A 72,089-nucleotide genomic window follows, 5' to 3' on the forward strand; every position below is an offset into this window, starting at 1 on the left:
ATTAGTGGGCTAGGGAGTACGGGTAGATGAGTGGGCTAAGGTATGGGTAGATCAGTGGGCTAAGGTACGGGTAGATCAGTGGGCTAGGGTGTGCGTGTAGACCAGTGGGCTAGGGTGTGCAGGTAGATCAGTTGGCTAAGGTATGGGTAGATCAGTGGGCTAAGGTACGGGTAGATCAGTGGGCTAGGGTGTACGGGTAGATCAGTTGGCTAAGGTACGGGTAGATGAGTAGGCTAAGGTACGGGTAGATGAGTGGGCTAAGGTACGGGTAGATGAGTGGGCTAAGGTACGGGTAGATCAGTGGGCTATGATAGGGGTAGATCAGTTGGCTAAGGTACGGGTAGATCAGTGGGCTAGGGTGTACGGGTAGATCAGTTGGCTAAGGTACGGGTAGATCAGTTGGCTAAGGTACGGGTAGATGAGTAGGCTAAGGTACGGGTAGATGAGTGGGCTAAGGTACGGGTAGATGAGTGGGCTAAGGTACGGGTAGATCAGTGGGCTATGATAGGGGTAGATCAGTGGGCTAAGGTACGGGTAGATCAGTGGTCTAAGGTAGACGCTGCTCATTGTTGCTCGTAAAGTGTGTGTACAACAATAGAAATTTACATCCTTAGGCTGTTTATCAAAGCCAAGTTGTCACTCTGCTATAAGTGATTGAGCAAAAAATTGAGATTAGATCAAATAATTTCCTCGACGACATCGCAGATTGAACATTTAGATAGCAAATAGCGAAAACATGTCAAATATTCACATCTACGTCAACACATACATCAAACCAGGACAAGGAATTGGTTATTTCTTACCAAGGTATTTTCCAAAGAAGAGCAGATTTACTTCTGTGAGTTCTGGACACTGTCACGTATCTTCTTATTGACATGACAAATACACCACACGACACACAGTTCTATACATATTGAATGCATTTCTCCGGAAGCTGTTGATCTACTGATATTGCTACACTTAACAAAAATAACCTTAACTGTCAAATTTCAAAAGAAGCAAATGTAAAACATGACTACAGGTTGAACGAGAGAAAAGTATATTGCCGGGCAAAAGAGTGAGTGAAAAGTTAAAGTTTAACGTCACATCGTCAATATTTCAGCTTTATCGTGCATAGACACAACTTGACATTAATAAAATATATTTAAACAATATAAAATTCAGTCGTTGAAGGACAGTATGATAACTAATATATCTCAGATTTACGCAAAACTAGCTTGAGAGCATTTAAAAATAAATCAACACAACATACAAACGGGCATAGATCGCCAACAAATTGAATGTAGATCACCACACTTGGGACCGTGGAAACTTACACTACTTTTGCTACTTGCATGGCCCCCAGCAGGATTTAGACCACCCCTTCAGTTTTTAGCGATGATTGACAAATTTAGCCAAACATTAAAACAAACACATATTCTACGATTAAAAATGTAAAAATGTGGCAGAAATAAATATACTTTGAAAGACGTAGTCTTACATACCCTCTCATGGGGACAATAATTTTACACTACTTCAACCCCCAACAAGGACACAACCACTAATAATCTTAGTTATTCAATATAATCTACCAATTATTAAAAAAAGTTCCTGATTATAAACAAAACAATATCAATCAAAATTTATCGATCAATTCAATTTCCTTTGAAAACCCAAGAATTAAATGAGAATTTATGTTAACAAGATCCTTGGTGGATGAAACATTGATTGATTTTCTACAGAAACATTTTTCCTTGTGAAAGTAAACTTGAATAAGAAATGAATAATCTTAATTTGCACCAGGTTTGAGGTACGGTAAGCTCAGTGATTTTAGATATGGGTGGCTTCGACCCTTGCGCATAAGATCAGTAAGGTGTGGGCAGTTCAGTGATCTAAGATTCGTATATCTCCGTGGTCTTAGATGAGGGTATTTTATATATTTTGTTTTGTATATTTAAAGCAGTAATTGTTTATTGTTAACCTAGCTATATAGTTTATCTCTGCAGCCGTTGAAATATATAGCTACTCGCCGACTCGTCTCGCATCAAAACACGGGGCTGTGTACTCGCGGGCAGATGACCAAGGAGTACGCTGATCACTGTGTCGGATTAATGAGACTGATTAATGGGTGATTTCAGCAATTCGTTGCAAATTAGGCGTGTCGGAGTCGGAGAGTGCGAGACTGTCTGATTAACGGGTCTAAATAACACTGATTAAATCGGTTCCCAGCATTTGTGTCGGATAAAGCCGATTGTCGGATTAACTTGACTGTAACTCAGTGGCCTACGCTGTAGGTAGCTCAATAGTCTAAGGTGTGGTATCCATGACAATCCAGATTAAATTTGATCTTCTGCAACCAATGCTTGTCGTAAGAGGCTACAAACGACATCGGGTGGCCAGGCTCGGTGACGTTGTGGATACATTTCATCGTGTCCAAATTGCCTACGCAGAGTGATGCTGATGAAGTCAGTCACTTACCATCTATATAGCTGGAGTATTGCTTAGTGCGACGTTACACTACAAACAAACAAATGTAAGTTACAATCGGTCCTGTAGCACTTTGACATTAGAATCAAAAGAGCCAAGACCTTAAAGAATGAGACAAATGGTCTGTGTCAGAAACAGTTGAATGATTTATGCCCTTGTTTCCATCTCTTGTGATTGGGCAAACCAGTCACGTTTAATTTCACGTGATGTTTCGTGAGTGTTAAAAGTCAGAAGCAAAAACATCGACTCTACTGACCGGTTACTGATGAACGCAGATAGTCGGCGTGTTCGCTGTGCACTAAAAGACATCGTCGCTTTTGGTATTTGGGGTCTTGTATTCACCGTCCACCTTGTTATAACATTGTTGACTATAGTCTTGTATTCACCGTCCACTTTGTTATAACATTGTTGACTATAGTCTTGTATTCACCGTCGACCTTGTTATAACATTGTTGACTATAGTCTTGTGTTTACAGTCTACCTGAACGTGACCCTTCAACCTCGTGGTAGTTGTTCCATGACGTTCTCACCACAGCAGGTGATCCTTTGTTATCTTTGAAAGATGATACCAAGATATTTAAGGGACTGTGTGGAACTACACCTGGAAGTAACAGTTATTCTGATGTTTGTATTTTCAACATCAAGCCTGAAGCAGTGTGGACCTAAGACGATTGTCACTATCAGGAATGTTGGCATCAAGCTGTGTCAGTTAAAATGTATTGAACATGGCCTATGTGGGAGTTTTGAATATGATATTGAAACTTTAACTTGTCGTTTATCAAAAGATGAATCAAAGAAGACCGCGAAGGGAGGAGATGCGAGTTTTTCAAAGTTTTATTCCGATGTGAGTAAAAACCATTTCCATTACCATGAGAAATCTCTACTAAAAAGTACATTGAGTGCATTGTTCGATTCCGACTATGTCATAAGCGTACTATAGGCCTTGATGCCTAAATTACTAAATAAACCGTCTGTCTGTCTGTTTATGAATCACAATCAAATAGTTATGACACCAGGTGTTAGCGATTAGGTGCAAAGGCAAGTTAATTGTTCACCTGAAAACTATCGGGGAACATAAACTCAAAATAGGGACGTCAGTTTGATCAGTGACATGTCGATTTTGGAAATATCCTTCACAGGTCTACCACAAAACCATTTAAACAACTTGTGAGAAAACGTTGTATGACACGCTTTACAATTGATAGTACCTCAAAGTGAGTGAGTTTAACGCCTCTTTTAACAGTATTACAGTTATATCGCGGCGTGTCAGCTTAATGTGGGAGGAAAGCCCGAGGTGGTGCAGGTCTCAGACGTTTGCCACTTCGGTGAAACCCACGAGCACGGGTATGTTGCTGACAAACCTAGAAACATGATCGGGACGAACCGGTATTCAAACCCACAATCATAGGTTTCTGGCATGCCCAAGAGACGCAACTCTGCACAGCGAATCGCGGCGCCTTAGACGACTGGGCCACCCGTGCTCCCCTTAGTACCTCAAAGGCAAACACTGAAGGGCTAAAGGGGGGAGCTGCTAAAATATTGCTCGACTCAAAGGGACAGTTGACTTTGGGGAAGTTCATGTAGCAAATCAGAGCAGAAGATCCGACTTGTATCCATGACGAAATAGATCAGCAATGAGGGGAGGCCAATTTGTGGCTAGTCATCTCATCTCCAAATAAATTATGTGTATTATGGAAAAGATATTTGTACTTACGCCAGAGGGTTTGACAAATAATGGTCATTGAACAAGAACATAAATATATATGAAATGTAATGATATAAGAGGTGAACATAAGAATAAATGTATTTATGTGGGTTTTCCTACAGTATTTCTTCCTCGTGTTTGAAGGTCCCAACTGGTTCTTGTGCATCCAAGACATGCAGTCTCGGGCAACGATGTTTAACGACTCGATCTGGAAACACTGTCTGTGTGCAAGGTAACGGCTGGTCGTTTGTCTCTTATGTACTCCCTGGACTCGATCTGTAAACACTGTCTGTATACAAGGTAACGGCTGGTCGTCTGTCACTTATGTGCTCCCTGGACTCGATCTGGAAACACTGTCTGTGTACAAGGTAACGGCTGGTCGTTTGTCTCTTCTGTGCTCCCTGGACTCGATCTGGAAACACTGTCTGTGTACAAGGTAACGGCTTGTCTTTTTTACATTGTCTTTTATGTGCTCCCTGGACTCGATCTGGAAACACTGTCAGTGTACAAGGTAACGGCTGGTCGTTTGTCTCTTCTGTGCTCCCTGGACTCGATCTGGAAACACTGTCTGTGTACAAGGTAACGGCTTGTCTTTTTTACATTGTCTCTTATGTGCTCCCTGGACTCGATCTGGAAACACTGTCTGTGTACAAGGTAACGGCTGGTCGTCTGTCTCTTATGTGCTCACTGGACTCGATCTGGAAACACTGTCTGTGTGTGTACAAGGTAACGACTGGTCGTTTGTCTCTTATGTGCTCCCTGGACTCGATCTGGAAACACTGTCTGTGTGTGTACAAGGTAACGACTGGTCGTTTGTCTCTTATGTGCTCCCTGGACTCGATCTGGAAACACTGTCTGTGTGTGTACAAGGTAACGGCTGGTCGTTTGTCTCTTATGTGCTCCCTGGACTCGATCTGGAAACACTGTCTGTGTGTGTACAAGGTAACGACTGGTCGTTTGTCTCTTATGTACTCCCTGGACTCGATCTGTAAACACTGTCTGTATACAAGGTAACGGCTGGTCGTCTGTCTCTTATGTGCTCCCTGGACTCGATCTGGAAACACTGTCTGTGTACAAGGTAACGGCTGGTCGTTTGTCTCTTCTGTGCTCCCTGGACTCGATCTGGAAACACTGTCTGTGTACAAGGTAACGGCTTGTCTTTTTTACATTGTCTCTTATGTGCTCCCTGGACTCGATCTGGAAACACTGTCTGTATACAAGGTAACGGCTGGTCGTCTGTCTCTTATGTACTCACTGGACTCGATCTGGAAAAACTGTCTGTGTACAAGGTAACGACTGGTCGTTTGTCTCTTCTGTGCTCCCTGGACTCGATCTGGAAACACTGTCTGTGTGTGTACAAGGTAACGGCTGGTCGTTTGTCTCTTATGTACTCCCTGGACTCGATCTGGAAACACTGTCTGTGTACAAGGTAACGGCTGGTCGTTTGTCTCTTCTGTGCTCCCTGGACTCGATCTGGAAACACTGTCTGTGTACAAGGTAACGGCTGGTCGTTTGTCTCTTCTGTGCTCCCTGGACTCGATCTGGAAACACTGTCTGTGTACAAGGTAACGACTGGTCGTTTGTCTCTTCTGTGCTCCCTGGACTCGATCTGGAAACACTGTCTGTGTGTGTACAAGGTAACGGCTGGTCGTTTGTCTCTTATGTGCTCCCTGGACTCGATCGGGAAACATTGTCTGTGTACAAGGTAACGGCTGGTCGTCTGTCTCTTATGTACTCCCTGGACTCGATCGGGAAACACTGTCTGTGTACAAGGTAACGGCTGGTCGCTTGTCTCTTATGTGCTCCCTGGACTCGATCTGGAAACACTGTCAGTGTACAAGGTAAGACTTGTCTTTTTTTACATTGTCTCTTATGTACTCCCTGGACTCGATCTGGAAACACTGTCAGTGTACAAGGTAAGACTTGTCTTTTTTTACATTGTCTCTTATGTACTCCCTGGACTCGATCGGGAAACACTGTCTGTGTGTGTACAAGGTAACGGCTGGTCGTTTGTCTCTTATGTACTCACTGGACTCGATCTGGAAAAACTGTCAGTGTACAAGGTAACGGTGTGTTTGTATTCTAGCTAGATATTTATTTACTGCAACGAATGGTCATTACAAATTGCTGACATACACATCTTCAGATGAGAAGCAGAACTACCCTGATAGATCTCTTAAACATAAAATTGACGGGCAGGAGAACAACCCACTTCACGAAGCCTGTAGGAAGGGGGACCTGGGTCGAATAAGATACATCCTGTCCCGGGGTTTGGTCGACGTCGACGGTGGAGACGAGAAGCACGGGAGGACACCACTCATGGTGGCGGCAGAGAAGGGACATAGAAGAGTATTTGACTTTCTTATTAGAAAAGGAGCTAATGTTTCACAAGTAGATGATGATGGTAACAACATCCTGCACTGGGCCTGCAGGGGCGGACATATGGACATGATGAAGTATCTACTCTCACAACACAGTGTTGATATTCACAGCAGGGGAAAGTTCGGATCAACTCCCCTGATGAAGGCTGTATATTATGGGAACAGAGACATGTTTAAGTTTCTGGTGAGTCAGGGAGCTAATGTGTCACAAGTGGATGATGATGGCGACAACATCCTGCACTGGGCCTGTATTGGCGGACATGTGGGTATGGTGAAATATCTACTCTCACAACACATTATTGATATCAACAGTAGATCAAAGAAGGGAAAAACACCCCTGATGAAGGCTGCATATTATGGACAAAGAGACGTGCTTGAGTTTCTGGTGAGTAAGGGAGCTAATGTGTCAATGGTGGATGATGATGGCGACAACATAATTCATTATGCCTCAATTAGAGGACAAGTGGAAGTGTTAAAGCATATCATAACACGGGGCATTGTGAACATTCGTAGTAGAGGAAAGTACGGAAGGACACCATTGATGAGATCCGCGTATTATGGAAATAGAAAAGTGTTTGATCTACTTGTGAGTGAAGGTGGTCGAATTTCCTCAGTGGATGATAAGGGTTACAACATCCTTCATCTGGCCTCTACTGGTGGACGTGTAGAGATGGTGAAACATATCTTATCTCAGAACATGACAGACATTAACTCCAGGAACAAGGATGGTGAAACTGCAGCCATAATAGCAATGCGTAAAGGACATTCTGTTGTGTATGACTTTCTTGTTTCTCGGGGCTGTTCACTGCAATAAGTGTAACCATAAACAGTGACTCATTTGGTTTCACAAACTATTTGTTGTTGTATGTATATTGCACATCTTTGTCCGGATTCAAAATAAAAGAATATTTTAAACAGGTGTTGTGGGTTTTTGTCAGGCAAGACACAATTTCATCCCCGACCTTGATGGTTTGATGCTATTAGAGTGCAATGAGGCAGCGTGAAAGACCATTTCATCGCCGACCTCGATGGTTTGACGCCAATGGAATGCAATGAGGCAGCGTGAAAGACCATTCCATCCCCGATCTCGATGGTTTGACGCCAATAGAGTGCAATGAGGCAGTGTGAAAGACCATTCCATCCCCGATCTCGATGGTTTGACGCTATTAGAGTGCAATGAGGCAGCATGAAAGACCATTTCATCCCCGACCTCGATGGTTTGACGCCAATAGAGTGCAATGAGGCAGCGTGAAAGACCATTCCATCCCCGATCTCGATGGTTTGACGCTATTAGAGTGCAATGAGGCAGCATGAAAGACCATTTCATCCCCGACCTCGATGGTTTGATGCCATTAGAGTGCAATGAGGCAGCATGAAAGACCATTTCATCCCCGATCTCGATGGTTTGACGCCAATAGAGTGCAATGAGGCAGCGTGAAAGACCATTTCATCCCCGACCTCGATGGTTTGACGCCAATAGAGCGCAATGAGGCAGCGTGAAAAAAACATTTCACCCCGACCTCGATGGTTTGACGCCAATAGAGCGCAATGAGGCAGCGTGAAAAAAACATTTCACCCCGACCTCGATGGTTTGACGTTTAAGAATGCACGAATATTGTATGCGACGTGAAACACCATTTCACCAACCACGTAAATGGTCTGACGCAATAATATTGAACGCAAGGGGAAACACCTTTTCATTTGTTTACCGCTATTGCGTTTGTGGCATGACATTCTCGTCTGTTTATCAAACCATCGAAAATACATATCATACACACATTCAACTCCGAAGTCGATGTGGTTACTTCAAAACCTTATAAAGTACCGGAGGGCATGGGTGACCCAGTCGTCTAAGGCGCCGCGATCGCTGGGCAGAGTTGCGTCCCTTGGGCACGCCAGAAACCTATGATTGTGGGTCTGAATCCCGGTTCGCCCCGATTACGTTTCTAGGTTTGTCAGCACCATAACAGTGCTCCTGGGTTCCACCGAAGTGGTAAACGTCTGAGACCTGCATCACTTCGGGCTTTCCTCCCACATTAAGCTAACACGCCGTGATATGACTGGAATACTGTTAAAAGAGGCGTTAAACCCAACTCACTCACTCACTCACTCACTCCAGGTGTTCGCGAAAAAGATGAGCGTGTCCTGCCCCACCGGTGCTTTTTTTAATATATAAATTATTCATTTTGCAAATGTGTAGTTAATCATCACCATGGAAACGACATATATATAATCAAACTGGTGTAAAATGAAATAAATTAAATAATATGACTATCATCAGGATCGTTTTCAATGGGACAAATGAAGATTGGTGATAATGGCTGCATGTTGTTGATCACTTGTTTGATAAGGGTACAGGCATCGATACCACGTGTCTGTTTCCCGTATTTTGAGAGGTATGTAGTTTCAAACAAATTAATAAGAACAGAAATGTGCGGCGTGCCACATGAGAATAATTGGTAACAGATGGTGTTTATGACATATATATCCTTCACAATATTACCTTTCAATAACACAATGATTCCTCTACAGTGTGTTTGTCATCTGTCTCCATCACTGTATCGATAACTGTGATACAGGACCATACAGAGACTCATCTCAGTGAATGAGTGAGTATGTCTTATTTGCTGCCACAGTCAGCGTAACTCCCACTTCATTGTGGTAGATTGCAGATATTCATGTCTGGATCAGGTTAACATGTACAAGTGAAATAAAGAATGTGCAAGTATTGGAAGGATGATACGCAGAGTCACACCTAAGTCTTCTTTTGGACACAAAAAGAAGAAAAACGTTTTTCATCAAACTAGACATTATACTCCTTCTTTAGTATGAGAGTCCAGATTTTGGTGAAAATAAGTCAAAGGTAATTTCAACATTCATAATTTTGTTCAACATGGCTTTATTATTGTCAGTTTCTATAGCATATTTACCACTATTGAAACAAAACTTAATACTTGCAGGTATCGTTACAATTCCTACCACATCAAGATAATTCTGAGGTTATTGTGAAACATGGTTGTATCATTGCCAGTTACAGTTTATCATCTCTCTTACAGACCTCAGAGAATATACGTTGTTTGATCAAGGTAACAACACTCAAGGCCACAGTATTGATGGTAAACAGGCGGCGGACGGTTCCACATTATTTCAATAACTATATTGACGTTAGAATGGATTCGGTTTTGGCAGATAATATGAAATGATTTTGAGTGTGTGTGTGAGTGTGTGATTGTTGGTTCGTATCCAGGTTTGCCCGGAATATGTTTCTAGGCTTTTCTGTACAATACGTGTGGCTAAACGGCTAAAACCTGCATCACTTCGAGATTTCCTCACTCATCCTATGATCGCCATGTGAACGGTGATATCTTATCTAAAATAAAAATCATTGTTCGTTTGCACAACAACATCGTCATCGTCAGCGATTGGTTGACTATCAGTGAATAATTTCATACTTTGAAGTTTACACTGTTTCTTTCATGCTGATTGGCTGAAGGAGTAGTCACGTGATCTGATATTTGGAGTTCACACACATGTGAACGGACAGAAAAAGTTCACACGATGTGAACATTTTTTGTGTTAAATTGATCGTGTGAAGTTTTGCCGGAACTACTTTCCGGGGTTTCCCCGAATTCTCGATCGGTGTTTACGATCAACTCGTTTTTCTATTTTCTTTTCAATACCTGCATTTATCAGCAATATAATTAATTTAGTATTTTTGCCTGGTCTTGTAACATTTCAGCGGACTTATAAATAAATGCTGGTTCTGGTGATTGATGTCGTCTAGCTGCTACATGAAACAAATTGGATTATCCTTGCGGTGATTTGGATATGGAATGGCTATCTTTCAATACAAATAACGCAAGTGCAGAAAATTATTTCTGTGAAATTACTGATGTGAACGAAATTGATTTATTGAGCGATTTTGACTTTGATGCTTTGTTTTCGGAAATGACAGGAATCTCGCACCAATGAAAACCATGTCGTACCCGGCTCAGATGTGTCCGCTGACACAGAGCAAACGCGACAGCTCCTGACCAATCCCAAACTAAAACCCGATTTAAAATCGTATCGGGAAAAAAATCTAAGATTTTGAGAAACCATAACACATAAAAAGGTAAGGAATGAAACTTACATTAAAAGAAAACACACACCAAAACTTGCCTTCATATTTTATCGATTGGTCTTCGGAGACTAGAAATCTACTGTTCCGGTTTCTGAGTTGGCCGACCTTCTCCGTGCATTCTAGGCCGAGAAGCGGCGGAACATGAGGAGTGACGGGGCACAGAAATGAAGCTTGTATCAGGTCATACAGTAGGTCCATCTCAGGTGACAAGAAACACCAGCTAAGCAAGGTATTACAGCACACGCGACAAATCCAAAACTCCAAATATAACACACCCTGACGTTAGAAAATTAACACAAAACACACACTTTTCAGAGCACTCGGTTTAATACCAACCAGTCCATTCCACATCGTCCGAATTGGTTTGCAATTATCCAATCACAAGCAACACGTTCATAAATCGGTGATATTCCCAATTTGCTAGTGCCATGAGAGGGTTCACGCGTCGGGGTGTTTTCCATAACTGCTCCATAAACGTTATTTTCAACAGCAGTATAAATTTCCTCCTTATGCCCCCGTTCGACTCGAAATGCACCACTTTACAAGCTTATGTGACGTCTTATATCAATCCGCGCTTGAAGGTTGACCTCGCCTCGGTGCATCGAGGTCATGTTTATAGTTTTGTTCACCTTCCTGTAACCTATTTTCAAGATTTGATTTATCCCAAATATTGTTTGTAAATTTGTTGAGAGTAGGAAATTATGTTGATATATTTCTAGATTATGGTGTATATATTCAAAGAACTATTTTTCTTTGCGTAACTGAGTATGAGTGGGGAAACGTGTGTGACCGAGAGCCGGCAAATACCGACAAATTAACTTTGTTGCAATGTTCTTCGGCGAAACCAGAGGACTTCAAATTTAAGCAAACATTGTTACGATATTATATCGGCGAGACCAGTAAACTACAAAGTATGAAATGATAAGAATTGAACGTCAGTTTGGATGGGTTCATTGAAGTGTGAACGATTTAAAAGCACTGGTTAAACTTTCGTCTGAACCTCCGAGCTTGTTCAATGAACCCATCTAAACTGACGTTCAATTCTTAAGTGAATGCAAGATTATTAAATACAAGCAACACTCAGCATTGTTACAGCTACATGGCGGCAATGTGGCAACAAGGATAGGATACGATGTCGATCTTATCCGGTAATGACACTTGCTGATTGCCCCACCTGCTGCGTCAAGGTCAAGTAAATCATCTGGTTGGCTGCCTGTTGTGGTTTGCCAGGTGCAAGGGGCAGATCCCCGTGATATGCATGTAAGGGGTAATGCTGCAACTAACAAAAACAAAACCCTGACATTTAACTTGTTCAGAGTGAGTGAGCGAAATTGATACATGTGACGATCTTGTCTGGTGATATAAAGTGAGTGAGTGATTGAGTTGGATTTAACGCAGCTTTTAACAGTATTCCAGTTATATCACGGCGTGTCAGCTTAATGTGGAAGGACAACCCAAAGTGATGCAGGTCTCAGACCATTACAACAGCGGTGAAACCCACGAGCACGGTTATTGTGCTGACAAACCTAGAAACATAATCCGCGTGAACCGGGATTCGAACCCACAATCATAGGTTTCTGGCATGTCCAAGGGCCGCAAGTCTACAAAGCGAATCGCGGCGCCTCAGACGACTGGGCCACCCGTGCCCCCTGTGGTGTTCAGAAGACATCAATGGTACATGTAGTGATTGACCTCCAACCAAATGTTATATGTTGAAGTAATCCCTTATGTGAAATTTTAAACTGTGCAATACTTATCAACGTGAGACAGCTCGCTATGTGCAGAATATACAGATACAGTAACACAACTACATGTATGTCATAAACACCATCTGTAACTAGTGTTACCAATGATCATTCGGCACATCGCACGTTTCCGTTTTCACTTAGCTGTTTGAAATTACATAAACTCTCAAAAATGGAAACAGATACGTGGTACAGATGTCTGTACCCTTATCAAGCACGTGATCAACAGGTTAATGCGATATGGCAATATTGCTACAAACTGCTCATGTAACCGTTATCATCCATCTCTATGTGCACTACTTTTTATGATAGACGCAGTAGGAATTTATTGCATATTATACCATTAATATTATTATTTGCATAAAGGATATGTATATATAACACGTCACATTCGGCCCTAGATATCTACCAACAGCCAACGTCCAAAACTGGTACCGTCCAGGTAAGTTCAATCAATCAATCTTTTATTTTGCTACGTATGGGCCACGGGCCTTTTGTACATTAATACAGATCAAGATGAAGTCCATTTGTATTCTACAATGTACAAGATTGTCTGGTCCAGACTCGTATATTAACAAAAACGTCGTCATTTAGCTGAAATATTACTGAGTGAAATGCAGTTTACCAACAATGCAGATGCTCATATGAATGGCTCCCAAATGACTCCGCAATATAGTGACCATCTTATCTATGGCCAAATTGTAAGAACTGAATCGAAGTCAGGTTTGCTACTGGTAGGGCAGGACATGCTTACCCTTTTCATATTATTGAGACTGTTGACACGAGTTGACTTTCTATGGTATCTGACCCAACGAAAGCGAAAGTTTCTCTGAGTTTCGTAAAAATGGTATCTAACGAGAATGTATGTCGTATTTTATTTATTATCCACGTTTAATATATATTTAAGTGTAAATACATAACAACTTTCGTTCGCTAACAGACCAAACTAAAATCGGTTGCAACATTTGGTTGCGCATGTATATTGATATATGCCAACATGCAAACATAAGAGCACCGACGGTCAAGATCTTTATTTGAGAATGTCTTCAAATTATGGTTATTCAAGAGCTTTGTTATTTGTGTTCCCGGCTGTGCAAACAAAGTGGTTCGGATTCCTCGATCTAACAGCTGAATTTATATCCTGTCCGTACCATTTTGGAAGAGGGAAATCAGAGTGTTCGCCAAAGACATTCATGTCAACTGTATGACTCAATACTAAAGAGATTAACATCAACAAACGTAAGTGATCCGTGATCTACTCACAGCGTTTTACTCATGACAGGGAATGTTATTGTTCACATTTGAGATGTTTGGGGCCACAAAAACAGAAGTCAGGCACACTTCCAGTTTTCGAATGATTTGTATCGGAACTGTTCACTTTGAGTGACCTGGTCGTGCAGTCGTGTATGTTCATCCATGGACAAACACCTTCGGATGCAACGTCACAAAATACACTTCGAAAAGGGACACTGATGGCACAACCGGAACATCCAACGAAAGTCTAGATATCTGTCCAGATAGTTTAAACTGACTTTATTTCAACAAGCTTAACCTTGAAACAAATTAAAAGTCGCGAAAAGGTTGGGTGCGTCACGCTCAAAGGGACCATTGACAGAAGATCAGTCGCTAGTCGTACTCTGCATATGGACATGTCTCGATAATTCAATTCTTTATTCATGTACATGTGTAGGCCAGCGGCCCATGGTACAATATTCGGTCCATCATTAACATTTATAGGCTTAGTGTTTGGAGTCTAACATTCATAGCATGGTATATAAAAGTTGCAACATTTCTAATTACAGTTTTATTGTTTAACGCCATAAGCATATTGAATGTCTCGATAATATAATGTCGGTAGTAGCTCTATGCATAACAAATATGGAATGCAAAGCGAATTTGTTCCGTGTGACGATCTTGCCTGGTGTAATAAAGTGAGTGAGTGAGTTGAGTTTAACGCTGAGTATTCCAGTTATATCGCGGCGTGTCAGCTTACGATGGGAGGAAAGCTCGAAGTGATGCAGCTCTCGGACGTTTACCATCTCGCTGAAACCCCCGAGCACGGGTATGGTGCTGACAAACCTTGAAACATAATCGGGGCAAATCGGGATTCGAACACTCAACAATAGGTTTCTGGCGTGCCCAAGGGACGCAACTCTGTACAGCGAATCGAATAAAGAGTGCGCAAATGTCTCTCGCTTTCATGAGATTCCTTCAGTTTTGCCTTTTAGCTGTAAAAGTCAAAGACGACTCGTGAATTTTTAAGAAATGAAAACGTAGTTCCGGTGTGAGAGAGGTCACGGTTATCCAATCAAAACGAATAAAACGAGGTCACACTGGTACGACACACGTGAGATGTCCGGATTAAGTATCTTACCACCTGTATCTCCACCACGTGGGTAATAAATTGCTGTATCGGTCCTGTTGACACTTTTCGGTAAGACATTGTAAGTCAAAATGTAGAAAAACTTGGTTAGAATTATATTATCAATTTATCACCAAATGCTCATCTTTCGAGAACATTGCATCGTCTGTTACCCAAATAACATAAAAGCGACACAACCATGTCCATAATCATAAGACATCTCTGCTAACGGCAAAGCCCATTTTATGGTTCCAAGCACGGTGGTCTTGTTGACCCAGAGACATATCAATTTTGCATTTTACTAAAAATGTAAAACAGACAAAACAGGACTGTTTGGGTACAGACGGTAAACTAACCCAACTATGCTACAGACAGGACTGCAGTAATATTCGGTTCTGATTCCAGGGTGGTCAGAATAGCATGAATTCTACCTATTATAACCACGGATGCAACTTCTATTTGAACAATTATTTGACAACATTAGTAAACTTGTTCAGTAGGTGGAGAAAAGTTTTTTCTGATTTCTGATGCAGTATTACGTATTGTGTCACGAAAATGTCCTGAACTTCTCCAGTGGCATTGAATGGAAGGATTCAGCCAGATTAGATCGGGCACCAACGAAGTGTTTCCACATTCTGAAGGGCGCCCCATTCTTTGCATGAAGGTTAGGATATTAGAAGAAATGTATCATCATTCTAATAACCTTAATTGCGGTCGACCTCACAGGAATTCATTGAAATCGAAAGATATGTTCAGCAATGCCACATGAATTTAGTGACAAAAAAACCCACTTGTGATTGTTTCATTTCCGTATCATGGCCGAATCAGGAAATGTTTCTAAACTAAATCAATTTGACATTTGTCTGTACATGAACAAGGTATTCAGACCGTATCAATGTAAAAATCACCATTTTAAATAGCAATTGCATAAAAGTCCCATGCCAGTGCACGTTCAACTAACACATGGTCCCATTTGCGCCAGAGCCTCACTACTACCCGCCCCAGAGAACATCCTCTTTGCCAGTACGTAAGGACTTGCAAAAAAAAACAATGCTGCTGTTCGTCGCTGGTCTCATCACCATGTCATGTCTCACCCTGTCCGTGCTCAGCGCTAATGATGGTAGAGACGCCCTTCTATACAAAGTGGACATCTTCCTGCGCCCTAAGGAGGGGAGGGATGAGATAGCGGACATACTGCACATTCAGGAGACAGTGAAACATCTATCTGACATCGATGTTCTTTTTTCATTTAAGGTTTGTACAATTATTGAAATAATTTTGTTAATAATGCATAGCACATCATCGACCACCCAGTGCATCCTGATAGAACACTCTGGACCTAGTTGCAACTATATTTGTTTGTAAAATTATTACGTTCTCTATTTTTCTTACGATTACCTTTTGCGGAATAACACTGCCAGAGGAATACAGTTTGTTTGGCTAGTTTTATCGTTGTGGCATTTTAATCAGTAACCTTTTTCGAGGACACATGATACACTGGATAAGTTGTAGATTTAGGGTGGAGCTAATGGAATATTAATCTACATAATAAGAAGTTGAGTTTTGGAAAGTTGAAGTCATACCCCTTGTCATTCAGTCTTTTGGAATTGTGTTTTTGTCACTCTGAATGTTCATGCACAGATTTGAATATGAAACAAATTAGGCGGTTTCACTGGTCTCTTTTGTTTCACATTCAAGTGGGTAAATCGGTGGAAGGGAATTGACTATTTGCACATTATTGAAGATATTGTCTTGTACAAAATAGATTTCTTTGTTGAACAGGAGCTCGGGAATCCACGGATTATTCTTGGTGAGCCCACTTACTTTATTTTGTAAATTGTGTGGGTGGTGGGTTTTACTTGTATACCAGGACATGCTTACCCTTTTAGCGATTTTCATTGGTTTTCAATGATCGATTAATGTTCACCATTATTTTACCTGTTGGATGCAGTGGAATCTGAGCGGGTATTGGAGGATGATGTTATCTGGCGTTGATGTTTTATATAAACAATTTAGTAATCATCAATATATATGTTTAAATAGAGGTTAATATACCTTTACACGCCCACTGTGATTATATGTCATTATAGTAATGCTCATTTTGAAATTTTGATTTTTAAGTAATTAACGATAAATTACCGTTTATTATCTTGGAATTTGTAAGAAACAGGATGCTGCACAATGGTAAATAAAATGCTTCTTATTTCCTTCTTCGAAAATGCACAAAATAAGGGATTGCATTACTGGTGATCCCCAAATCATGTTGGGATTCAGGACAACAACATCCACGTTGAGAGATGGAGATTAAATCGAGTTTATCACACTTGTGTGTTTGGGGATGGTAAATAACCTCTTAGTCATTTATTGTCATTCTTCAATTCTGTGCTCGAAAAATCTCTTCCCATCACTCACAAACATTACCTGAACATCGCAAGTTTTCCTTGAATGTTACGTCAGAAGGTAAGTGATGTGTCAGTCGGGACAGTGACAACAGTCTATACAGTTCCAACTCAAACCTGTTTCTAAAACAGTGGCGTAACTGCATATATGCTTGCCTTGCAATCCATCAGTCCGTCCTCTAGAGTAATTGCCCTTTATCAAAGGGAAGCTAATCTATCCCTAGTCTATGAGTCGTTACATGTGTTGCCAGTCTGCTTGTCCTGTCATAACGTTAGGAAGTGCAGTCAGATGTTCACACAACAACAACGCGAATAAGAAACAGTTCGGATACATTTCGGCCACTCCAACTGTTTTAATTTGGGGAAAAGGTTCCAAGCCGCAGAGGTCTACAAGCACAGATGTGGAAACTGATCCCACTCGGCTGGCGTTCTCGCTAAATTGTTCTGCAATTTTCCCTCAAATTTGCCCCCAAATTTGCCCCCAAATTTGCCAAAACTTGTAAAATGTCTTAGCTTCGTTACAGTCAAACATTTCAGTATATTTGTCTATTCTTTTAGTAATGATGGCAATAATCCAAGTAATTTCTCTTGATTCCCGATGGTTGATTCTGACTCGATCGCCGAATGACAAGGGAGACGCTTTGTTTGTTTGTAAGCACTGAAAGTAGTCCCTACCTGACTTTTGATTTTTGCATCTCTATCCGCATATGATCCCAACGGATATCGTTTTCATCCGTTGGCTAATTTTCTTCCGAGATAACTACCCATTACATAAAAAAATCATTAACACAGGCCGCACATGTTAGACGTACAGAAATTATCAGTTGATTGAACTTCTTAGTTTTTAAATTGAAGGAGAACAGACAAGGTTTGTATGATACATCAAAATCTCAGATAGTTAGTCCAAGCAGGACTTTCTAGGAGAATTATATTGTTTGCATGTAAGCAGGAATATAATTCTTCCAAACAAAAAATAATGGGTAGAACTTTGTGTTTCAAAGTATGACTTTATTTCACATTTCCAGTTCTTGATGTGGAGAAAGCATGCAGTTGGTCCCAGCTGACAGATTTTCTATCAAGCAAGGGATATGAGTACCGTGTCACATCCCTCTATCACGTCAGTGACTTCGCACAGGAACTCGGTGTCAACCTGACCAGTGATTTATGGGCAACATCTTTCGAGAATCAGCGCCTTGTGATGGGCAGAGTGGTCTATCCCGACAGAGGTGATAACTGTTTTAAGTGAAACCATTGACGATTCTCAAGCTTATTGTATGATAACTTTGGCAATGACAGCAGTTTAATTAAACTTCAAGACTTTATTACAGTATATCATATAGATGCAAATCAGTAAAGGGATGTTACCGATGTAGGTAAATACAAACGACAAAACAATTTCCATTTATAAGAAATCCCTGTCTAGTTCACGATATCACTATATCATGAGCCACGTGCTGATGAATCACTGTTTAACATAGATGATACAATGTGTTTCTGAAAAGGTGTTCGTAGCCTGCCCAACCTGTGACATCCGTCTCAAACACATGCAACGTCTAGTCAATTGTTCATCTAAACAAAACAGTATAAGGGAATTTCACTGGACATGATTTTGTCACTAATGTTTAAAACATGCCAAACATAAAACGATTTGAAAGCTTTACTGAGACCTTGAAGGGTTCAAACAACATCTGAGCAAGAGTCGTACGACGCTCTTTGAAATCATGGAAGAAAAATCATGCTCGATTATATCTGAAAAGTTGTGAAATGTAGACACCAAAGGGTGGTGATACTGGAATATTGTTCGATATGAAGAAAAAGATGATAAACGGAAAGTTGATGCCATACCTCTTGTGTCAAGTATTGTAGAGAGTTTTTGTCACTCTCAATCTTCATGCAATGTTCTAAATATGAAACAGATGATATTGGTGGCAATGGGCTATTTTATTTCTAGTGTAGGTGGGTAAATCAGGGGTACACTACGTAATAATCAACCCAGTCACCAAGCCATGAGTGAGTGAGTGAGTGAATGAGTGAGTGAGTGAGTTTGGATTGAACGTCACATCGGCAATAATTCAGCGACATACCACGCCTTGAAGATCCGGGGTAGAATAAGTCTTCAGCAACCCATGCTTGCCGTAAAAGCCGACTGTGCTTGTCTTAAGAGGCGACTAACGGGATCGGTTGGTCAGGATCTCTGACTTGGTTGATGTACATGTATGTCATCGTATCTCAATTGCATGGATCGATGCTCATGATGTCAGTCACTGGATTGTCTGGTCCAGACTCCATTATTTACAGACCGCCGTCATTTAACTGGGATATTGCTGAGTGGTAAACAACAAACAAACAAACCAAACCTGATCACCGGATCCATTTTAGTTACTTATTACGATAGACATGGTATACGTGGGACACTAACATGGCTATCGCTGCTCTGATATTGCACGACACAAACAGAATGTTGAAGCTGTACCTCTTTCTTTTCAGGCCTGTCAACACTGGAGTACAACGAAATGCTTAAATGGACGCTTGAGAGAGATGCTGCCATAGTCAGGTTCGGCCAGCAAATGGCAGTGTTCAGAACTCTGGCAGATTACCCGCTTGAGGTAAGTCACCAAAGGTTTATTATTTTTTTATGATACAGAAATAAAGCATCAGTGTTGGCATTAGATGGTACAGATACTATACGGCTTTAACAAGGTACAAACAAGAGTAATAGAGTATGCATTATTACTACACTGCTGCCTTCATTCTCCTTACACATATGTGCATTGTATGACGCGGTGCACCCTGCTGGTAACTCGTGTGAACTCGACGCGTCACCGATGTGTGTGAAACCAAGTTACCCACACTTAACGAAAAGAACAATCTTTAGCTTCGAGATGATAAAAAGTTGTACCACAGTTTAAAAGATCGTATGTGGAGTATTTGCTGATGCCTTCTTTTGGGATGAGATATTTTAGAGACTTATGCAACAAGATTGGTTTTTCAATCTTATTTTCCTTAATTCAAGCAAATGTCAGTCAAGTCAAAACGTTGTTTGTGGTGTTGTTGAGTGCAACATCTTTCCAGGAAATATTATTGTTAGTGAGAAGTTTGTATTGTTAGTGATGTACCATTTAGCGGGTGTGAGACAACATGCAATAATATCATTAATGAGGTGAGAGGGCATCTTTTTGCTGGCCAGTCATTACTGAGGTGAAGTGAAGTAAAATGGCGTTTTACGTCGCGTCCAAGATTGTTGCACTTATAGCGATGTGCATGCACGTGTTTGTGGTTGCTTGTACTGATGCCGATTTATATTGCTAGCACACTGAGATACCATGCCGCAGTTTAACATGAATACCCCACTCAGACACAGTATACTGACTCCGAGCCGACCAGTCCTTGTTTTAGTCCCTTATGCCGAGCGCCAGACACGGTAACAACAAGAACCTTCTTTTAACGTCTTTTGGTATGACGCAGCCGGGGATCGAACCCAGGACCTTTCGCTCTCCGGGCGGACACTCAGCCACTAGACCACGGAGGCGGTCCGGTCACTACAAAGCTCAATAGGCCATAACTTTAGTTAGGTTGAACTAGTCCTTCGTTTGTTTGGTTTGGAACAAGCCATAATTGTATTCACTGGTTTCTCGGTAGAGGTCAGTACTACAGGTGTTGATCGCTGATTGTGAGTAAACGACAGCACTGTGTCTCGTCATCAAAAACAAAATGTGAAATTCTTTATGGGATCGCACCTGGACTGTCAACAGTTTTTTATCAACCATTTGCTTGGTATTGTGTGATTTTAACAAGTACCTGTAGAATGTCTTTTCGCAACTGCAAAAGAAGGTCTACTACTGTACATATATTGAGGCAAAAAATGAAAGAAAAGAGCATTACTTTCTGTGATATTAGATTTTTATTACATGAGAGATGTCAGATGCCATGAGTGTTCAACGAGTATTAATAATAATAATAATGTTCCATCCTTCCATCTTAACCAGATCTTCCCTAGTGCAATGACACGTGCATATTCCATAACATGTAATACATTCGTCACATCAAGCATATTAGTTTGTCCCTCTTTTGATTAATTTACCACTTTGGACATGAGTAAGAGGAATCATTGATTTCTAATTGTCATATTCACACCGCTCCCACATGAAGGTTACGAAAGAGCTTGGTGCCACGACAGTTGATTCTGTATAGCCATTGTCACGCAACAGAGTAGATGAGCAGCATTGTGAGGCTACTCCTAATTTCGTATGTAATCAAGTCATTAACTGTTGGAGCACCAGACTTATGACACAAAACTAAAATGTAGAATTGTATCGTTGGACCCAGAGGTAAATGATCCAGTAATTGTTACGTACATTTTTGTGTTGAAGATTTAAGGGATTTCCGGCGATGTCATTGGAAACTTGGCAAAACGGATCATCAAGGTTGAAATTTAAGTGTCAAGTATTCTTAAAGTGAAACACAACACTCGTCTCTGAGAAAATGGCATTGTGTTCTTAAATATCTGCTATATATTGTAAATGTTTGACTCTGTAATGACAATGTTTGCTATCTGTTATTAATGATAATTTTTCAACCCACTTCAGCTGATCTACTTCGGACCAGCTACCCAACATCGCGTTGAAGAATATGAAGAATATGTGCATCGAGCAAGAAACTATGAGGATGTAGTTACTCGAATCGAAAACCTTGATTATTACACAGGACAGTGCCAAGGAGACTAATGTGACGAGAAACGCTGTGTAGAATTGATCGGTTAATGAGTTAACATGTTTTAGTACAATTATTAGAACTCATTAACTGAATTCTTTCCAATAAAGTTCTCAGCAAATGCAATTCACTGTGTATAATTTCACGTGTCTGTTACACAACACAAACATAAATCAAATTGAGAGAGAGAGAGAGAGAGAGAGAGAGAGAGAGAGAGAGAGAGAGAGAGAGAGAGAGAGAGTTATCAACATAACCTAAACATGAGTATTTGGAAAACCGCACAGTGTAATGTTTGAGGGCAAGTTAATATACTTCTTAAAGCGACATTTAGAAGTTTGTGAAAAAGGGAGTGTGTGAGTGAGTTAATATTTAACGTCACATGGGCAGTATTTCAGCCATATCGTGACGAGAAGTACATTAATAATACATATATTTAGACTGAATAAAAACCTGTCAACGATGGACAGTAAAAATAACTAGATTTATCACAGATTATATTTAAAACTAGTAGATAGCCATTAAAATATAACATCATACAAAGATAAAAATGAGCTATTGATCGCCAGCCACTGAAGAGAGATCACCATGCTAGGGTCCATGGGGACTAACAGTACTTTTGCTACCTGCATGGACCCCAACCGGATTTACATCATCCCTTCAGCTGTTGGCGATCATTGATAAAGTTAGCTAACATTAAAGCAACACATATGCTACGATTAAAAGTGTGGTACAAATAAATATACTTTGAAAGACGTGGTCTTACATACCCTCTCAGTGGGACAATAATTTTACACTAATTTAACCCACTTTGAGGATACAGCCACTAACAATCTCAGTTATTAATTTTATTCAACCAATTTTTAAAAACACACTAATTATATACAGAAGAGCCTCAGGCCTTGATGATGGATCGTATCTAGTTCTTGTAAATTACTTTTGCAGGCTCCACCATTGACGATGGAGCCATAATCAAGTTTTGAACGGATCAGTGATCTATACGAGTTTAACAGGGCTGTTTGATCCCCTCCCCACTTTGAATTAGAAACTACTTTCAATAAATCGTGTGCCTTCAGACAATTAGCTTTTAGGTATTTAATATGTGGGAGGAAAGTTAAATGGTTATCAAAAATAAGTCCCAAGAACTTGGCCTCTTTCACAACTTTGATAGGGGTGCCATTTAGAAACAGTTCAGGGTCCTTATGAGCTCGAGGTTTAAGTTTTCTGCAGAAATGTATGCAGTTAATTTTTGATTTTGAAAATTTAAACCCGTTCACTAGACACCACTTGTGAATCTTATTGAGACATAATTGTAATTGCCATTCTACTGTGTGCATATGTTTACCACGACAAGATATATTAAAATCATCCACAAGACGTGATCCATCTACTGAATCATTTAAAACCTTTGAAAAACTGTTAATTTTCATACTGAATAAAGTGACAGACAAAATACAGCCTTGTGGGACACCCTGATCCTGATTATAATGATCAGGCAGTGTTGTACCCACTCGGACTTGAAATTGCCTGTCTGTTAAAAACTGAGATATAAAGTGAGACAGACGGCCTCTTAATCCAAAATCGTGAAGATCTTTTAAAATACCATTTTTCCATGTGGTATCGTAAGCTTTTTCTCAGTCGAAAAAGATCGTTACAGCATGTTGTTTATTTACAATGGAATTTTTAATGAACGATTTTATACGCACCAAATGATCGATAGTACTTCTGTTTTTCCAGAAACCACATTGTACATTGGTAATGAGATTATTTGTTTCCAAGTACCACACTAATCGATTATTAACCATGCGTTCCATAGTTTGACACAGCTAGTGAGAGATATTGGTCTGTAATTTGATGGATCAGAATGGTCCCGTCCAGGTTTGGGTATGGGTATGGGTATGGGGGCAACAATGGCATTATGCCATGAAGGTGGAAAGTTCCCTGATGTCCAAATGTCATCAAATATATTCAACATAGTTTCAAGACATGATTCAGGCAAGTGTTTTATTAGCTGATAATGAATGTATGTAAAATGTACTTTTTTCTTTTCCTGTTGGAGCTGATATTTTTTAAATTCATGAACGCAATTTGATGAAGACGAATGTTGAGATAAAGTTTTCCCAAGTCTATTGGCAATAGCAGATTTATCCGTTAGTAAAGTATCGCCATCCTTTAGATGGTTAACTGTAGAATGTGATCCCTTGCCTTTGATCTTTTTAATCATGTTCCATACCGTGGACACAGGAGTTTGAGAGTTTATTTTTGAGACATAGTTCTTCCATGATTGACGTTTATTTTGCTTAAATAATAACATTCTGAAAAGACGTAGGTTGTAATCTATCTTTGCATAAAGATTGAAATAAAAGCCAATAAGCCTTCATAAAATTCCATCGAGGTGAAGGTGGATCATCAGTGGGATTAATGGGTTTAAGCACAGTAGGGTAATGGTCACTTCCACATAGGTCATCGTGGACTGACCAGGAGAATTCATTTAACAAAATTTAATCCGTCAGAGACAGATCTAATGATGAATATGTACCTGTGGCAGTGTGTAAGTAAGTGCCCGAGTCATCATTAAAGATGCATAGATCATTATCGGAAACAAAGTCCACGATCACTTTTCCCTTTTGATTAATGATAGAACTTCCCCATAAAGGATTATGCCCATTTAGATCACCCATGATGATGCAGGGCTTTGGGAGTTGGTCGTATAGTTTTTGAAGTTCATTCGGCTGAATACTAGATGAAGGAGGATGGTATAAAGAGCAAAATGTGAAGGCAATATGCAGTGTAAGTATAACTGCAACTGCTTGCAGATTCGAGTCAAGCCACCTTAACCCTCTTCAATTCCATTGAAGGACATTTGAAGATGGATTAACATCCAAGTTATGAACAGATGTTTCAGTAAGAGTGGGGATCTTTGTTGTAATTTTCCTGTTTTTGTTTTGTTTTTGTTTGTTTGTTGTATTTCTGCTGGTGGTGTGACAGTAGCTGCTATTTCAGGAGTAGTTGTAGATTGGGCCTGTGCCTTAGTCACAGTTTCAGAAGTGGAAGACATTTCACAAGGACTGACAGAATGATTTGTCAGACTGTCACATGTTTTACTCATAGGCAGAGGGTGATCAGTTTGTGTCCATGTCAGGTCAGTCTGACATTCAACAGATCTAGCAAATCGTCGGATCTGTTGAATGTCCAACTGCAGCCATTCCTGTTGAAGAGCTGCCTCAATGCCCCGAGATGTCTAAAGTATGCTCCAACGGGTTCAGATCAGGACTCATGGTAGGCTACTGCAATGGAACCACAGGGTCATTCTGGAGAAAAGCTGTTACTTCCCGGGAACGATCTGGTTCTAGCACTGTCATCTATGTTCACCGTTCGGTAGGCGAGAGGGTGTTTGTCGAAATGTGGCACAACAACTGGTTGCAGGACTTTTCGAATGCATGATCACCATTGGGTGTGTGAGTTTAATTAAAGTGACGTCGGCAATATTTCAGCCATAATGTGACTTGAACGAGTTAGACAATATTAATAATAACTGTCAACGAGCAATATATCACAGATTAACTTAAAACTAGTTGTAGAACATTAAAACTGTCTGATTATCAGGATACGACACATATAAAAATGGGGCTATAGATCACCAGCAACAAGGTTAAGGTCACCATGCTAGGGACCAGGGGGACTTACGGTACCTCTGCTAACTGCATTGTTCCCCAGCAGGATTTACACCTCTACCCAAGTTACTGGTGACTGCTGCAAGTTTAGCCAGAGATTAAAATCAACAAATATTCTGCAGTTAAATTATTGGTAGATATAGATATACTTTGAAGGAGGTGGTCTTACATACCCTCTCAGGGGGACAATAATTTGACGCTACTTAAACCCCCGTCGAGGGCATAGCCATGAACAATCTCAGTTAATAATCATACACTAGCGATTAATAGAATACATATCAACATTTGAGAATTAGTTCTATATCTTTTAAAAAGTTAATGATTAAATATGAAGTAACATTGTTAAAAAGGTCCTTTACTGTTTTGACACTGAAATATTGATCCCTTGTAATGGAAAAATCGATACAGTCAAGCAGGACATGCTTGACTGTGATTCTTTCATCACAAGGGATGCAAAACGGAGGATCCTCACCTTTTATAGATATTCATGTATATATCTGCTGTGGCCAATACGACATCGTCGCATAATGACCTCATGAAATCTTGACTTACAACCCAAGTAGGTGTAACCAATATTGGGTTTAATTTCATGTAATTTATTGTCTACTTGGGTGTCCCACGTCTTTCGCATTTGATCACGGATGTAAGATCTAAGATGTAAGACAGGTTTCAAATCACTATATGGTATCAGAAGTGGTGTCATAGACTCGAGTGCTGTTTTGGCTGCAGCATCGGCCATTGTGTTTCTAGTTATACCCACATTGCTCAGTAACCAACAAAAGATAATGTCATTTTGGCCAGTTAAAGATCATTGTATAGTTCTAAAATAAGTTAAATAATTGGATGAGTTGAAGATAAATTAGTTAATGCATGAAGACAAGAAAGTTAAGGAGTAGACAAAAGCCGGGAAGGAGAGATAAGATCCAGATCTAGATTTGCATCAGCAATATGGGATTTGAGCCGAATTCCAGGTGGAGGAACCAGCTTCGGTTTCTTCTGAAATATATTTTCATAGAGGGGGTAGAAAAACGGAGTCATAAGCAGGATAAGCAGGGTTCGAACGTAATTTAGTAACATATTGAAGAGACAATTTAGTACGGCGTTGTTTTAAGGAAGGTTCATCGGCCTCCACATAGCCTCCAAATATTGAAGCGCTCTGGTCTTTTTTCTTAACTTACTCTTCTCCTTTTGTGTGAGGTGAACTCTACTCTGGACTATGTCCTGAGACGAATCAAGAGCATGTGTTGGCTCTGGTGGAGTTTCTGCTCGTGGTGTCACAGTCTGGGAGGCTGATGAACGTCTAGATTCATGCGATACTTTGATCCAAGGTTATCTGGGCTTCATTGACCCAAGATATCGTTGTTTGGCATGAAGCTGAGACTAAGGTAGGCTTGGCAACAAACGCCAGAGCAGAAGAAGCAGCTGCAGCTGAATATGAGGGACTAGTAGCAGGTTTTGAAATTGAAGGAACTAATTTCTTTGCTTCAAAGTATGAAATGTTATTTGTGCATTTTATTTTAAGGATTTGAGATTCACATTCAAAATTTGGACACACTTTAGATGTTGCCAAATGGTCGCCCCTGCAGTTGGCACATTTGATGTCATTTGTACAACCTGAGCTGTTATGAGCTCCACTTCAGCGTGAGCATCTTGACTTGATAGTGCAAGACCTGGCACCATGTCCAAATTTTTGGCAGTTATAACACCGGAGAGGATTTGGTACATATATGTCTACTCCGATGTTACAGTAACCAGCTTTATTGGACTTTGGGAGGGTAGCCATACCAAACGTGAGGAGATAAGTGGTTGTGTTTATGATTTTTGAATCTTGCTTTCTTGTAAAGCGTTTGACGGAAGTTACTTCTTGGTTTGAAGTTAACATCTTATACTGAAAAAAGGTAATGATATTATGCAAATAAAAAATATACATCACTGTTAGTCACCAACGTGCCTGAATCTAGTTTCATCAGGGGAAGCTTCTGGAATGTGGAAATGGTCCGGTATTGTTTAGCTTGTGAACACTTCCTGTGGCTGGCCTGCCATCAGGTTGCAATGAAAGTGATCAAAAGCCTTTCAATATTCATAAGAAATAAATGCTCAAAGCCGTCGGTTATGTGTTTATGCATCACTATAAAAGGATTATGATAAAAGCTTGAATAGATATGCAAGGTTATAACTTATCATTAAAAACCGCCATATCATCACAGCAGTATCTCAAATTTATTTCAGTTTATACCTTAATGTCAACGATAAATATAGCACATAGAGATGTCTTTCTATGAATAATATTTAAATTTATTTTGTTTATACATATACATCCTACTGGCACAAGAAATAATTAAGATACAATGCAATTGCTGAATTCTAAGCTAATTCTAAGTTTGGATGAAACATTTATTTTTGCATTTTGCCTGATTTAAACAGGAATTTTCACGAAACCCTCAAAACAGTTCATGCAGTTCTTGTGTTGTTACTCATTTCTAAAGATAGTCTTTTGGCATGCAATAAGGATGTGGATATTGGTACGCGCACATCCTTTCTATCCAGTGAACATATCCATTCTTCAGTATAAATGCACTAAATACATTTGCTAAAATATAGCGTCCTTTTTGGACCGCTTCGAAAGACACCACTCTAAAGCAAGCCGTCAAATCAAACTACATTCATCATTCGAGACATACTGGTAGAAAAATATGTAGCGATGTTCATAATTTAATGGACATATTTATATATACCTAAGTGTGTGAAAGACTGAGAATTCCTGAGTTTAGAAAGTGATATTTTCACAGTAGTGACAAAACGTGATTTGCAGAGAAAATAACCCTTTGTCTGAACTACATGTAACGCAGTTACCAGCACATGCGCCTGTCATATGCGGCAGAAGCGAGGCTGCGGGACAGGTTTAAAATTTGATATTTTAGTGATGAATAAATGAGATTAAACAGAAAATGACTATTTATTAATTCAGAAGGAATGACATAAAATATTAACAATATGTAAATTAAAAAAAATAATTTTTTAAGTATTTTACCAATAGTTTTAGGTATATAAATATAATTAGCACTTATCGGGTTTGTGTGCAGGATGCTGTGTCTGAAAAGGTCAGTGTGTGTAGATTTTACAAAATATTTGATATGTTCTTTTCCACATCACTATATGGGAGATGCATCAAATTTCATTAAACACATTGAATATCCTCATTATAATACACAGATGAGCGAACGCATGGTGTGAATTATGAACTCTTCTGTTTTTAACATTTTGCAAACTTTAAACGAAAACAGAGCTTTGATGTCTTCACAGTCTCGTCCTTGACCTCCTCAGGGGGACATGGAGATGTCAAGTCTGTTCAGGTGGGCGTCACTATCATCAGCAGCACCAAGAATCTATAGGCGTAGGCAAGACAAAAACGGATGAAAGCAGAGACTAACGGGATCATTCGTGCGTTAAGTCGTTACGCAGTTCACATTACAGGTCGAAATGCGCTACAGTTGTCACTCTTGTGTTTTCATATGACAGCTTAGATACACATCACTGAGGTAAGATTTAATATTTGATATGAAAATTTCACATACCCATAAACATAAGCATCACAGCCGATAAATTAGATAGTGTATGCAACATGTTGCTCTCACAATCAGCTAGATATTTTCATGCGTGTGTATGGCTTATTAATGATAGCAGTAAAATTTAATCATTTACAGTCAACCATTTTAAGATGAGCTACTCATATCCATAATTGACCCGAATGCATTTTCAATTTCCAAAAGTAAGTAAGTATGGCCTGATTCTGCACAGCCGTACATTCCTTGGTTAACATTCCTCCAAGGAACCGTAGTGCCTAAAATGTTTAAACAACATTGTTTTGATAACCGTATTTAAAAAGATATTCAAGAAGACGACGTTTAACTGTGAGACCTCTGTGTGAGTCGGCCCTGCGTGATACACGTGAAAAATGTTCCCCGAGGCTTTTGCACTGCACCTCGCACTTTAAGCGTCTCGGAAAAGGAAATGCATGTCCTGGGGCTAGTTCACATCTGATACAGGACCCATATGAGCACATTTATCAATCGCCTAAATAATCCTTACCCATGTTGATTGGCTTATCATGAGCAAAACAGATCAACATGAGACTAATCTCATATCTGTTCGGTTCTTTGAATGAAAAGCTACCAAATCACACGTTCGTACAATGAACAGAATACCATTTAGCTTTCTGCATAAAACATATTTCAGCGTTCAAAAACGGGAACATATGGTACAAGCCAAAATTGAGAAATCCAACCGTCATCATTTTTCTTACCCAAGTTTCAAATTGTGGAAATGCCATCCACATGCACTACTGGTGTCTTATAATCACTATGAAAAGCAGGATTTGTTGCAGCAATATCGTTATACCATCATCATAAGCATCATTTGGTATATTAACGGTATATGTATAAAACGTCACTGCTGGAGAGTAGTCAGTCTCGATTACCTGCAGACAAAAACACATTCCAATGGGTGTGAAAGGCAAAAGGTGATGATAATCTTATAAATGGATCAGTGATAATCAGTGACGACACCAGGTGTTCTCGAATAGGTGAAGCATGACCTGCTCTACCGGTAGCACCCTCCACTTACAAAATTTGAAAGATTAAGTGTCTGTTTGTTTCCTTACGTCGCACCCAGCAAGAGTCCTGCCACATTACGGCCCTCTGCTGTCAGTCAAATTACGTCATGACAATAAGTCGTCATTATTATGAACGATGATCCACGTCGTTGGGCACGACGTTACGCTGTCAACAAAGTCACCAAAAAGGACCAGCCGTTTCAGTAAAGTAAGTGTCAATGTGTCAGGAGGTATAAAAACTCCCTGCAAAGGTTAGGAAATGAGATCGCGCATCATATTGACAAGCAATGTGTCATTCCAAGTAACTTGGAAACCTTGATTGAAAATACGAAAACATATAACTTTATGGATAATAACGTCCTCCTTATTATATATACCGACGTTTTGATGTAGGTTCTTACACCTTGACTACGACCACATGATGTGAGGTACATGATATGTTGTGACAAGCAGCAGATAACAGTAACAACAGCTCATGGATAACAAGTAGTGAACACATGATTCTAGAAAGTGTGATGTACAGTAAGAGTAACAAATAGTCCAGGTAATGAAGCAAGATGTACAGTAAGAATTAACATTTTGAAACAAGCTGATTGGACACTAATTAAAAATAGACTATTGCTTGAATATATCTTCATAGGCAGACGGGATGTAATACCTTTGATCGCCTCTGTTGATCATTTTTTGTGTCACTGGATTTCTATGGCTTCTGAGAGTTTTCTTTTTGTGAAGGCCTAGAGGGTTTGGACTTTGTCGAACTGAATTTGATGCCCAGAGAACGTTTGCTATTGATAGGCTTAACTGCAAGTAAAATGAGCATTTGCGTGACATTTGAATTGTGTGTACATGCACTTAATTCCCTAAGCAACTGGAGAATGTTGATGCTCGTGATGTTTACCACTGGATTGTCTGGTCCAGACTCGATTATTTACATACCGCCGTCATATAGCTGGAATATATGCTGCGTTAAACCACAAACAAACAAACAAACACACTTGGCTTGAATGGATACAAATTAAAAAGAGACTATTGCTTGAATAAAACTTCATAGGCAGACAGGGTGTAATACCTTTGGTCTCTGTTGATCAATTTTTTTTGTGTCACTGGATTTCTATGGCTTCTGAGCATTTTCGTTTTGTGAAGTCCTGATGCTTAGCCTAGTGAATTTGGAGAATTTGATGCCTCGGGAACGTTTTCTACTAATAGGTTTAACTGCAAGTAACAATGAGCATTTGCGTGTCATTTGAATTATGTGTATATGCACTTAATTTCCTAAGCAACTCGAGAATGTTGACGCCATAGGCTGAAATTAATGGGACAATCGAAATCATTCTTCTTGTCAAACAGTTTGGTACTTAGCTTGTTGGCCCGTGAAGATCCGGGGTAGACTAGGTCTCCAGCAACCCATGCTGGCCGTAAAAGGGGACTATGCTTATCGCAAGAGGCGACAAACGGGATGAATATAATCGTTTCCCAATTGCGTGGATCGATGCTCGTGATGTGTATCACTGGATTGTCTGGCCCAGACTCGATTATTTACAGACCGCCGCCATAGAGCTGGAATATTGATGAGTGCTGCGTTAAACCACAAACAAACAAAGAAACAAACTGAGCTTGTCATGTCATACTGTATGTGTCCTTATGTAGTTTCATCATATTCGTATGGTGATGATATTCTTCCTGACGATTGGTTATTGAATCAAAACACAAAGAGTTGTTAATAGCTCGATGTTAGAAGAATGCTGAAAAAAATTTAAGATATTATTATAAAGATTGTTTTTATTCAGTCTAAGTAAGGATACGATTTATGAATGAACAACTTCTTTATTACAAGAACTTCTAAATGCCTATCAAAGAAATTTATTCTGTCTATTAGGGCATGAAATCAAGTACCAAACTCATGACTTTGTGGATCATTCGTAACATATTATGACAGAGACAAAAGCTAGACAAAGTGAATGGGAGACGGGTATCCTTGTACATCTGCACAGTTGTAATAATATTGTGTTATTTGTAATAGAATAAGACCTTTAGCAAAATATCGGTATTTCATTCATATGAACCCGTAAAAAAGCGAGTGATATTTTATTAAACGTTACATCGGCAGTGTTTCCGCCATGTTGTGGCTTACACTTTTATTATCCCCCGCCACTAAATGGAAGGGGGATATAGGAATGAGTGCCGTCCGTCCGTCACTTTTCGTTTCCGGAGCAAAACTAAAAATAATATGAGAGATGTCTTAAACTAACATGGCACATAGTTCTCGTTTTGGCAGTTTGAGATTTTTTACCGTGAGAACCGTTAACAATATCACCCAATTGAGATGAATACCACTTGACTTGGAATTTAAAGCCCAGCATGGTCAAGTGTATACAGTGCTCAGTAGGGTCAAATCAAGGAAAGGCCTTAAACTTGTAGGTTTTGATGAACACAAAATTGTTGTAAAAAAGAATGACTAGAATGCGAAATGAAAGACTCTTCACCTGGACACACCCTGTTGAGAGCAGTCATGGTGATGGACTCAAGGCTGCTCACTTGAATGTTCGATCACTCAATTCTCATTTTGAAGATGTGAAGAATGATAAATTTGTCGGTGCGGTTCATGTTTTGTGTTTCAGAGAAACTAAAGACTACAGTGAAAGAAACATCCAAGGATATCAAGTCTATACAGGAGACACTACACATGGAATTGTTGTGTAAGTGTTTCATGAACAGTGTCCAGTTTTGTGATGTATCGTCATTTCGCAGGATTGAATAAATTTGTCTTTCTTTGTGAACATGTCCTAGATATCAAAATAGTATTCATGTCTTATAAAAGCATAAAAGTACAACAGTAACTAGATCAACATATAGTCCCTGAAATAAGCTTATGTACCAGGCAAAATAAAAATACTTTTCATGAACCCTCGAGTTTTTAATTTTCAGAGCTGGAAATTGGATGAGAATGGGGTCACTGTTTTACATAAAATATCTTTTCTAGAGTCTGTAAAACAGAGTAAACAGTTACATACCATAATTATATAGTAATTAATATAACACGAAATACTATCATTCCGAATATCAAAACCGGATGCTGTTGATTATGCTTGAAAACTGACCACCAAGGTATATATTGTGTGATTATTAATAGGTACTATGTTCCATTACCTTTACATAGGGTGTGGTATTAGAATAAGGTTTGCATTATTTACGGGTCTCAGTTTTCAGTGCATATTAATATGTTTAACCTGTCTGACAACAACCTAAAAGATGACATTGATGGGGTAGGATCTGTAATGATACATGCAAATATTAAATTTCCTGCATGTGGAAGCTGTATACTAAGTTAAATGAAAAATGAATTTATACCTTTTGAGAAAGTGTTGGCTAAAATGGATCAGGTGGTCAGGTTTGGGGATTTGGCTCAATTCGTGTCAACCAACCCAAATGTAAGGACAACTTGCTGATTCTTTACATCTCTAGTTTACCTGGTCCAGACGTGAATGTCTACATGCCACCACAAAGCAGATGGCGTAATGCTGCCTGTTACCATAAACACTCACTCACTCACTGAGATGATGAGTTATTCATACAGTAATAGTGACAACGAAAAGCAATACGTGGAATACACATAGTATAGGAATGATTGCGTTGTCAAAAGGTAACCATGGGGGATATATAGTCATAAACACCATCCGTAACCAGTGTTACTCATGATCATTCGGCACACCGCACATTTCTGTTTTCACTTAGCTGTATAAATTACATAAACTCTCAAAAATGGAAACAGATACGTGGTACAGATGTCTGTACCCTTATCAAGCACGTGATCAACAAGTTAATGCGATATGGCAATATTGCTACAAACTGCTCATGTAACCGTTATCATCCATCTCTATGTGCACTACTTTTAATGATAGACGCAGTAGGAAATTATTGCATATTATACCATTAATATTATTATTTGCATAAAGGATATGTATATATAACACGTCACATTCGGCCCTAGATATCTACCAACAGCCAACGTCCAAAACTGGTACCGTCCAGGTAAGTTCAATCAATCAATCTTTTATTTTGCTACGTATGGGCCACGGGCCTTTTGTACATTAATACAGATCAAGATGAAGTCCATTTGTATTCTACAATGTACAAGATTGTCTGGTCCAGACTCGTATATTAACAAAAACGTCGTCATTTAGCTGAAATATTACTGAGTGAAATGCAGTTTACTAACAATGCAGATGCTCATATGAATGGCTCCCAAATGACTCCGCAATATAGTGACCATCTTATCTATGGCCAAATTGTGAGAACTGAATCGAAGCCAGGTTTGCTACTGGTAGGGCAGGACATGCTTACCCTTTTCATATCATTGAGACTGTTGACACGAGTTGACTTTCTATGGTATCTGACCCAACGAAAGCGAAAGTTTCACCGAGTTTCGTAAAAATGGCATCTAACGAGAATGAATGTCGTATTTTATTTATTATCCACGTTTAATATATATTTAAGTGTAAATACATAACAACTTTCGTTCGCTAACAGACCAAACTAAAATCGGTTGCAAAATTTGGTTGCGCATATATATTGATATATGCCAACATGCAAACAGAAGAGCACCGACGGTCAAGATCCTTATTTGAGAATGTCTTCAAATTATGGTTATTCAAGAGCTTTGTTATTTGTGCTCCCGGCTGTGCAAACAAAGTGGTTCGGATTCCTCGATCTATCAGCTGAATGTATATCCTGTCCGTACCATTTTGGAAGAGGGAAATCAGAGTGTTCGCCAAAGACATTCATGTCAACTGTATGACTCAATACTAAAGAGATTAACATCAACATCCGTGATCTACTCACAGCGTTTTACGTATGATAGGGAATGTTATTGTTCACATTTGAGATGTTTTGGGCCACAAAAACAGAAGTCAGGCACACTTCCAGTTTTCGAATAATTTGTATCGGAACTGTTCACTTTGAGTGACCTGGTCGTGCAGTCGTGTATGTTCATCCATGAACAACCACCTTCGGATGCAACGTCACAAAATACACTTCGAAAGGGGACACTGATGGCACAACCGGAACATCCAACGAAAGTCTAGATAGTTTAAACTGACTTTATTTCAACAAGCTTAACCTTGAAACAAATTAAAAGTCGCAAAAAGGTTGGGTGCGTCACGCTCAAAGGGACCATTGACAGAAGATCAGTCGCTAGTCGTACTTTGCATATGGACATGTCTCGATAATATAATGTCGGTAGTAGCTCTATGCATAACAAATATGGAATGCAAAGCTAATTTGTTCCGTGTGACGATCTTGCCTGGTGTAATAAAGTGCGTGAGTGAGTGAGTTGAGTTTAACGCTGCTTTTAACAGCATTCCAGTTATATCGCGGCGTGTCAGCTTACGGTGGGAGGAAAGCCCGAAGTGATGCAGCTCTCAGACGTTTACCATCTCGCTGAAACCCACGAGCACGGGTATGGTGCTGACAAACCTTGAAACATAATCGGGGCAAACCGGTTTTCGAACACTCAACAATAGGTTTCTGGCGTGCCCAAGGGACGCAACTCTGCACAGCGAATCGCGGCGCCTTAGATGACTGGGCCACCCATGCCCCTTGATGTAATAAAGAGTGCACAATGTCTCTCGCTTTCATGAGATTCCTTCAGTTTTGCCTTTTAGCTGTAAAACTCAAAGACGACTCGTGATTTTTTAAGAAATGAAAACGTAGTTCCGGTGTGAGAGAGGTCACGGTTATCCAATCAAACCGAATAAAACGAGGTCACACTGGTACGACACACGTGTGATGTCCGGATTAAGTATCTTACCACCTGTATCTCCACCACGTGGGTAATAAATTGTTGTATCGGTCCAGTTGACACTTTTCGGTAAGACATTGTAAGTCAAAATGTAGAAAAACTTGGTTAGAATTATATGATCAATTTATCACCAAATGCTCATCTTTCGAGAACATTGCATCGTCTGTTACCCAAAAAACATAAAAGCGACACAACCATGTCCATAATCATAAGACATCTCTGCTAACGGCAAAGCCCATTTTATGGTTCCAAGCACGGTGGTCTTGTTGACCCAGAGACATATCAATTTTGCATTTTACTGAAAATGTAAAACAGACAAAACAGGACTGTTTGGGTACAGACGGTAAACTAACCCAACTATGCTACAGACAGGACTACAGTAATATTCGGTTCTGATTCCAGGGTGGTCAGGATAGCATGAATTCTACCTATTATAACCACGGATGCAACTTCTATTTGAACAATTATTTGACAACATTAGTAAACTTGTTCAGTAGGTGGAGAAACGTTTTTTTGATTTCTGATGCAGTATTACGTATTGTGTCACGAAAATGTCCTGAACTTCTCCAGTGGCATTGAATGGAAGGAATCAGCCAGATTAGATTGGGCACCAACGAAGTGTTTCCACATTCTGAAGGGCGCCCCATTCTTTGCATGACAGTAAGGATATTAGAAGAAATGTATCATCATTCTAATATCCTTAATTGCGATCGACCTCACAGGAATATATTGAAATCCAATGATGTGTTCAGCAATGCCACATGGATGTAATGACAAAAAAAACGCTTGTGATTGTTTCATTTCCGTATCATGGCCGAATCAGGAAATGTTTCTAAACTTAGTCAATTTGACATTTGTCTGTGCATGAACAAGGTATTCAGACCGTATCAATGTAAAATCACCATTTTAAATAGTAATTGCTTTAAAATCCCATGCCAGTGCACGTTCAACTAACACATGGTCCTATTTGCGCCAGAGCTGAACTACTTGTCTCAGGGAACATCCTCTTTGCCTGTACGTAAGGACTTGCAACAATGCTGCTGTTCGTCGCTGGTCTCATCAGCATGTCGTGTGTCACCCTGTCAGTGCTCAGCGCTAATGATGGTAGAGACGCCCTTCTATACAAAGTGGACATCTTCCTGCCCCCTAAGGAGGGGAGGGATGAGATAGCGGACATACTGCACATTCAGGAGACAGTGAAAGATCTATCTGACATCGATGTTCTTTTTTCATTTAAGGTTTGTTCAATTTTTGAAATAATTTTGTTAATAATGCATAGCACATCATCGACCACCCAGTGCATCCTGATAGAACACCCTGGACCTAGTTGCAACTATATTTGTTTGTAAAATTATTACGTTCTCTATTTTTCTTACGATTACCTTTTGCGGAATACAGTTTGTTTGGCTAGTTTTATCGTTGTGGCATTTTAATCAGTAACCTTTTTCGAGGACACATAATACACTGGATAAGTTGTAGATTTAGGGTGGAGCTGATGGAATATTAATCTACATAATAAGAAGTTGAGTTTTGGAAAGTTGAAGTCATACCCCTTGTCATTCAGTCTTTTGGAATTGTGTTTTTGTCACTCTGAATGTTCATGCACAGATCTGAATATGAAACAAAGAAGGCGGTTTCACTGGTCTCTTTTGTTTCACATTCAAGTGGGTAAATCGGTGGAAGGGAATTGACTATTTGCACATTATTGAAGATATTGTCTTGTACAAAATAGATTTCTTTGTTGAACAGGAGCTCGGGAATCCACGGATTATTCTTGGTGAGCCCACTTACTTTATTTTGTAAATTGTGTGGATGGTGGGTTTTACTTGTATACCAGGACATGCTTACTCTTTTCGCGATTTTCATTGGTTTTCAGTATGTATAAAATTGAGGTAAATATACACGCCCACTGTGATTATATGTCATTATAGTAATGCTTACTGTTTAATTTTGATTTTTAAGTAATTAACCATAAATTACCGTTTTTATCTTGGAATTTGTAAGAAACAGGATGCTGCACAAAGGTAAATAAACTGCTTCTTATTTCCTTCTTCGAAAATGCACAAAATAAGGGATTGCATTACTGGTGATCCCCAAATCATGTTGGGATTCATGACAACAACATCCACGTTGAGAAGATGGAGATTATGTCGAGTTTATCAAGCTTGTGTGTTTGGGGATGGTAAATAACCTCTTAGTCATATATTGTCATTCTTCAATTCTGTGCTCGAAAAATCTCTTCCCATCTCTCACAAACATTACCTGAACATCGCAAGTTTTCTTGAATGTTACGTCAGAAGGTAAGTGATGTGTCAGTCGGGACAGTGACAACAGTCTATACAGTTCCAACTCAAACCTGTTTCTAAAACAGTGGCGTAACTGCATATATGCTTGCCTTGCAATCCATCAGTCCGTCCTCTAGAGTAACTGCCCTTTATAAAATGGGAGGCTTATCTAACCCTAGTCTATGAGTCGTTACATGTGTTGCCAGTCTGCTTCTCCTGTCATAACGTTAGGAAGTGCAGTCAGATGTTCACACAACAACAACGCGAATAAGAAACAGTTCGGATACATTTCGGCCACTCCAACTGTTTTAATTTGGGGAAAAGGTTCAAAGCACAGATGTGGAAACTGATCCCACTCGGCTGGCGTTCTCGCTAAATTGTTCTGCAATTTTCCCCCCAAATTTGCCCCCAAATTTGCCCCCAAATTTGCCAAAACTTGTAAAACTTGCTTCGTTACAGTCAAACATTTCAGTATATTTGTCTATTCTTTTAGTAATGATGGCAATAATCCAAGTAATTTCTCTTGATTCCCAATGGTTGATCTTGACTCGATCGCCGAATGACAAGGGAGACGCTTTGTTTGTTTGTAAGCACTGAAAGTAGTCCCTACCTGACTTTTGATTTTTGCATCTCTATCCGCATATGATCCCAACGGATATCGTTTTCATCCGTTGGCTAATTTTCTGCCGAGTTAACTACCCATTACATAAAAAAATCATTAACACAGGCCGCACATGTTAGACGTACAGAAATTATCAGTTGATTGAACTTCTTAGTTTTTAAATTGAAGGAGAACAGACAAGGTTTGTATGATACATCAAAATCTCAGATAGTTAGTCCAAGCAGGACTTTCTAGGAGAATTATATTGTTTGCATGTAAGCAGGAATATAATTCTTCCAAACAAAAAATAATGGGTAGAACTTTGTGTTTCAAAGTATGACTTTATTTCACATTTCCAGTTCTTGATGTCGAGAAAGCATGCAGATGGCCCAAGTTGACGGGTTTTCTATCAAGCAAGGGATATGAGTACCGTGTCACATCCCTCTATCACGTCAGTGACTTCGCACAGGAACTCGGTGTCAATCTGAGCAGTGATTTATGGGCAACATCTTTCGAGAATCATCGCCTTGTGATGGACAGAGTGGTCTTTCCCGAGAAGGGTGAAAACTGTTGACGATTCTCAAGCTTATTGTCATATAGATGCAAATCAGTAAAGAGATGTTACCGATGTAGGTAAATACAAGCGACAAAACAATTTCCATTTTTGAGAAATCCCTGTCTAGTTCACGATATCACTATATCATGAGCCATGTGCTGATGAATCACTGATACCAGGTGTTTTTGAAAAGGTGTTCGTAGCCTGCCCAACCTGTGACATCCGTCTCAAACACATGCAACGTCTAGTCAATTGTTCATCTAAACAAAACACTATAAGGGATTTGCATAGGACTTCATTTTGTCACTGATGTGTAAAACATGCCAAACATAAAACGATTTGAAACCTTTACTGAGGCCTTGAAGGGTTCAAACAACCTCTGAGCTTGTGGCGATATGACAAAGATGTCTTCGTTTGTTAAGTGTGTTTATTCACTGGAAGTGTAGCTGTGTACAGGAGTGTGGCTGAAGCCATGTGCTTCCAGCCAGCAGCATACTCGTGAGAGTTATCTCCCCTCATGTCTTTGGCTGGGGCCCATTTAAGGACGGGGCCCACTTAGGGTTTAGCTAATACCACATCTCCCTTTGTTAAGCACAAAAGCAAGTTGAGAGTTCTCTAACATTAAAACTAGTAATAAAAGAATAACTGTTGATGCTGAACTATACATCACAAATAATAATGTCCTTTCCATTTTTTTGGAGTAAACATACATTTGAACCTCAGTGTCTTTTACTGAAATCAAACACAATGTAGATGTAAATCTACTGAACTGTTAACGACTAACATGAAACAATAATGTTTCTTAACTGACTACTATTCATTTTTCTACAAATCAAGTCTGTCAGGTTTAATTAACTGAAACCCTTCCGGATCTGGTCAGAGTCACATCAGGTGGAATGTCACGCTGCACACTTGATGGTACACCAGACGAGACATTCAAGGGCTGTGACCTGGCGTCTGTGTTTGTTGGCTGCTTTCCTGGCACAGGAGTGAGGTGTCTACGATTCCTGCGCAGAATGCTATCACCTGCCTTGATGTAGAATGATCTTGGAGTTTCAGCCTCCTTGTGGATTTGACCTTCTCTGATGAATCCACTGTCATTAACAAGCACTGTATCTCCCTCCTTCACCTGGGGAAGAATGCGTGATCTGTGACGAGAGTCATAGTTCGATTTTTGACGCTGTTGGATTTTGGTAAACGACGACTTCACTTCCTGTGAAGATGGTTGATTATCCTGAAGTTGAGATGTATGAACTGGGAGAGTTGTCCGCAAGTTGCGTCCCATCAAGAGCTGAGAAGGGCTGAATCCATTTTGTAACGGTGTACTCCTATAGGTGAGGAGTGCCATGTAAGGATCAGATGATTTCTTCAAAAGTTGCTTCACAGTTTGAACTGCTCTCTCTGCCTCACCATTACTTTGGGGGTACCTGGGGCTACTTGTGATATGAGTGAAGCAATAGGTCTCAGAAGATTTCTGAAAAACATAGGACGAGTACTGTGGACCGTTGTCCTAAAACACAATGTCCGGAATACCGTGTCTTGTGAAAATAGATTTCAGATGGTTTATCACACTTGCAGAGGTAGTACTGTCAGGTTTTGCAATCCCAATATACTTTGAGTAGTAGTCCACTACAAGTAAGTATGGTATGGAATCCAGTTCAAATAGGTTCTGCCGAGTTAACTACCCATTACATAAAAAAATCATTAACACAGGCCGCACATGTTAGACGTACAGAAATTATCAGTTGATTGAACTTCTTAGTTTTTAAATTGAAGGAGAACAGACAAGGTTTGTATGATACATCAAAATCTCAGATAGTTAGTCCAAGCAGGACTTTCTAGGAGAATTATATTGTTTGCATGTAAGCAGGAATATAATTCTTCCAAACAAAAAATAATGGGTAGAACTTTGTGTTTCAAAGTATGACTTTATTTCACATTTCCAGTTCTTGATGTCGAGAAAGCATGCAGATGGCCCAAGTTGACGGGTTTTCTATCAAGCAAGGGATATGAGTACCGTGTCACATCCCTCTATCACGTCAGTGACTTCGCACAGGAACTCGGTGTCAATCTGAGCAGTGATTTATGGGCAACATCTTTCGAGAATCATCGCCTTGTGATGGACAGAGTGGTCTTTCCCGAGAAGGGTGAAAACTGTTGACGATTCTCAAGCTTATTGTCATATAGATGCAAATCAGTAAAGAGATGTTACCGATGTAGGTAAATACAAGCGACAAAACAATTTCCATTTTTGAGAAATCCCTGTCTAGTTCACGATATCACTATATCATGAGCCATGTGCTGATGAATCACTGATACCAGGTGTTTTTGAAAAGGTGTTCGTAGCCTGCCCAACCTGTGACATCCGTCTCAAACACATGCAACGTCTAGTCAATTGTTCATCTAAACAAAACACTATAAGGGATTTGCATAGGACTTCATTTTGTCACTGATGTGTAAAACATGCCAAACATAAAACGATTTGAAACCTTTACTGAGGCCTTGAAGGGTTCAAACAACCTCTGAGCTTGTGGCGATATGACAAAGATGTCTTCGTTTGTTAAGTGTGTTTATTCACTGGAAGTGTAGCTGTGTACAGGAGTGTGGCTGAAGCCATGTGCTTCCAGCCAGCAGCATACTCGTGAGAGTTATCTCCCCTCATGTCTTTGGCTGGGGCCCATTTAAGGACGGGGCCCACTTAGGGTTTAGCTAATACCACATCTCCCTTTGTTAAGCACAAAAGCAAGTTGAGAGTTCTCTAACATTAAAACTAGTAATAAAAGAATAACTGTTGATGCTGAACTATACATCACAAATAATAATGTCCTTTCCATTTTTTTGGAGTAAACATACATTTGAACCTCAGTGTCTTTTACTGAAATCAAACACAATGTAGATGTAAATCTACTGAACTGTTAACGACTAACATGAAACAATAATGTTTCTTAACTGACTACTATTCATTTTTCTACAAATCAAGTCTGTCAGGTTTAATTAACTGAAACCCTTCCGGATCTGGTCAGAGTCACATCAGGTGGAATGTCACGCTGCACACTTGATGGTACACCAGACGAGACATTCAAGGGCTGTGACCTGGCGTCTGTGTTTGTTGGCTGCTTTCCTGGCACAGGAGTGAGGTGTCTACGATTCCTGCGCAGAATGCTATCACCTGCCTTGATGTAGAATGATCTTGGAGTTTCAGCCTCCTTGTGGATTTGACCTTCTCTGATGAATCCACTGTCATTAACAAGCACTGTATCTCCCTCCTTCACCTGGGGAAGAATGCGTGATCTGTGACGAGAGTCATAGTTCGATTTTTGACGCTGTTGGATTTTGGTAAACGACGACTTCACTTCCTGTGAAGATGGTTGATTATCCTGAAGTTGAGATGTATGAACTGGGAGAGTTGTCCGCAAGTTGCGTCCCATCAAGAGCTGAGAAGGGCTGAATCCATTTTGTAACGGTGTACTCCTATAGGTGAGGAGTGCCATGTAAGGATCAGATGATTTCTTCAAAAGTTGCTTCACAGTTTGAACTGCTCTCTCTGCCTCACCATTACTTTGGGGGTACCTGGGGCTACTTGTGATATGAGTGAAGCAATAGGTCTCAGAAGATTTCTGAAAAACATAGGACGAGTACTGTGGACCGTTGTCCGAAATCACAATGTCCGGAATACCGTGTCTTGTGAAAATAGATTTCAGATGGTTTATCACACTTGCAGAGGTAGTACTGTCAAGTTTTGCAATCCCAATATACTTTGAGTAGTAGTCCACTACAAGTAAGTATGGTATGGAATCCAGTTCAAATAGGTCTGTCCCCACTTTACTCCATGGGCGAGATGGAATTTCTTAAGATCTCAGAGGTTCAGGTGGGTTTGGTCGGAATCGCGCACATGTATGACAACCCCTAACTACATGTTCTATCTGTGTGCTGATGCCTGGCCACCAAACTGACTCATTTGCTCGCGCCCTGCACTTAGTAATACCTTGGTGAGAAGAATGCAAAATGTCAAGAATTTCAATTCTCATGCAAGCTGAAATTACCAGTCTTACTCCCATCATGAGTAGCCCATCTACTACAGTGAGATCCCCTTGATATGGCAAGTAGTTTCGTGCACAGTCCGGCAGAGATGTGTATTTTGGCCATCCATCAGTACAGTATTTCATTATGAGTTCACATACCGGGTCTTCACGTAGTTTGAGACGTATCTCATCCAGTCGTTGATCTGTTGCAGGTAATGTAGCAAGAACAGAATCAACATAGATATTTGTGTCCCTCAGAAGACAAGACTCTTGGCTTGAGAGTGGAATATCCGTCGGCGCTCTAGAGAGTGCATCCGCTGAACAAAGCTGTTTCCCTGGTACATGTGATATGGTATAGGAATAGGCCATGAGGCGCATCTTGAATCGCTGTATGCGAGGTGGCAATTGGTCCAAGCTCTTGTTTCCCAACAGAGAAAGAAGTGGTTTGTGGTCAGTGTTTATGTGAAACTCTTTACCTAGCAGGTAGTCACGAAAACGTTCACAAGCCCAGGTAATTGCCAACGCCTCTTTTTCCACTTGTGCGTAGCGCCTTTCTGTGTCCGTCATTGATCTAGAGCAGTAGGCTACTGCTTTATATACTCCACTGCAGTCTTTCTGACAGATCACTGCCCCCAATCCAAATGAGGAAGCATCGGCTGAAACACAAGTCTCCGCATTTGGATCATAATGTCTGAGTACTGGAGCAGATGTCAGTTGGTCCTTGATAAACTGAAACGCAGAACGCTGTGGTTCTTCCCAGACCCAAGCTCTGTCCTTGACAAGGAGTTCGCGAAGAGGTTGTGTTTTAGATGCAAGATTGGGTACAAACTTTGCAAGCTGATTAACCATACCGAGAAATGTCCTGATATCAGAGACTTTCTGTGGCTCGCTCATCCTGGTAATAGCTTGAATTTTGTCTGGGTCTGCATAAATGCCAGTGCTGTCAATTATGTGTCCAAGGAACTTCACTTTATTCTTTGAAAACTGACACTTCTCCAGATTAAGTGTTATGCCTGCATCACGCAATCTGCTCAAGGCTGCCGCTACATGCTGATCATGTTTGCTTTCATCATGACCATGAATCAGGATATCGTCCATCTGGCACACAACTCCATCTAGACCTTCCAGAACCTGTTGCATTCTTTTCTGAAAATGTTCTGGTGCTGACGAGATGCCAAAAGGTAGGCGGTTAAAACAATACCGGCCAAAGGGTGTGATGAAACAGGTAAGTAGTGAGGAATCTGTGGATAATGGAATCTGGTGGAATCCAGAGTTTGCGTCTAGTTTTGTGAACACTTTAGCTCCACTCAACTGACTTAGTGTGTGATCCACAGCAGGAAGAGGGTGATATTCTTTCCTCACAGACTCGTTCAATTTAGTCAGATCAACACATATTCTGACCTTCTCTGAAGATTTTGGGACGACCACCATACCAGCACACCAGTCGGTAGGACAGTCCACTTTAGATATGACACCACTGCTTTCCATTGATTGGAGCTCCTGTTTCACTTTCTTCATGAGAGGTAGAGGCACACGTCTGGGTGTTGAGATAGAGAAAGGCTTAGCATCCTCTTTGAGCTTGATAGTATATTCACCTTCCATCTTTCCTAGCCCAGTGAACAGTTTGGGAAACATGTCTTTCCATTTGTCCCCAACAACGCTATCAATGCGGCTGACAAGGTTGAGAGCTTGAATTGCGGGTCTACCCAGCAGAGAATGAGTAAGACCTCTGGCGACATATATGTCCTGCTCAGTCACAACATCACCGTACACAGTTTTAAGTTTTGCTCTGAATTTTCCAACAACATACAAACTAGAGTTAGCTGGACCATACAGTCTCTTGCCACTTTGCTGAAGTTTTGGAAAAGGCTTAGACACATAAAGGTCATAGGGAATGACGGTGACGTCAGCACCCGTGTCAATCTTAAAGTCACGAACTAGTCGTGAGTTAACCTCAAGATTTACAAGCCAAGGCCGTGATGGATCGGAGCTTTCACTATCAGCACTAATGGAACCAAGGAACGCATATTCCTTCTCGTTGGTACACTCATTGTTAGACCCTTGTTCGAGACGAATCTCAGATAGACCCCACCGTTGACTCCTGCATACTACATCCCAGTGTCCAACTTTACGACATTTCCGACAGGTTGACCTGGTTGCAGGACATTCTGCTCTTGGGTGTGAATCTCTACCACAGTATGAACATGTGGGTTTAGGCTTTGCATTGTTAAAAAATGGACGAGGTGAAGTCTTGGGCTTAGTTTTGCCACGAGGTTTCTTGCCTTTGCCTTTAGGAGTGACAAGTTCTTCAACTCTTGAATTTCCACTTGCTGTATTCAAAGACACATTGCCTCGAATCACAGGTTGCTGCTTGTGGATAATTTCAGATTGTCTGGCACTTGTGACAGCTTTCTGTAATGTTAATTAAGAGTCGTGCTGAAGTTTTTCTGATAATTTGAGGTCACGGATTCCAACGACAATTCTGTCTCGAATCATCTCATCATGAAGTGCACCATAATTACAGTTTTCTGCAAGAGAATAGAGATCTGTGATGAAACTATCAACTGGTTCACCATCTCTCTGTACACGCTGGTTAAATTTAGCTCGCTCAAATATGACATTTCGACGAACAGAAAAGTACTGATCAAACTTAGCTTTGTTAATAGTATAGCTCGTCTGTTCCTCTTCAGAGAGAGTGAAAGTCGGCAAAATGTCATCAGCTTCTGCTCCCATCAGGTATATGAGCTGATTTACTTGGGTTTCTTGGTCTTTTGTAGCAAGCTTGGAGGTGATGCGATACCGCTCGAATCGACGGATCCATCTTGTCCATCCCTCTGTGTTAGAGAAATCAAATTGCTCAGGAGGAGTTATTTGAAAGCTTGCCATGACAAAATCCTTCTTCTGACACCATGTGGCGATATGACAAAGATGTCTTCGTTTGTTAAGTGTGTTTATTCACTGGAAGTGTAGCTGTGTACAGGAGTGTGGCTGAAGCCATGTGCTTCCAGCCAGCAGCATACTCGTGAGAGTTATCTCCCCTCATGTCTTTGGCTGGGGCCCATTTAAGGACGGGGCCCACTTAGGGTTTAGCTAATACCACAGAGCTTGAGACGTATGACGCTCTTGGAAATCTTGAAAGAAAGATCATGCTCGATTGTACCTCAAAATTTGTGAAATGTAGACACCACAGGGTGGTGATACTGGAATATTGTTCGATATGAAGAAAAAGATGATAAATGGAAAGTTGATGTCATACAATCTTGTCATAAGTATTGTGGAGAGTTTTTGTCACCCTGAATCTTCATGCATTGTTCTAAATATGAAATAGATGATACTGGTGGCAATTGTCTATTTCATTTCTAGTTTAGGTGGGTAAATCAGGGGTACACTACGTAATGATCAACCCAGATCCGGGGTAGAATAGGTCTTCAGCAACCCATGCTTGCCGTAAAAGGCGACTATGCTTGTCTTAAGAGGCGACTAACGGGATCGGGTGGTGAGGGTCGCTGACTTGGTTGATGTATGTCATCGTATCTCAATTGCGTAGATCGATGCTCATGATGTCAATCACTGGATTGTCTGGTCCAGACTCGATCATTTACAGACCGCCGTCATTTAGCTAGGATATTGCTGAGAGTTAAACAACAAACAAACATAACCAAGCCTGATCACCGGAGTCATATTAGTTACTTATTACGACAGACAAGGTAATCGTGGGACAGTGCAAACATGGCTGGAACTGCTCTGATATTGCTCGAAACAAACGGAAAGTTGAAGTTATACCTCTTTCTTTTCAGACTTGTCAACACTGGAGTACAACGAAATGCTTAAATGGACGCTTGAGAGAGATGCTGCCATAGCCAGGACCGGCCAGCAAATGACAGTGTTCAGAGCTCTAGGAGAATACCCGCTTGAGGTAAGTCACCAAAGGTTTATTATTTTATTATGATACAGCAATAAAGCATCAGTGTTGTGTTATTAGATGGTACAGATATAACAAGAAACAAACGAGAGTAATAGAGTATGCATTATTACTAAATTGCTCCCCTCATTGTCCTTACACACATGTGCATTGTATGAGGCGGTGCACCCTGCTGGTAACTCGTGTGCACTCCGTCGACGTAACCCAGTTACCCACACTTAACGAAGAGAACAAAGATGGCCCCATCTTTAGCTCCGAGATGATAAAAAGTTGTAGGTGAGTTGAGGTGAGATGAAATGGGGTTTAACGTCGCGTCCAAGATTATTGCACTTAAATAGCGACGTGCATGCACGTGTATGTGTGAGTGTGTGGCTTCTTGTACTAGTCCGGACTGATGCCGATTTATAGTGCTAGCACACTGAGATACCATGCCGCAGTTTAACATGAATACCTCACTCAGACACAGTATTTCACCCAATATTCCATTTGGCGAGCAAGACCATTCATTAAGGGAAGGATGTGAGTGAATGACAACACCTTGTGTCTCGATATCAATAACAAAATGTGAAGTTCTTTATGGCATCGCACCTGGACTGTCAACAGTTTTTTGTCAACCATTTACTTGGTATTGTCTGATTTTAACAAGTACATGTAGAATGTCTTTTCGCAAATGCAAAAGCAAGACTACTACTACATGTTATATTGAGACAACAGAGGAAAGAAAAGAGCATTACTTTCTGTGATATTAGATTTTTATCACATGAGAGATGTCAGATGCCATGAGTGTCCAGCGAGTAATAATAATTATAATGTTCCATCTTTCCATATTAACCAGATCTTCCCCTGTGCACTGACACGTGCATATTCCCTAACATGTAATTCATTCGTCACATGGAGCATATCTGCTCCTCTCTCAGAATGCCCACACGAAGGTTACGAAAGAGCCTGGTGCCACGACAGTTGGCATACGTTAATTCTGCATAGCCATTGTCACGCAACAGTGAAACACAACACTCGTCTCTGAAAAAATGGCATTATGTTCTTAAATGTCTGCAATATATTGTAGATATTTGACTCTGTAATGACAATGTTTGCAATCTGTTATTAATGATATTTTTTCAACCCACTTCAGCTGATCTACTTCGGACCAGTTACCCAACATCGCATTGAAGAATATGAAGAATATTTGCATGGACCAAGAGACTTTGAGAATGTACTTACTCGAATCGAAAACCTTGATCATTACACAGGACAGTGCCAAGGAGACTAATCCGATGTGAAACGCTGTGTAGAATTGATCGGTTAATGATTTAACATGTTTTAGTACAATTATTAACTTATCAATTATTAACTCATTAACTGAATTCTTTCCAATAAAGTTCTCAGCAAATGCGATTCACTGTGTATAATTTCACGTGTCTGTTACACAACACAAACATAAATCAAATTGAGAGAGAGTTATCAACATAACCTAAACATGAGTATTTGGAAAACCGCACAGTGTAATGTTTGAGGGCAAGTTAATACACTTCTTACTTAAAGTGACATTTAGAAGTTGGTTTGATGAAAAGGGAGATAGTTCTTTGGATATGCAACTTCTTTTTCAGTATAGATACTAATACCGTTATCAAGCAACTTCATACAGTTCAACTCTAATTCAAAGCTCGACTATTACAATAACGGCAGGAGAAGAAAACTCTCCGCGCCAACTGTTGATCATTCATTCAACAAGCGATCTGTGGAGAAGTCCATCAGAATTCGCGAGGTCAACCGAAGAAACTGAGTTGCCTGAAGAAAGAAAAAAAGCATTTGATGACAATTGGAAACGTAATATATTCATTAATTGATTAAAGTAACTGCTAGTGAGACCAGTCCAGCCAGGGTTCGGAGAAGTGTGATAAAAACAGCTTGCTGATTACATGTGCGCGCCTTCACGGAGACGTTTTGGGTCGTGTGATGTAGTGATGCATCACGTATCACGGTACCCGTGAAGATCACGGTTAGAATAGGTCTTCAGCAACCCATGCTTGCAGTAAAAGGTGACTATGCTTGTCGTAAGAGGCGACTAACGGGATCGGGTGGCCAGACTCGCTGACTTGGTTGATGCATGTCATCGTATTTCAATTGCATGGATCGATGCTCATGATATCTATCAATGGATTGTCTGGTTCAGACTCGATTATTTACAGACCACCCTCATATAGCTGGAATATTGATTTTTTCCCGTGACAGGCAAGCCACTTGTTAGCATTCATGTTTTGTTTTTTGTTAACAGTTAAAAGCTGATGGGAGTAACGTTTTGAGAATTAGTAATGTGAATTGATATTTGTTAATGGTTTTGGATTACTCTGACCATAACTTTCTTTGCATTCGTCTCGCCGTGACTAACATTCTCAATGCGAAACACACTAACTAGGCCCACCTTTTTAGTGTATGTAAATACGTTATTCGTTTATTTGTCCGCCAGAAACAAATGTTGTAAACCCAATTAAGAGGGAATTAAATATTGTCTTAAATATTGTGAAATATTGTTAACGAAAAACAAGGGCCCAAGGAACTGTCAGCAGGATTGATCAGGCAAGATTCTATGAATACCATCTCAGGCAACTGATCAGCTAATTACTGCTAGGTAAATCTTCTCAAATCCACCAATGGCTTGTAATATTTTTGAACGGATTTTCCTCTTTAAAACTAATTTTACAGTGAATAATTTAATATGTAAAATGATTATTATTTCTTGTCAACTTTTTTTGTTTTTGTTTTGTTCCTGAACATGGTGAGCACATGTGTTTTTATTATTTAAAACAATCCCTTATTCAGTGGACAATTTTTCCTTTGACCATGATATTTAACATCATGACACTAAAAATGTTACTAATTGAGTTATCTAATTTCCAAATATTTGTGAATGACAAGAAACAATGTGAATTGGACAAGCACAATACTTAATTGTGTGTGAAACATAAATACATAGGATATATGTAAACAATAAATTATCATTTCGATAGTTCAACAAATATTCGCATTTTAATACCCTTGTAATGTTACATTGTGATTTTACTGCAACAGTTACCTCCAAACTTTTCTTATTTTATCAGATTAGAAGTTAAGACTTACTGATGATAGGTAATTTAAAAATACCATTTTCTTCTTTTTATCTTCATGAAAACAAGACTCATAATTTTTTTGGTATTTTAGTGACCTGTTCATATATGATTTTTTTGTAAAAAGTATTAAAATTAATATTAGACATTGCTAATGTAAAGAAATGAGGTTTATTGTAAGATTTTATAAGAGGACCTCTTGTTGGTCATTTCTTCATCACCCATAAATTGGAGTTTTTCTTTACTTACCATGTTCTGAATTTTTTTCACATTAAAAAAGAATAATGTTTTTGAAAAAAATACCTTATAAGGTTGATTGGTGCCCACCATGTTTATCTTCATCATTTTGTCTGCTCCCTATAAGAAATCAAAATAGTAAAGAAAAATATAAATACATATATTACTTCTTTGAGTTTACATAGATTTAGGTTTGACTTAATATATTCAAGTTTAAACATGGTTATGTTGTTTTTTATAATGAGTTTCTTAATTGTCCTGAGATGTTGAAATAATTGAAGTCTTCATATTTAAACCCCCCCAAATAATTATAGGCCAAAATAAATAAATTATATTGATCTGGATAAACTCCACCTGTTGAAAGGGGAAACAACTGCTGTGGTTGCAAAACATCTTGGTCGTGAGATGTACAGTTCAGTCCGACCGGCAAAGATTGATCGTTTCCTGCATTAACATTGAGTATTGCTTTAGATCCAAATTATTTGAGTCTTTATTTTCTTAAAATAAGAAATTTAAGTCTCGATTATTTTCATATAACTATGAAATATGTTTTTGATCGATCGGCTCAAGATCAACACTTCGTTATAACGTACCATTTATTATGTGGTTGATAGTTATTCAAAAATACCAAAAACAATATGGTTTGTTTCACTATTTCATCAGTATTTTTACATGAATTAATTAACTGTTTCATTAGCTTTGGTATTAGCCTTGAAAACGCCCGGTAAAGAATGTACCGGAGTGGCTCACCTGGTTCCGTAATATCGATGCGGTATCTCACTTCGGTTACCGTCTCCCCATTCTGCAACTGAATCTCATACATTGGGAAGCCGAAATTCTCTGATATATCACACACCTTCTTCCCCCCAAAATTTTCTCTCGGTCCCCAACTTTCGGAGATGGAAACATCGTCACTACGGTAATGTTTTGCCAGCTGGGGAATTCCTGTACCAGACGTCTTCTGGTATCCCCGATCCGAAAATAGTGCCGTCAATTATTTTTTGCCAGCCAATCAAAACGCGATGACACAGCTCTCCACTCTCAGCCAGCCAATCAGATTGGGTGAATAAAAATAAACCACTGATGGCGATTGAAGATCAAGCCCTGTTAATGGAGAAACGGATATTAGCCATCAATTAGAAGAAAAAATACACTACGTTTCAAAATGTGGCATTAGTAAATATATTTTAAAGGATGTTGTTTTACTTATCCTTTCAGGGGAACAATAATGTTACGCTACTTCAAACCCCTTTGAGGATACAGCCACTAACCATCCAAGTTACAAATTATACACAATTATACTCAATAAGTTCAATATCTTTTATAAATCAATAATTAAATGAGAACTTATTCTGTTAAAGATCCTTAATAGACTATGATTTAAAATAAGCATCCCTTGTGATGGAAAAATCAACACAGTCGGAAAGAGAGTCTGAAAAGATAAATTATAAATTGTTTATGTTTTCATTGTTTCCTTATGTATTCTAGTGCTGCTTTTGATTCGGCTGTAAAATGGAATAGTTGTCTGGTATTCTGGATGACAGTAGCGCTAGGAACTGCGTTACCATCCTTAGATCCATCTGATAGATTTGTAGGTATTGTAAAAGCTCCGTATTGATTATATTCTTGTTGATAAATTAGTTGATTGGTTTCGGATTTATTCAGTTTAGTTAATGTAAGATACACCTGTGGTTTTACGGATGCCGTGGTGGAGAAAGACAAAAGCTGAGTTGGGGCTATAGTGTCAAGATTGATTTTAGCAGCGGACATATGATTGCAGTCTTATACCAAGTGGTGGAAGAGAGAAGATTTTGTTTTGTAGAGATTACCATAAAGGGGATTAAAAACACAGCCATGCGCTGGGTTGGAGTCATTGGAACATAATTTAGAGATATACTGTAGAGCTAATTTAATGTGACGGTGTTTAAGGGATGTCTCGTCAGCTTCTACATACAAACTATGAATAGACGAAGTTCTGAAGGCACCAAGGCAAAGCCTCGGGCCCTGATGATGAATAGTCTCAAGTAATTTTCATTCCCTCCCTACTGTGAATTGGACACAACGTTTAATATATGTGGGGCCTTCAAGCATTTATTCTTTATGTATTTAATGTGGGGCAGAAAGGTAAATGGTGATCGAAAAGAAGAGCTAAGAATTTGACTTCCTTTACAACGTTAATGGGCGTGTTATCTAAATATAATTCTGGATCTTTGTGGGTTTATATTTTCTGCAAAAATGTATAATTGTTTTAGATTTTGAAAATTTATAAAACCATTTTCTGAGAACATTTCTGGTTTTTATTTAAGCATAGCTGCAGATGCCTTTCATTAGTATGCATGTTTTTGCCATGACAAGAAATATTAAAATCATCCACGAAGAGCGATCCATTAATCGAATTGTTTAAAACTTTAGATAAACTGTTTATCTTAATACTACACAAGGTCACATACAAAATACTGCTTTGTGGGACCCCCTGATCCTGACTATAATGATCAGACAGGGTAGAGCCCACGCGGACTTGAAATTGCTTGTCAGTGAAAACTTCGGATATAAATTGAGGCAAACGCCCTCGCAATCCAAAATCATGTAAATCTTTTGAAATACCGTGTTTTCAAGTATATTCTGGAAGGCAATTGAAGGTACCGACGTTTACTACAATATCTGTTGGACCTACAGTCAAAGTTGGTATGAAATTTTTAAACAGTCATACATAACTGGATATTACATTTAAAGACAATCGGTATATGAATAAAAAATCTGTCTTTTTAGCTATCACTATATTTCATCAACAACCAGACCTGTTCGTCACGGGTGGAACGAGCATTCATTAAAACAACCATCTGCATAATGCTTACCCCTGCGTCACAGGACCATATGCCACAGTTCAACCAATCAACTCAACTGGAAAGGGTGCACGGGAATCACGCACGCACGAATACGGTGTTAGCGTTGGGCGTCTCAACGTGCGTGATTCCTGTTTGTCTCCACAACGATGGCACACCATAGAGCTGTGACAGGATTTAGAACCGTGTCCAAATTGCTGATATGTATAGCATCGGAGTGGATTGGGGACATACTCCTCCACTCCGATAGTGAAATAACCAGCCTTGATGGACCGTGGGACGGACGTGGAGGCAAAAGTTAACAGATAGGCATTGGTGTTGCTGATAATGCCATCAAATCTTTTGGTGAAACGTTTCACTGATGTTACACCTTGATCTTCTAGCTCTGCTTGTATATCCAGTTCAGATATATCGGACAGGCAACGAGCTCTGTTTCGAACAATACCTCGACACGGGTTTAGCGTCCTGTGAGCGTACACAACAACCTCCACATTAGCAAATGTAGTCACAATCAATATGAATATATGTATTAGAACCTATTTACTATTTCTCATAAGAACATTTGGAATTTTATAAAAATGTGTTCGTATGAAATAAATAGTGTCTTGACTTCGTCAAAGATCGAGGTTTTGATCAATTGCATTGTCCAATTCAATGCTGATCAATTGTAATTCGACATGATTCTGATCCTTTGTGGACAGGTGCGCACATAAAAGCGATAAACCCTATCCCTATGCAGAAGAGTCGATTTACGATTCCGACTGTATCATGAACACGTGCTCATGAATCACTGTCAAATAGTGATGATATCAGGTGTTCGCGAAAAAGGTGAGCGTGTCCTGCCCCCCCCCCCCCCCCCCCCCCCCCCCGGTGCTTTTAATGTGTTCATTATGCACAGTGTGGCATATGTGCTGCCAATACATCGTGGCATCCTGTACATATTCATGTCAGTACCAGGTAAACGAGTGAAATAGAGAATGAGCAAATATGGGAAGGACGACACACAAAGAGTCACATCCCCGAATCTGACCACCTGATTCTTTTTGTGGACACAAAAATAATACGTTTTTCATTAAACTAGACAATATACACCTTCTCTAGTATGATGGCCGATGTTTTGGTGAAAATAATTCAAGGCTAAATTCAATATTTATGACTTTTAAAAAACTCGGCTTTATCATTGTTAGTTTCTGAGGAGTGGTTATCACTACTTACAAAATCACAATTTGCTATGCCGTGTTGAGGCCCTTGGGCAGGACAGAAAGCTTTTATTGATTCTTCGAATCCCGGTTTGCCCCGATTATGTTTCTAGGTTTTTCAGCACAAAACGTGTGCGTCTGAACGTCTATAACCTGCATCACTTCGGGATTTCATCCCCCATCCAGCTGACATGTAACTGGAATCATGTTAAAAGCGGCGTTAAACCCAACTCGCTCATCATATGATGGCCATATAAACGGTACTATATCATCTAAAATTAAATTCATCAACGATTGGTTGACTATCAGTGAGTGAATGCAACATTATCAAATGTATAAGTCATACAGCGACAAGGTGTTTGTTGTTTCACGCCACACTCAGTAATGTTACAGCTACATGACTGCTATTTGGCAACCAGAATAGGATACGAACGTGTGGATCTTATCCGGTAATGACACTTGATGATTTCCCCACCTGCTGCGTCACGGTCAAGTAGTTCATGTGGTTGGCTGCCTGTTGTGGTTTGCCAGGTGCAAGGAAAAATTCTCGTGATAAACATGTAAGGGGTAATGCTTCAACTAACAAATTCAAACCCTGTATTTTGTGGTGGTCAGAATACATCAACAGTATATGAAGTAATTGGCCTTCAACCGAATGTTATACATTCAAGTAATCCCTCCTGTGAAATTTTAAACTATGCAATACTTATCAACGTGACACAGCTCTATGACACTATGTGTCATCACCATGTGCTCCAGCTCAAACGGAAACGAACTCAAACTAACTATTTGTTATTTGAATGCTTGTCCAAATTTGATGCATCATCCTGACACAGATCACATGAACATTTTTATTCAGTAAAATACAATGCGTTAGTTGCGCATCTTCATCGTAGGTATGTGTTCTAAACAGTGTTTAAAACATCTGTTCAGTTACAGTTTTCACATCACTTTAGTCTCCCTGGCACACTCCTGTGTAATAATCAAGGTTTTCTATGCGTGTGACTTCATTGTGAAAGTTATTAGGTCCATGCAATGCGTCTACAATTGCTTCTGACTTGCCTGGTTTCACCGGGGCGAAGTACACAAGCTGAAATGATTTGAAATGTGATCATTACTAATAAACTATGAATATTTTGTTTACTGCGATAAACATCAATACAAATATTGTTGTGGAGACAACCTGTAGTCCTTTGCCAAACCAGAATAGGCATGACGTCACAGTGATTCGTCCCATTTCTATCGATTACGTTCTATGTAACTGCCTTGCCCTGCTGTGACACAACATATCACGTTCTACAATGCACGCCACTGTCACATTATCTTTTTAAAATATACTAAAATCCCATAACATGAAACGACAATACAGTTGTTAAAGTTCTGAGTTCTGAGATAGTGAAGACCCTTGTTCGTGGTAATTATTCTAATAAATAAATAATTAAGAGAACAGAATAACAACTGAGAGCGTTAATTATCCATTGATATGTCACATTTGCATATTTTTGAAGTTCCTTGGAGAGAAAGTAAGACACCATAACAAAGAAATTTGCAACGAAGATTCTTATAATTACCTCAACCGGAAACTCTGCGAGAGTTTTGAAACATACCGCTAGCTGACCGTTTTTATGAATGGCTAAATTTTCCTCGAATATCCACTTCAGCTTTTCATTGTACTCAAGTGTTGACAAGTCTGGAATGGACATGATGGTTGATGAGGTAATTCATGATTGGTTAAAGACTATTGAAATATTTTGTTAGTTTATTGATTGAAAGTTTTCTTGGTTTTCTTATCATTATTTAATAGGGATTCACAAACACACGCTTATGATGTAGTAAGAATCTCAGAATGGACTCTGCGTTCAGAAGAAATTTTGTAACATTTAATAACAAGGTGTGGTGAACAATTCAATATTCCAGCAATATCACGACAGGCGAAGCTGGAAAATGGGCTTCCCACATTGTATCCATGTGGGGAATCGAACTCTGGTCTTCGGCGTGGCGATCCGACGCCTTATTCACTAGGACGTCTCATCACCCCGTATGGGGAACACAGCAGCAATTCAGCAGTAATGAAGAATTAGGATATTTTTGTCTACGTTAGTAAATGTAAGAAAAATGTGTAAATATATTCTTTTGGTTTCATTCAATAGCACTTGATGCAACATAAAATCACAATAGCCACAACCAAGTTTGGCCAATGCCGATTTTATTTTTTCACACCATCATGTGATAATTTTGTTTCACTTGAAATAATATTTCACGTGCTAATATTGTAGATAATACGCATAATGAAACGTTCAAGCAATATTTCGAATACCACTTTCTGAAATGTCACAATTGTTTTCCTCATTTATCGACAGTGAATAATTACTTTTTCAGGAGATTTGGGGCCAGAACACCACAGCCATAATAGCAATGAGCGCTTAATTTTTGGAGAGTCCATTGGCACAAACGCAATATTATCCCAAGGGTGTCTTAATTCAAGTGGTGCTATATATATGCTATATTAATAAAATCCATTGACAGTAAAAACGACATCATATTATTCTAAAATAATCAATATCAAAAGAAATTCACCTTCTGAATGAGCATCAAACTGCCGAGATTGTGACAGACAAATCGAGCATCATAACAAAAAGTTATTGATTGTAATTTCCTAGGCTAAGAGTGAAGGTGTAAATTTGGTGCATGATAGTATATCCGTTTATTTAACATGATGCCTCACAATGTGTCTTGCTATAAACACCATATTTCAGCTTTGTGAACGAAAAAAAGCAAGGTTAAAAACAGATTGAAATGGTCGAAATCATTTGATATTCTAGCATTGTAAGCAGAGAAGGTTTTCATTACGAAACGTTATTCATTCCCATTGTCCATTTTTACAATAATTTTGTGTGTGAAATCTCTCTTTTGCTTCTATATGGTCAAAAACATTTGGGTTTTAATGAATGTAAACATAGGGAATAGGTACACCTTGGTGAGTTCATGTGGCAGTTAAATGCAAATACCTGCATATCAAATAATACCATTTGGGTAATTTCTTATTCATATGTTTTAAGCAATATGGAACATAACGTATCGGCTGCAACAACGTCTAATGTCTGAGCCATATATTCCTAAAAATGTAAAATATACAGGTAAAATGTTAGGTCTTTGCGACAATGCTGCTTGTTCTAGTCCGGACGTACATGTATGAGGTTTTTATTGTTCTGTCCCACTGAAACCGTGCTGCATATTTTATATGCATATATGCATATCCCACACTGTACACTGAATCCGAGCAAGCCAGTCTTATATTTCCCCTTCATGCAGAGCGCCAGGCAGGGAAAGAATAAGTACCATATTTTAAAGTCATGTGGCATGACGCGGCCATAAGACAGAACCACCGGCCTTATGCACCCCAGGCAGACACTCTATCCATTACATCACAGATACGATTAGACTAACATTCATTCCCAGAAATAATGTTATCTTCTTTGAAAATGTATATCTACAGCAAAGGATGGTTCCCATAACAGTGCTTAGTTTCAGGGACTAACCAAATCTGCAAGGCTCTAATTTGATAAAATTTCTTGAATTGTGTCATTTATTCTGTAGGGTTTGGGAGACTAAAATAGTAATCCTCATATCCTCGAATGTTAAATACATATATGATCTCTATTTAAGTACACATGGCTTATTGCCTCTATTCACCAAAAAAAAGATGAAATAATTGATAAATAAATAGCAATGTAAAATTACCTTTTTCAGTCTGTGGCAGTGTTGGATGATTTCTGTTGGCAGGTATATATGCATGGAAGTCTACGTGCTTATATATACACCTCAAGGATGCAAATATGAAGTTAAAATACGCGCTTATAATTTTCACCCAACATCACCATAAATAATGTTGTAAAATGAAAAATATGACCTAATGGAACTATCGTCAGAATTGAATCGTGCACGGTGACCAATAAAGGTGTTTGATAACATCTGCATCTGTTACTTGCTAGGCACACGCCATTTCATCAATATGGAGGATCTTTCGCATATACGTCACAAACACACACACACACACACACACACACACACACACACACACACACACACACACACACACACACATAACACACACACACACATATAACACACACACACACACACACACAAACACACACACACATATAACACACACACACACACACACACACACACACACACACACACACACACACACACACACACACACACACACAATGACGTCGCAAAGATGAAAAACCAGAGGTGTCACTATAATCACTACTGGCTGTGGCCCCTATATGAACATGAATGCACCTCACGTCGCATAAACTCCAATAGAATGGAATTCCATCAAAAACAAGTGCGTTCCACAACTTCTGCAATGAATTCAGTGCATGGGGTAAGTGCCCCAAAACGTTGCTCCATCTCGTCCCATGCTCAATCAGGGTAAGATCGGGAGAGCAAGCAGGTCAGGGTAGAACATTGACATTATTCTGTACAGGATGTTGCCACGTGTGGTCTGACGTTGTGTTCCTGTGAGATCATACTGGGGACGTGTTGGTGAAGAAATAACAGCACCACAGAATGGATTATCTCATCTCTGTAACGCGGGGCATTGGGATTCCCGACAATAAAACCCAAATGTGATTTCTGTGTTGCTGTTATTCTCCCACAAGACCGAACTTCAACCATGACACGGGTATTGGCATTACGTTCACCATGACGTTTGTACACTCGAATACGTCCATCAGATCGGAGCGTTCGAAACCGAGATTCGTCTGAAAACACCACTTGTCTTCACTTATTATGTACCCAGCGTACACTTTGTATGCGGCACTGTAAACGCAGTCGACGATGATGATCTCAAGCTCGGAGGTTCATACAGTTTAACCAGCGCTTTTAAATCGTTCACACTTCAATGAACCCATCCAAACTGACGTTCAATTCTTATTTACACGCACTGTAAAGGGTATTACAATCAGACAGACAGTCAGTAAGACAGCTCGTCATCTTGTAATCGTTTGTAATTAATGTGTTATCTACATCAATTGTCGTCAGTGCACCCAAGTAGTTTCCTACAGAAATTTGCCTCGGGACGGCATCGAACGTCTCTCAGGAGGCAGCAAGCGGAGTTTTGAGGTGGTCGCCCAGATACGTGGCGGTTATACATGTTATTGACAATCTCATCACAGGAACTCGTATTTGGATCATAATTGTCATTTTCTAGCATCAACGGACCAGTCACGTACCATTTTTTGTAGATCATACGAATAATGAAATGTTCAACAGTATTTGGAAAATCACTTTCTAAAATGTCACAATTGCAGTCCTCATTTATCGTCAATGAATAAGTACTCTTTCAGGAATTAGGAATGCTGTCTATTCTCTTTCAATATGAAAGCTAAGATGTTCAGTGACCTAATAATTTCTGTTCGTCTAACATCTGTGGCAAGTGTTAATAATTTATTTTTATAATGGGTAGTTATCTAGGCAGAAAAAAGCAAACAGATAAAAAGTATCCGTTAGGGTCATATGCAGGTAGAGATGCAAAAATCAAAAGTCAAGTTGGGACTAACTTCAGCGCTTACAAACAAACATGGCGTCTCCGTTGCCATTCGGCGATGAAGTCAGAATTAAACATCGGGAATCAAGAGAAACTATTTGGATAATTGCTATCCTTACCAAAAGAAAAGACAAATATACTGAAACTCAATGTTTAACTGTGACAAAGCATTTTTCAAGTTTTAGCAACTTTGGAGAGAAAAGATTTCGAAACAATTTAGCGAGCAGGCCAGCGTAGCAGGATCTGCGGCTTGGGACTTTTTACAAATTAAAACAGTTGGTGTGGCCGAAATATATCCGAACTGTGTCCGCTGTGCAAACATCTGACTACACTTCCTGACGTTATGACAGGACAATCAGTCTGGCAAGAAATGAAACGTCTCATAGACAAGGGTTAGATTAGTTTCCCTTTGTATAATTATAAAGGGCAGTTACTCTACGGGACGGACCGATGGATTGCCGTGAAAGGCAAGCATATATGCAGTTATGCCACTGTTTTAGAAACAGGTTTGAGTTGAAACTAAAAGACTGTTGTTACTGTCCACTGACACATCCCTTACCTTCTGACGTATTATATCTAAATGCGCACATTCAAGGAAAACGTCGATGTTTAGGTAATAATTGTGAGAGATGGGAAGAGATGTTTCGAGCACAGAATTGAAGAATGACATTATATTAAGTTGGTTTGATTGTATGTGTAAGAGTGTGGTTGGACTGTATATAAGCTGTGAGCTTTAGAGGTGTTATGTAAGATTGCTTGGGTCAGGAGTGAACGTCTTTTGTTGTGTGAGCTGTGTGATTGAATTAGGAGATAAACCTACTGTGTTTTCAATGTAGAGCTAGGTTACCTGTAGATTTAACCACACTAAATTGAATTTGAAACCGAACGCGTAGCCATTCTACCATGACCGGTTTAAGATGGAACTCTTTGAGGTGCAACGTTTTGTTGAGTGAGCAGGACACTCCATATATGAGAAAATGTGTTCAATTTCCCATAGGGGTGGAAGGCTCTTTATAATAGCAACTGAAAACAATAACAGAAGACATATATGTAATAGGCGCCCTCTAAAGCCTGTAAAAGGCGCCCAGTGACAGTAGACATATAGAGATAGTTGACAAAAGGTCAGATGTTATACTGTGGTATTTTGCGTTGTGTTCTCCTCTCCCTGTGCAGTATTCTTTTGTCTCTACGTTCTAGGAGGCTCCAGACCGGGTAACCAATTCTAATTATAAACAAAACACAAAGAATGACGTTGGATTTAAAGTTTATTTAACAGGAAAAAACAACAGGGGCAAAATCCATCTCTTATCTATACCCTACGTAATTTTCCCCCTTCCCTCTCTACGTAAAGCTAAACCTATTCAACCTTATAACTTAAACTTGTACTCTTAACCACCCCTCTAACCGAACTCCCAAAAGTAAAGCGTCTATAAAACAAACATATTCAATCCCTACTCTACTTTTCCCCCACCCATACATTTTGATCTAATACCTCAACGAAAGCCCTAAAATAATAATGAATGATCCTGGTTCAGGACGCGAAAGTCGACCGTGCTTACCAGATACTGGTGAGTGACGACTGACGATTCCCTACCCAGGGTAGGCTTATAAAGCCAACACGTGGACCATGTGACCAGGAAAACGGACACAACCAATAAACACGCTCCTTACATCTCGGCTCTCTCAATCATGGCTTCCGCCTAGCCTAGCATGCAAGAAGCGTGGCATCGTCACGTCTTCCCAGCCACTACGCCCCGTGGCATAAGCTTCTACGCAAGGACAAAAAAGATAGGTACTACGTCAGTATCAACAAAATGCGAAGAAATGCGACAATAATGCGATACATGGATTTCTCAATCACTTGAGAAGTTTGCCAGTGTCTCCTTGTCTTCTACCTACCTCGTTTGGGTTGTGCCGCCCGTGATTGGGCAGCCTGATCCCGTTCTACACTTCTAGACCCTCAAACAAGGTCTCTCCGAGGGAGTAGGCAGTCTTAAGGGTCATGGAACTGGCGGTTCCTCCTCTGGACTATAGTGGCAGTGAATGGGTCTTAGCATGCCTTTCCGCCTCTGGCATGCGTTGGAATACCTTTCGGCAGATGGAGCACTCCCTGAGATTATGCTTTGGGCGGTGCGCGGACCCAATGGTCCACCATCTGCCGGTATTTCGTAAAGTGTATCGCATCACACCCCTCCAAGGCACAAGTCATGCCCTCGTCCGGCTAGATAGGCCGTTCTTGTTCCGTAAAATCGGCCATTTCAGCCTGGCTGACGTTTATTTGCAGTTCGATGTGAAAGCAGAACTTGAAAAGCAGATCGATTCCCAGGGAAAAATATAGTGGTGAAGTTTGCCCATCAGGAACCCCCTAAAAAAACCCAAACAGCAACAAACAACACGATCAAACAACAATGGAACTATTTACATATCACTGAATACCACCCCCCTCCCATCTAACTGGGACTAAACCTTATCCGCGATTTCCAAGTCCTCCCGGCACAGGTGTCCTTACTCCCCACTCTGAATAGGATCCCTCAATATCCGCAAATGTGACGTCTTGGACCTCCGCAGCGAGGGGTCATCATCTGGTTGATTCAACCAATTCCAGGGACATGGAGAACCTTCAAATGGTTTTAGTTGATCAACATGGACGCTGATAACTGGTTTCCGGGACCCCTCTGGATTCGATATGTTGTAGGGGACAGCTGACCTACTACCAAATAGGGCCCATCCCATCCCATCCCAACCCTAACTTCTGATTGGCCTTAGGCGGATACCATCGCCAAACAAAGGAGCCTCCTTCATAAGATCTAACCTTCAACTTGTGGTCATAGTTTCTTTTTTTTGTAATTGAGCGGCTCTACCAAGCTGGTCATTTGCAAAGTGAAATATGCCTTGCGTGGTCTCCCTCAACCATTTCGCATATTCACTGGGGCAACGGTCCCAATCAGTTGCAGGTGGGGTCCCCACCATGAGATCTATAGGTAGACTCACTTCTCGACCCATCATCATTAGGTTGGGTGAGCAGTGAGTGCTCTTGCGCTCGGAGGCTCTATACGCCATAAGTAAGTATGGTATATGGTCGTCCCATTCTAAGGGTTCTTGATCAGAGTAAATGCTGAGCATCTGTTTTAAGGTCCTATTGAAGCGTTCAACTAACCCGTCTGATTGAGATCTATAAGGGGTAGTTCTGGTTTTATCAATCCCTAACAATCGGTGTGAATCTGCTCAGGACATCCAAATCTACAGATCACCTCGGACAATAATATGTCGGCGACAGTTAACGCTGTGTGATTTCTCAATGCAAACGCTTACTTCCATTTGCACCCCGTTGCAGTTGGCACACCGGATCTCATTTGTGCAGTCTGAACTCTCATGAGTTTCACTGCAACGGAAGCACCTTGCCTTGTTAGTGAAAGTTTTGACACCGTGACCACATTTTTGACACTTGTAACATCGGAGTGGATTTGAAACATAGACCTCGACTCCAGTGTTAAAGTAACTTGCTTTTATGGAATTTGGTTGTGAGAGCAAAAGTGAAAAGGTAAGTTTGGATTTTGATAATTGTCTAGTAAACTGCTTAACTGCGGTGACACCTTGAGGTTTTAATTCAGTTGTGATCTCTCCTTCTGTCATATCTGACAGACAGCGAGCTCGATCTCGAACGATGCCCCTACAAGAGTTCAGTGTCTTGTGCACTGAGACAAGAACCCGTGTATTGACAAACTGCTGGAGGCCCAACAGATTGACGGATTGCTGTCTCCGTGCACATTCCACAAGGATTGATCCACCACGGTGACGTGTGACGTTCTTAACCTCCCCACAGGCACTTTGGATACCCTTGGAGATCGCAAACGGGTTTAGTTTTAAAGGACTATCATCTATGGTTGAAATGACTAAAAATCGTGGCCAAGATTCTGACATTATTGGAGATAATTCCTCATCAGATGACGAAGAAAGGTGCCTTCTTTTATTAGCTTTCGATAAACCAGTGGGTGTGTTGGTAGCCATGATATCAGAATATTATTCAGCATTTCTGCTCCCCACTCGCCATCGAGTGTCATCAAGGACGATGTTGCAGTGGAAACCAGTCTGCAACATCAGGGTTACAGGAATGTTATACTCCAGAAATAAAGACGTGAATAGCTGATGTTATAAAAAGAAGAATGTCAGGCTGGTTCGGTCCATTTTCCAATAAAAACACAGAATTCAGCGGTCCATACAACCAGATTGGCCCATGAGCCACCACCTTCTGGCATAGGACTCTAGGCAAAATTGAAATAAACACAGTCAAGTTATTATATATATTGATCAGATCAGATATATTTCGAAATTATTCCATTCAAGTATTCCATGCACAGGGCATGGCGTGACCAGCCGATTGACGGAAACGGAGACCCGTGAAGATTCCGGGGTACAATAGGTCTTCACAACCCATGCTTGCCATAAAAGGTGATTTTGCTTGTCGTAAAAGGCGACTAACGGGATCGGGTGGACAGGTTCGCTGACTTGGTTTATGCATGTCATCGATCCCAAATGCGTGGATTGATGCTCATGATATCAATCACTGGATTGTCTGGTCCAGACTCGATTATTTACAGACCGCCGTCATAAAGTTGGAATATTGCTGAGTGCGGCGTTAAACAACAAACCAACCAACCAACCAATGATAGAAGCGGGCCAATTCTACCGACCGCCTTGGTGAAGTAAGGGTCGAAGTGGTGTGTTGGGCAAAAGGAACACCTGTTCCTAAACGTCTATAACCTGCATCACGTCGGAATTTCAACCCCAATCCAGCTGACATGTAACTGGAATAATCTTAAAAGTGGCGTTAAACCCAAATCGTTCATCATATGAGGGCCATACAAACGGTGATATATCATCTATAATTAAATTCGTCAACGATTGGTTGACTGTCTGTGAGTGAATGCAAGATTATGAAACGTATAATTCATACAGTGACAAGATGTTTGTTGTTTGTTGTCACACTCAGTCATGTTACAGCTACATGACTGCTATTTGGCAACAAGAATAGGACACGAACGTGTGGATCTTATCCGGTAATGACACTTGATGATTTCCCCACCTGCTGCGTCACGGTCAAGTAAATCATTTGGTTTGTTGTCTGTCCTCGTGATATACATGTAAGGGGTAATGCTTCAACTAACAAATTCAAAACCTGTATTTTGTGGTGGTCATAAGACATCAATAGTACGTGAAGTGATTTGCCGTCAACCGAATGTTATCCCTCCTGTGAAATTTTAAGCTGTGCAATACTTATCAACGTGACACAGCTCTATGACTCTATGTGTCGTCACCATGTGCTCCAGCTCAAACGGAAACGAACTCAAACTACACTATTTGTTATTTGAATGCTTGTCTAAATTTGATGCATCATCCTGACACAGATGACATGAAAATTTTATTCAGTAAAAGACAATGCGTTAGCTGCGCATCTTCGTCGTAGGCATGTGTTATAAACAGTGTTTAAAACATCTTTTCAGTTACAGTTTTCACATCACTTTAGTCTCCTTGGCACACTCCTGTGAAAAAATCAAGGTTTTCTATGCGTGTGACTTCATTGTGAAAGGTATTAGGTCCATGAAATGCGCCTACATATGCTTCAGACTTGCTTGGTTTCACCGGCCCTAAGTACACCAGCTGAAAAATTTGAAATTACTTATAAACTATGAATATTTTGTTTACTGCGATAAACATCAATACATATTATTGTGGAGACAACCTGTAGTCCTTTGCCAAACGAGAATAGGCATGACGTCACAGTGATTCGTCCCATTTCTATCGATTGCGTTCTATGTAACTGCCTTGCCCTGCTGTGACACAACATATCACGTTCTACAATGCATGCCACTGTCACATTATCTTTTTAAAATATACTAAAATCCCATAACATGAAGTTCTTTGGAGAGAAAGTAAGACACTAAAACAAAGAAATTTGCAACGAAGATTCTTATAATTACCTCAACTGGAAACTCTGCGAGAGTTTTGAAACATACCGCCGGCTGACCCTTTTTAATAATAGCTAAATCCTCCTCGAATATCCACTTCAGCTTTTCATTGTACTCAAGTGTTGACAAGTCTGGAATGGTGGTGGATGAGGTAATTCATGATTGGTTAAAGACTACATAAATATTTCTTCAGTTTATTGATTAAAAGTTTTCTTGGTTTTCTTATCATTATTTGATAGGGATGGTAACAAGGTAATTCATAAGTATTCCAGCAATATCACGACGGGCGAAGAGGGAAAATGGGCTTCCCACATTGTATCCATGTGGGGAATCGAACCCTGGTCTTCGGCGTGGCGAGCCGACGCCCTATTCACTAGGACACCCCACCATTCCGTGTGGGGAACACAGCAGCACTTCAGCAGTAATGAAAAATTAGGATATTTTTGTCTTCGTTACAAAATGTAAGAAAAATGTGTTAATATATTCTTTTGGTTTCATTCAATAGCACTTGATGCAACTTAAAATCACAATAGCCATAACTAAGTTTGGGCAATGCCGATTTCATTTTTTCACACCATCATGTGATAATTTTGTTTCACTTGAAATAATATTTCATTTGTAAATTCTTGTGGCTTCTTCTTCTTATTTGTTTAACCCTATCATGGTGATCACTCTTCAGTGGCTGGCGATCTATAGCTCGTTTTTATCTTGTTCTGTTATGTATGGTGTTGTATTTTTATGGCTAACTACTAGTGATAAATCTAATTATTTTACTGTCCATCGTTGACAGGTTTTTATTTAGTCTAAATATGAGTATTATTAATGTACTTCTCGTCACGATATGGCTGAAATATCACTCACTCACTCACTCACTCACTCACTCACTCACTCACTCTTATTTATTTATTGAAAGGGTGTTACACAGTATGTGTATGTGCATTGTCCAATTGTGTTACAAGTATCAGCTTCCCTTGCATCAAACATTTATGGATGCATCACCACATTTCAGAAGGGATGAAGTTTCATGTTTTGTTCGATATGCATAGTAATAGGTTGGGACATATTTGTTCTATTTTTTGTACCTTGCGTATTCAGCACTGGTATCCGACTTTCGCTTAAGATTATATAAATTTAGAATAGATTGCTTCACATCTGTCACCATTTGGACTATTACTACTTTGTTGTACTTTTAACCTCTGTGAGACAAACAACGAAATTGACACCGAATACGTAGTAGGTCCTTTTGGTGTGTACATTCACTATTATATCTGTCAATAAGCTGTTAATTATAACTGCAGAACTTATCAATAATATCAATCTAAATATTTTAACATCTCTTCGGTTCTTCATATTCAGGATCATGCACTTCAGTTTTTAATTTGTTATTAGGATTGACCTTAAAGAGGTGTTTGCTCACGATCATGTTGTGATATGTCCTTGATTCTCCGATTACACTATTTGCAGCAACAGTGACACCATGGGGATAACCTCAAGGTGATACTCTATCAAGCTGGATAATCCTCTGGCGCTTCGTCAGGAATGTAGTATTTACCTTTCACGGGGAATATCTGCTTGTCCATGATTAGATCATCATTCCCGAACGATGATACCCACATGTCGTTGGGCAGGTTGAGACCAAGCTCCTTGGCGAAGTCACTGCAGTGGTAGAGGGATGTGACGCTGAACTCATATCCCTGGCTTGACAGAAAGCCTGTCAGTTGAGGCCAACTGCATGCTTTCTCAACGTCAAGAACTAAAACGAATGCAATAAAAATATATTTTGAAGAAGAATGTCTTTGCATTAAGCCCTGTATGGATGAATTAAATGTTCCACTTACATGCAAACAATATATCTTTCTCTGAACGTCCAAATGCATTTACAGTCACATGCAGGATGACTGGTCATGTCAATACCCGAATACATATAACATGTAAGTAAACTACATGTAGTTTATGGAAATCATATTTCCAGCAGTTTGCCAAATAAAAGGACAAATCAAGATATTGTCTCTGTGAGTCCCAACATGAGAGGATGACCAGTAGCATCCCTCAGCCTTTTTGAAAGAAACACATAAAAACATATTGAATAACTTAAATATATGTCATTTGTTAATAATTCGTACCCAAATGTCCAAGTATACTAACCACCACAGAAGAGGTATAAAGAAGGGGAACACATCGTTGTCAAAATAGGGAATTGATTCAGAAATTGTTTTTGCGTCACTGATGACTTCAATTTTGGATGACTTCCATGTGTATATCATACAACTGTTTTAGGCTTGTACTAAGACCTTGAATGGTGTAACATTCAGTGGCAAATGTCCATAGGAATAAGGAATACCGAATGAAATACGAACCGTTCAAAATGTAAAATGATAACTGAAGAACATTGTTAAGTTGACTTACTAAGAATAATCCTTGGATTCCCGAGTTCCTGCTCAAAAGAAAAGAAAAAAGAAATGCATGCGACTTATTTTCAGCACATACTACTATTGTTCAATTGTATGTATTTTCAATGACCTATTTTTTATCCCGAAATTACAAACATATGTCATGGAACTCACGTTTTGTGCGACTTTATCTAAGTAACGTATCATTATTTCATATGGACATGTATATGCAATATGTATGGCTTTTCACATCTGAATGATCCAGTAAATTATATCTTCATGATTTAATAATTAGTGCCGTGGACCTATCTGTTAACAGGGTTCTTCGATTCAAATTATACAACCCTTTAATTATTCGTCCTATCAAAACCACTTAATTTTTAGTGTCAGTTTGCAGATCTCCTAACAGATATGTAGATATAGATGGTGCTGTCCTTGGTATTTCTAGTTATATAAGGGATACATAATTATGAGAGCTGGGTGATCGATGATGTGCTGTGCATTTTTAACGAATGTGTACATGTCTTGTTAGTAACACAATTGTACATACCTTAAATGAAAAGAGAACATCAATGTCATTTAGATGCTTCACCGTCTCCTTAATCTGCTCTATGTCCGCAGTCTCGTCCCTTCCCTCCATGGGCGGAAGGACGATTTCCACTTTGTATATAAGAGCATCTCTATCATCGGAAGCGCCGAGAACGGAAAGGGGGAGACACACCATGGTGATCACACCAGCGACCAACAGGAGCATTGTTATTTACAGCAAGTCGTTCTTTACTGTCTCAGGATTCCGTGAGTTAAGCGGTGAGGCAAACTGGAATAATTATAAGTGATAATTGCCCTTCCACAATCTCGTCACAGGAACTCATGTTCTGATCAGAATTGTCACTTTCATGCATCAACGGACCAGTCACGTGCTAATTTTGTAGATGATACGCATAATGAAATGTTCAAACAGTATTTTCGAATACCACTTTCTAAAATGTCACAATTGTTGTCCTCATTTATAGACAATGAATAATTACTTTTTCAGGAGATTTTGGGCCAGAACACAAAAGCCATAATAGCAATGAGCGCTTAATTTTTGGTGAGTCCAATTGCACAAACGCAATATTATCCCAAGGGTTTTACCAAGTGGTGCTATATGTATATGCTTTATTAATAAATAACATTGACAGTAAATTAAATTGACATATTATTCTAAAGTAATCAATATAAAAAAAAAAAAAATCACCCTCTGAGTGAGCATCAAACTGCTCAGATTGTGACAGACAAATCGAGCATCATAACAAAAAGTTATTGATCGTAATCAGTTTCCTAGGCTAAGATTGAAGGTGTCAATTTGGTGCATGATAGTATATCCGTTTATGTAACATGATGCCTCTTGAAATAAACAATATATTTTAGCTTTGTGAACGAAAAAAGCATGGTTCAAAACAGATTGAAATGGTCGAAATCTTTTGATATTCTAGCATTGTAAGCTGAGGAGGTTTTCATTACGAAACGTTATTCATTCCAATGGTCCAATTTTACAATAAAAATTATATTCTTTGTGAAATTCCTCCTTTGCTTCTATATGGTCAGGAACCTTTGGGTTTTAATGAATGTAAACATAGGGAATAGGTACGCCTTGGTGAGTTCATGTGGCAGTTAAATGCAAATACCTGCATATCAAATAATACCATTTTGGTAATTTCTCATTCATATGTTTTAAGCATCTACTTCTAATATCTGAGCCATATATTTCTAAAAATGTAAAATATACACGTAAAATGTTAGGTCTTTGCGACAATGCTGCTTGTGCTAATCCGGACGTATGAGGTTTTTATTGTTCTGCCCCACTGAGATGCCATGCTGCAGATTTTATATACATATATGCATATCCCACACGGCACACTGAATCCGAGCAAGCCAGTCGTATTTTTTCCCTTTATGCAGAGCGCCAGGCAGGGTAAGAATAAGTACCATATTTTAGAGTCATGTGGTATGACGTGGCCATAAGACAGAACCACTGGCCTTATGCTCCCCAGGCAGACACTCTATCCATTACATCACAGATACGATTAGACTAACATTCATTCCTAGAAATAATGTTATCTTCTTTGAAAATAAATATTTACAGCAACGGATGGTTCCCAAAACAGTGCTTAGTTTCAGGGACTTACCAAATCTGCAAGGCTCTAATTTGATGAAATTTCTTGAATCGTGTCATTTATTCTGTAGGGTTTGGGAGACTAATATAGTAATCCTCGTATCCTCGAATGTTAAATACATATATGATCTCTATTCATATACACATGGCTTATTGTCTCTATTCACCAAAAAAAGAAGAAATAATTGATAAATAAATAGCAATGTAAATTACCTTTTTCAGTCTGTGGCAGTGTTGGATGATTTCTGTTGGCAGGTATATATGCATGGAAGTCTACGTGCTTATATATACACGTCAAGGATGCAAATATGAAGTTAAAATACACGCTGATCACCCCACATCACCATTAATAATGTTGTAAAATGAAATATATGACCTAATGGAACTATCGTCAGAATCGAATCGTGCACGGTGACCAATAAAGGTGTTTGATAACATCTGCATCTGTTACTTGCTAGGCACACGCCATTTCATCAATATGGAGGATCTTTCGCATATACGTCACAAACACACACACACACACACACACACATAACACACACACAAACACACACACACATATATAACACACACACATAACACACACATAACACACACACACACACACACACACACACACACACACACACACACACACAATGACGTCGCAAAGATGAAAAACCGGAGGTGTCACTATAATCACTACTGGCTGTGGCCCCTATATGAACATGAATGCACCTCACGTCGCATAAACTCCAATAGAATGGAATTCCAGAAAAAACCACTGCGTTCCGCAACTTCTGCAATGAATTCAGTGCATGGGGTAAGTGCCCCCAAACGTTGCTCCATCTCGTCCCATGCTCAATCAGGGTAAGATCGGGAGAGCAAGCAGGTCAGGGAAGAACATTGAAATTATTCTGTACAGGATGTTGCCACGTGTGGTCTGACGTTGTGTTCCTGTGAGATCATACTGGGGACGTGTTGGTGAAGAAACAACAGCACCACAGAATGGATTATCTCAACTCTGTAACGCGGGGCATTCAGATTCCCGACAATAAAACCAAATGTGATTTCTGTGTTGCTGTTAATCCCCCACAAGACCGAACTTCAACCATGACACGGGTATTGGCATTACGTTCACCATGACGTTTGTACACTCGAATAGGTCCATCAGATCGGAGCGTTCGAAACCTAGATTCGTCTGAAAACACCACTTGTCTTCACTTATTATGTACCCAACGTACACTTTGTATGCGGCACTGTAAACGCAGTCGACGATGATGATCGCAAGCTCGG

At 39.8% G+C, this 72,089-nt stretch overlaps 4 protein-coding genes across 4 annotated transcripts; 3 read left to right on the top strand and 1 right to left on the bottom strand.

The window, feature by feature from the left end:
• The first annotated feature begins 3,028 nt into the window (after positions 1-3,028).
• On the top strand, positions 3,029-7,366 carry LOC139470485 (ankyrin repeat domain-containing protein 50-like). Its single transcript, XM_071252891.1, has 2 exons — positions 3,029-3,170; positions 6,318-7,366. Exons 1-2 carry the CDS (start codon positions 3,029-3,031, stop codon positions 7,364-7,366), a joined length of 1,191 nt encoding a protein of 396 aa, XP_071108992.1.
• An 8,466-nt stretch (positions 7,367-15,832) lies between these two features.
• On the top strand, positions 15,833-21,905 carry LOC139470208 (uncharacterized). The gene is made up of 5 exons (XM_071252525.1): positions 15,833-16,036; positions 16,565-16,592; positions 18,207-18,407; positions 19,669-19,787; positions 21,768-21,905. The coding sequence occupies exons 1-5, from the start codon at positions 15,833-15,835 to the stop codon at positions 21,903-21,905; spliced, it is 690 nt and encodes a 229-aa protein (XP_071108626.1).
• Positions 21,906-37,005: 15,100 nt separating this feature from the next.
• On the top strand, positions 37,006-48,627 carry LOC139470206 (uncharacterized). Its single transcript, XM_071252521.1, has 5 exons — positions 37,006-37,209; positions 37,721-37,748; positions 39,217-39,417; positions 47,233-47,351; positions 48,490-48,627. The coding sequence occupies exons 1-5, from the start codon at positions 37,006-37,008 to the stop codon at positions 48,625-48,627; spliced, it is 690 nt and encodes a 229-aa protein (XP_071108622.1).
• Positions 48,628-65,823: 17,196 nt separating this feature from the next.
• LOC139470196 (uncharacterized) lies at positions 65,824-69,413 on the bottom strand. Its single transcript, XM_071252510.1, has 5 exons — positions 69,210-69,413; positions 68,676-68,703; positions 67,822-68,022; positions 66,282-66,400; positions 65,824-65,961 (listed from the first exon to the last, which is right to left on the bottom strand). Exons 1-5 carry the CDS (start codon positions 69,411-69,413, stop codon positions 65,824-65,826), a joined length of 690 nt encoding a protein of 229 aa, XP_071108611.1.
• Positions 69,414-72,089: the final 2,676 nt, after the last annotated feature.

This window comes from Haliotis cracherodii, unplaced genomic scaffold (assembly GCF_022045235.1).
Source record: "Haliotis cracherodii isolate W230 unplaced genomic scaffold, xgHalCrac1.p SCAF_20, whole genome shotgun sequence".
NCBI lineage: Eukaryota > Metazoa > Mollusca > Gastropoda > Lepetellida > Haliotidae > Haliotis > Haliotis cracherodii.

Coding starts and splice junctions, on each gene's coding strand:
- LOC139470196 (XM_071252510.1), bottom strand. CDS start 69,413: ATGCTCCTGTTGGTCGCTGGTGTGATCACCATGGTGTGTCTCCCCCTT. Junction 68,023..68,675: donor GAATCCAAGGATTATTCTTA/GTAAGTCAACTT, acceptor CATTCGTTTTAG/TTCTTGACGTTGAGAAAGCA. Junction 65,962..66,281: donor TCGCAGAGTTTCCAGTTGAG/GTAATTATAAGA, acceptor CAAATTTTTCAG/CTGGTGTACTTAGGGCCGGT.
- LOC139470206 (XM_071252521.1), top strand. CDS start 37,006: ATGCTGCTGTTCGTCGCTGGTCTCATCAGCATGTCGTGTGTCACCCTG. Junction 37,749..39,216: donor GAATCCACGGATTATTCTTG/GTGAGCCCACTT, acceptor TCACATTTCCAG/TTCTTGATGTCGAGAAAGCA. Junction 39,418..47,232: donor AGTGGTCTTTCCCGAGAAGG/GTGAAAACTGTT, acceptor CTTTCTTTTCAG/ACTTGTCAACACTGGAGTAC.
- LOC139470485 (XM_071252891.1), top strand. CDS start 3,029: ATGATACCAAGATATTTAAGGGACTGTGTGGAACTACACCTGGAAGTA. Junction 3,171..6,317: donor GAATGTTGGCATCAAGCTGT/GTCAGTTAAAAT, acceptor ACACATCTTCAG/ATGAGAAGCAGAACTACCCT.
- LOC139470208 (XM_071252525.1), top strand. CDS start 15,833: ATGCTGCTGTTCGTCGCTGGTCTCATCACCATGTCATGTCTCACCCTG. Junction 16,593..18,206: donor GAATCCACGGATTATTCTTG/GTGAGCCCACTT, acceptor TCACATTTCCAG/TTCTTGATGTGGAGAAAGCA. Junction 19,788..21,767: donor TGGCAGATTACCCGCTTGAG/GTAAGTCACCAA, acceptor AACCCACTTCAG/CTGATCTACTTCGGACCAGC.